This window comes from Erpetoichthys calabaricus, chromosome 3 (assembly GCF_900747795.2).
Source record: "Erpetoichthys calabaricus chromosome 3, fErpCal1.3, whole genome shotgun sequence".
Classification (NCBI taxonomy): Eukaryota; Metazoa; Chordata; class Cladistia; order Polypteriformes; family Polypteridae; genus Erpetoichthys; species Erpetoichthys calabaricus.
In genome coordinates this window covers 3821096-3884338 of record NC_041396.2, presented here as the reverse complement: position 1 = coordinate 3884338, position 63243 = coordinate 3821096, and the positions used below count along the sequence as shown (strand labels likewise).

Genomic DNA, 63243 nt, shown 5'->3' with positions numbered 1-63243 from the left:
TCCAGTCAACTTTCTTTAAATATTTCCTTAAGAAATAAATGAACAAATATCATGTGTTCTTTTTTATCTGTATAATTGAGTTCTCTCTGTCTAATTTTAGGACTTATGTAAAAATCTGATCATGTTTTAGGTCATATTTATGCAAAAATAGAGAACTTTCTAAAGTGTTCACAAACCTTCCAGAATCACTGTAACTTTAATTTACATTTGTGTGTTAATCAATTTCCATTAATCAAATATTTGGAAAGAAACTGAAGAAATAAAATGAAGGACTGAGGATTCCTCATACACTTCTTGCTACAAGTCAGTGATGATATGGTTGGAAAGGAAAGATAAATCTACCATATTAGAATAAGGCAATATGGCAGAATTAAAACTCTAACAGGACATCAAATAAAATAAGATCCATTATTGGCAAAAAAATGGTTTCTAATTAAGAAATTTGGTTGGAAGAATAACTTGCATTCACAATGGCCCCTGCTGCAGACCTCTGCTAAAAACCAGTTTGATTGGAGTGTATTGTTTGGTTTTATCCATTAGATGGCAGCAAAGACTGTGAAATAAACTGAAGCAGGCATTAAACACCAGAAGAAAGCAAAAGAGCCACCAAGAAGTATCTGGAGGAGACATTGGGACAGCTAAACATTTAGCTAAACAAATAAGCTTGATGAACAGAATAATGATTACCTCTTGCTTGTCAAATTTCTATGTTCAGAATACCCTGAAGATGGAGTCTTGCCAATTGTATATGACCCAGATTCTGAGGACTAAAAGGGATAAAAGCTGTATTCTGTGGGAAACAGTGGGAAAAAAACGGCACCTCTAGGGCAACACGCACTGTAAACTACGACAAAGGCATCTGTGCTGCCCTCAGTGAAGATGGCATTTTAGGAAAAGGACATTCAGGACTGAAGCAGACAAGAAATGACTTCTTTATTAAAAGAGTTGTGGGAATTTCAGATGAACTATCGAGCTATGGAGTTTGACAACTTTTAAGGATCAGGTTGCGATGTTGGGGAAAACGAGTGACAAACGGACTGAATAATCTCCTTTAGTTATGATCTTATGTAAATGGCACCAACAATCCCCCAGTCAAATGAATTAACCTTTCATGAAACTCTTATGCCATACAATGTAGGATTATTGCCTTTTTACCTTTTGATATGATGTCCCCTACGTATCATGTTGCTTGCCATCCATAGTCTAAGTGGATATGAACTGATTTAGATATTCACATTTGTGAATGCATGTTATATGAACTAAAGTGGCATATACAGCATTTATGTAAATTAACTTCACCATTTTTGGTAAAAAAATGCAGAAGAAAAAGAGAGAGAGAGAGCTTTATTGTCATTATACTATTGTCATCTACTAGCAGTTTATGACAGATATTAGGTGGACATTATCATATATTAAGACCAAACATCACTTACGTAAAAACGAAATATATAACAATAAGTGATACACAAACTGAGCAAATTTTTAGGTCCACCGTATTAGTGCTGGATAGGATCTCCTTTTGTTCACAAAACTGTCTCAGTTCTTCATGGCATGGATTCCACAGGATGTTGAAAACAGTCCTTTGTGATCAGGGCTGTCTTAATGCATGGGCACGCTGGGCAGTTGACTGGGGCTCCCACGTTAATCTATGTATGTTATGACTTGCTGAGTAGATGTGTAGGTAGGGGCCCCAGTGCATTGCTTTTCCCGAGGGCCTATAATGCTATTAAGCCGGCCCTGTTTGTGATTCTGGTCCAATCTGCAGGACTTGATGCATTGTGCTACTGCTACATGATTGGCTAATCAGATAATTGCATGGATAAGCAGGTCTTCACAATTACTTGCCTCATCTAAACGGTAGAGCTTAAGATGGTGTCGCATTACGTGATCAGGAGATGTCAAACTTGACAACTGCAGTTGCTGATCTCATCACCCGAGGATGTCAGATTACACGACTAAGGACCACAGAGCACAACAAATCAGGCGGCTTTCCATCAAAGTTTCACCTTTGCAAAGGATTGCAAGGTCACCCCCCCCTCCCCCCCCCTTCTGACTGTTGAGTAACTCACTTCATGACAGAGCCAGTGCAGCATGAATACTTTTAGTAAGGACAAAAGCACACATGCATATGTATGCACATCCACACAGTACAGACATACCTTCTTAAACCTGCTTACTTCTATCAGTCGAATCAATGAGTCACAGGGCTGAGTGTCGATTCATCTGTATTAAATTACACCGTTTAAATATTTTAACTGGAATTCCCATTAACGTCTTTTCTATGGCTACTTTCACATTTTGCTCTCTCTGTGGAAAATTAAGAATGAACTTTTAATTGTTTTCTCTCTTGTTTTTGTCACTTGCAGCAAAACTGCATAATTTATCACCATCCTCACCGCCATCATCACCATCTTCACCATCCTCACCTCCATCATCACCTTCATCTCCATCATCACCATCAAAAAGTAAGTGAAATGAACTGCCATTTACAAACCTGCATCTTAGAATTTTATTTAACATGAGTGACACAGTCAAGTGCTGAATGAGCCACCTACTGTTTCTACCTTACAAATATAGATACAAATATATTACAAATCACTCCAATCACAGCCCCTATATTTGTTCATGGGGTGCTATGGTGAAGCCACCTTACCTCCCCTAAGACCACCTTCCTCTTGTTCCTCTTGTTCTCAAGCTAATCCTGTCCTGATGCCCGGCCTCCCCCATTTCATCAGAGAGCACCATGTGGTGGAAATCAAAGGCAGTTTATGCTGCTGCCACCTGGGGGTTCTCTTCCACCAGACCCAGAGTTGAAATAAAGCTGGCATCAGAGTAGCTCTGCCCTGGGATCATTTATATTACGACATTCATTAGAGGTCTCTTAAGATTCTCGGCAGGGTCATCAGATCTCTTTGTAACTCAACTAGAATTCTAGACAAAATTCTATAAAAATCATCTCAAATGTGTCCCTCAATCTTCATTCTCATCTTGAATGTAGTTTTTATGTGTGTGCTTGTCTGTTAGGCAGTCCTTGATGCCATTCTGTTTGTGCAGATGCCTGTCAGGGACTGGTTGGAGTCTCCCCACCCAAACAATTTTTTATTTTATAACATTTAATCCTATGCCCCTCAGCCTCAGTCAGTCAGATAGATAGATAGATAGATAGATAGATAGATAGATAGATAGATAGATAGATAGATAGATAGATATGAAAGGCACTATATGATAGATAGATAGATAGATAGATAGATAGATAGATAGATAGATAGATAGATAGATAGATATGAAAGGCACTATATGATAGATAGATAGATAGATAGATAGATAGATAGATAGATAGATAGATAGATAGATAGATAGAAATGAAAGGCACTATATGATAGATCAGCGTTTCTCAACCTTTAAGTATTTGCGACCCCAATTTTCATAACAGTTTTAATCGTGCCCACCTAAGGTTTTTTGAAAGGAGCCCACTAATACCAATTTGTTCTTTTTTAATTAATTATATATCATAGATATTTCATTATACCTACTTAACTTTTATCAACATTTATCTATTTCTATATTTATTTTTCTGGTATCAGAATGTAGTTTAAGTTAATTTGTTTTGGTTTCAATAGATGTATTTTTCATATTTTCGATTCTTTTCTTTTTTTCTCATCTTCGCACCCCCCTTTTTGTTACTTCGTGCCCCCCTAGGGGGGGCCCCCGCCCCACAGTTTGAGAACCACTGTGATAGATAGATAGATAGATAGATAGATAGATAGATAGATAGATAGATAGATAGATAGATAGATAGATAGATAGATAGATACTATTAGAAAACTGTAATTTTCAGAAATGTTGTCTCTGCGCCAGTGTGTGTGTCTAACATGAAGTCAGTATTATGCAGACTGCTGCCTGTGTTGACTCAGTTGCTCTCCCAAACACACTGTGGTGGAATGAGCCGAGAGCTAAAGGAGATTTGAGAACAATCTGTCATGGAGAGGATGAGCAGCATTAGCCCTGATGGCCTCTTATTTTGTCGTCTTTACTACTTCTCAATCCCAGAGTAACTTTCAGGAGAGAGATGTTCTCTAGGATGGCTACAGGATCTACATACTGTACTCTTGAAGGCCCCAAGTCCTTGCATTGATTTTTTTTTTCACCAGTTTTTCATGGTTGATAATTCCTTTTGAATGCCAAAGTGTTTTCTAAGTACCAATGTGAACTTTACTTTGGTTCTGTGGTCCCTGATGGACTTGCCATTCCCTCATAGTAAATCTCCCTTTCTACCGCTTCTGGATACTTCTGGGGTGCCCAGACTCTAGCATGTAGGCTAGTTTTCTATCCTCTGGTGGGTGTTTTACCTGTTCTGTGGTAACCTGTTTCCATATCTGCACCCGGTAACTCCTCACCACCTGTGTAATAATGAGATAATTTAATATAAAGGGGGTTGCAGATAACTGAATAAACTGTGGTACATGTAAAAGCTTAAATTAAACACAGAAGTTTTAAATAAAATCTAGGAATCTGCTGCCTGATCTTCACATTTAAATACCCTTTTGCTCCACTACACAGTGATCAGAGAGAACGTAAACCTCCACTGGCATGTTGTACAAAGAAACCCTTCAAGCTAACGAGTTAAAAATCTACCCATCTATCTATGATGATCATCCTGGTCCTTTGTAATTAATATCTGAAAAAAAAAATGTAAATGAGGCATGTAAATATGGAGAACATAAAGACCCCTGGAGTATGGAAAACCCTGTAGGGTTTTCTGGAACTTATAGGGGTCTCCCCATTTTATACTTTTAATGATGTCTTTGGCTTCACCTTCTTGCTGTTCCATCTTATTCACTGCTGAACTTTCTCTTTACTTCAGATGAGCCACAACAGCAGAGTGAGAAAGACATTAAATTTCAAGGTGGGCTTGAGTTCTTTTGTCTTTGCAAGGGGCAGTCGGGATAAAAAAAATTAGCTAAGGGGCTTTAAATTGAAGAAAAAATACTGGAGACACACAACCATGTGTGGTGGGATTCATGGGGACGAAAAGGATCTCCTCGGATTGCAGTGGCTAACCTGAACACAACAGCCTCAGTGTTATCAGGTCAGTCTCAAAATGCATTTATAAAGAGATAAAAAGAAAGAGCAGGAGATTTGCTAATTTAACATGGCCGCCCTTTAATAGGACGTTTAATGCTATCGTTTTTAATTTAAAGATGACCCTGACGCTTCTGTGTCTCTTCACAGATATGAAATGGGAAGAGCAATGCGAGCGGCCTTCAGGTAAGCATCTGTGTGAGTGTACTGAGTGTACTGTATGATCGAAAGAAGTCAACTAAAAGGAAACAGACCTGAATATATATACTTTATATTAAAAGGCACCGTAGTAGATAGAGAAGGCACAAAGGAAACAGTTGAATATATATATATATATATATATATATATATATATATATATATATATATATATATATATATATATACTGCGGTGGGTTGGCACCCTGCCCAGGATTGTTTCCTGCCTTGTGCCCTGTGTTGGCTGGGATTGGCTCCGGCAGACCCCCGTGACCCTGTGTTCGGATTCAGCGGGTTGGAAAATGGATGGATGGATATATATATATACTTTGATAAGGCGCAGTGTAGCGCCCGACCCGGCACAGACTTACACAGAGGCACGTGTCAAAGGAACGGAAATGTTTTATTTTTCTTCAGCTGGAGGCCACGTCTTCCCCGTAATCCCTCCAGCTACAACACAGTCCCAACACATTCCCCAAAAGACTTTAGTCACAGACCACACTCTTCTTCTGGCACCACCAACACTCCTTCCAGGTAACCTCATCCTCTTCCTCCTGATTCTGGCCCTGAGTGGCTCCTTTTATGGCCCTCCTGGAAGTGCTCCTGGTGCTTGCTCACATGTTCCCAATCGCACTTCCGGGTGGGGCCGATGATTAGACCAATTGGGCTTAACGATCTCAGCCATGCCCCCTGGCTGCCACCCCAGGTCCCCACAGGGTTGGGGAGAACTCCATCTCCCATGGAACCCTGCGGGAAACTGAGGCACCATAGTCAACCAGGGAGGCTGCCACCAAACGTCCCGGGGGAGGTACTGAGGAGTCCATGGTGGCTCCCCCGGAACATAAGCAGAAGGGGCATCCTGGCGGGGCAAGGGACCTGGTGGCCAGCCACAATATATATATATATATATATATATATATATATGTATTAATTTGTTTGAGTTGCAGTTGCTATCTTAGTGTTGAAACGGCACCCCTGAAAGTGTTCAACGACGTCTCTCTTATTACTGACTCAGGTGATGCAGCAGTCCCTCTCCTCCTTGACTCGTCCGCTGCCTTTGACACTATTGACCATGAGATATTGCTGATGCGGCTTGAACATCTTGTTGGGCTTAGAGGGGCTGCTCTTAACTGGTTCAGGTCATATTTAACTGGTAGACACTTTTCAGTGACTTTAAATGCCTCTGTTTCATCTACTGCTCCTCTTAAATGTGGTGTTCCTCAGGGATCCATTTTGGGGTCCCATTTTATTCTCCATATACCTTCACCCTACTGGAGTGATTTTTAGGAAATGTAACATTTCTTTTCACTGCTATGCTGATGATACTCAGGTTTATATTCCCATCTGCAACTCTGCAACAAATCAACTCCACAACTGTCTGTCTGAACTAAGATCCTGGATGGCTAATAATTTTCTTGATCTGAATCAAAATAAAACGGAGGTGCTTATAGTGGGTCCATCAGCTAAAGCCCAAATTGGTCTTGGACTTCTCGGCTCTTTCTCTGTCTTTTCCAAACCTCAAGTCCGCAGTCTTGGTGTTACCTTTGATAGTAACCTCTCTTTTGAGAAACAAGTAAATTCCGTAGTCAAGAGTTGCTTTTTCCAACTTCGTCTGTTAGGTTAGATAAAGCCTTTTTTATCTTCTAGGGATCTTGAAAAAGCTACTCATGCTTTTATTTTTTCTTGATTACTGCAAACTCGCTGTATTCTGGGATTAGCAAATCTCTGATACACAGGTTACAGTTGGTCCAAAATGCTGCCGCTCGCTTTCTGGTTGGGGCAAGAAAGTATGACTCTGTTTCTCCTATTTTAGCTTCTTTACACTGGCTGCCTGTCAGTTTTCGAAATGATTTTAAAATCTTGTTGCTAGTTTTTAAATCTTTACATGGGCTTGCTCCTGCCTATTTATCCGAATTGTGTGTTTTACACCAGCCATCTAGAGTGCTTAGATCTTCTGGTCAGTTGTCTCTTGTTTTCCCTCGTACCAAGTGTAAAACCAAGGGGGACAGACAGGGCTTTGACAGCTGCTGCTCCTCGCCTGTGGAACATTACTTCTATTTATTATGTATCTTATTTTATGTTCATATATTGTATTTCTACTTATGTTTTTTATGTTGTTTTGTTATTCTTTTATTCTATTATTGTAAAGCACTTTGGCCACAGCATTACTTTTTAAATGTGCTATATAAATAAATTGACATTGACATTCACAGTTTGCGTTCAGGCGTTTGCTTCACAGTTCCAGTGGTTATTTACTGTCATTTTTCTCTGTCTCTTTTTCAGATGAGGAAGAATGTCAAAGGGCCATACCAGGTACGTCTGTGGTCATCGTCTCCCGCTTCTTACTTTTATCCCCTTTATGCTAGAATGTGGTGGGTGGGATTCCCACTCTTGCAGGTTTATGGTGTCCTTGATCTCTGTAGGTGTTTGTGACCTGAAGCTAACTGCTGTCACATTACAGACAGGGCCTCATCCCTGTCTCATGTCTGTTTTCTTCTTATTTCTTTATTTTATTATTCTTTATGTATTCCGTGTGGGTTCTTAAATTTTCTAAAAATGATTTTGTCCTGGGCGGCACGGTGGCGCAGTGGGTAGCGCTGCTGCCTCGCAGTTGGGAGACCTGAGGACCTGGGTTCGATTCCCGGGTCCTTCCTGCGTGGAGTTTGCATGTTCTCCCCGTGTCTGCGTGGGTTTCCTCCGGGCACTCCGGTTTCCTCCCACAGTCCAAAGACATGCAGGTTAGGTGGATTGGCGATTCTAAATTGGCCCTAGTGTGTGCTTGGTGTGTGGGTGTGTTTGTGTGTGTCCTGCGGTGGGTTGGCACCCTGCCCAGGATTGTTTCCTGCCTTGTGCCCTGTGTTGGCTGGGATTGGCTCCAGCGGACCCCCGTGACCCTGTGTTCGGATTCAGCGGGTTGGAAAATGGATGGATGGTTGGATGGATGGATGATTTTGTCCTACTCCTTTTTGTATTTTACTTTTTAAATAAGCATGTTGTGTATTTCAATTCATGGGTTTATTTTGTACGTCCCTTGATTTAATAGTGGTTAAATGTGTTGTCCTTTGTGTGCTGAGCCTAGGGGAGCAGACCCTCCTGATGCCCCAGCCTTAAATTGTCATAATTACAATTTTTTATACAGATATTTTTGCTTGTTATGGGGATTTTATATTTCATTTTCAAGGTTGCTTTGAAAATTTAAAAGTTGACATTTATTACCATTGGATTTTATTTACATATTGTCCGTCACACTTCCAACACTACAAGATGTGACTTTATAAATTGGTGACAATCATACATCACTTTATGCCTCAGTGGACACTGTTAGCACTTTGAGCATGGAAAAGGTGCTATATAACTAAAATGAAGTTTTTTTTATTCAAGCAGCCCCTAATGGTATATTTGACATTTTCATTACAAATTTGTTCCAACCTTAATCTTTGAATTTGCTTTTTTCCATTTGGCTCTGGTGAGTTTGTTCTGATTGCTTTGCTGGTTCTGACCCTTCACGACACTTTTGACCACATCTTGTGGCTTCTTTTTATCTCCAGGACATTTTGTTCACAATAAGCCTTGTGTCTTATTACATACTATGGAATCATTTAAACATAAGAATATTTGAACAATTCAGAGGAAGCCATTCAGCCCAACAAGCTTGCCAGTCTTTTCAGCTTAATTATTCTACAAAAACATTACGTCAAGTTTTGAAGATCCCTAAAGTCAAACTGTCTACGTGGTAGCTTATTCCACTTGTCTGTGGTTCCCTGTGTGAAGAAAAACTTCCTAATGTGAAATTTACCCTTAACAAGTTTCCAAATGTGACCCCGTGTTCTTGATGAACTCATTTTAAAATCACAGCTTTGATCCACTGGACTAACTCCCTCCCTTCCACACTTCAATCATGTCTGCTCTAAATCTTCTTTTGCTTAAACTTAAGAGGCTCAGCTCTCCCAGAAGAGCTAGAAGAAGTGGCCAGGGAGAGGGAAGTCTGGGCATCTCTGCTCAAGCTGCTGCCCCCGCGACCCAACCTCGGGTAAGCGGAAGAGGATGGATGGATGGATGACTCAGCTCTTTTCATCTCTCCTCATAATTCATCCCCTGCATCACTGGAATCAGCCTACTTGCTCTTCTCTGGACATTTTCTTGCACTGTTATGTCCTTTTTGTAGGCTGGAGACCAAAACTGCACACAGTACTCCAGATGAGGCCTCACCAGTGTGTTATAAAGCTTGAGCAGGACCTCCTTGGACGTGTACTGCACACAGTTTGTTAGACTTTTTAATGGATGAACACTGCCTGACAGTTGATAGTGTCAACTCCACTATGACTTTGATTTTCAGACCTCCCCGGTGAGGAGGATCCGTCCGGTCACCTTTTTTTTATATAATGGGATAATATTTGCCACTTTCTAGTCATTCAGAATTTCCCCAGTGTGTAGTGACTTCCTAAAAATATGTGTGAAGGGATTATATCTGTGCTCACTAACTTCCATAAGCACTGTGTGATAAATATTATCTGATCCTAGTGATTTGTTTGATTTCAGCCTATTTAATCAGAGCAGCACTCCTCTCTCTACACTTTCAAAATCCCTCAGTACGACCTTAGTAGTCCCTGTTACTGCTGAGAGGTTATGTACTTTCTTCTATGTGAAGACTTCATAAAAATGTCAGTACTTTAGTTGGCACAGGAGCCAGCAACTCAGATGGAATGGCATCAGTGCCAAGGAGCTTTTTGTTTTGGCAGCTGGGTCACTGCCCAAATTACGGAATATCAAGATCCAGCTGAATAACAATCTTTCTAAATAGCACTTTCCTTTTCAATTTCTGTTTAAATTCTCACCATTAAATATGATGTTAATCATTCCTGAGTGCTGCATTATTGATTGCAATTTGTAATTGAATATTCCTAAATGAATACACCACACACATTTAAATACTGTATTACAACTCTCATTTAACAAACTGTATAAAGTATTATTTTTATTCCAGCTCCTACACAATTAGTCATCCAGTGGATGGCACTGGTTTGGTGACTTTTTTTCCCTCTTATTTATTCACACAGCTGTGTGTGTGTAGGGGTTGGTGGTGGGGGGATTCTTTGTAAGATGTTATATGCTATATGATGGGAATTTAAATCGATTTGTAAATGCATGTCATAATATCTGGTTTGGGAGACAGACAGCACGGCAACCTAAATGAGTAATGTAAAGATTAGAGAATCCATTGTTGTTCATAAATCATTTTTCATATTATGTTATTAATTCTGTTTTTCTTATTGTCTTTGTATTTTTGCAATTTCAAGGTTTTATTTGTTATTTTGTTTCTATATAATCCTGAATTATGAAATTATATCAAGTTCTGCCTTGAGTGCCCTTTTCCAATGGCTTTAAAATCAAAATATAAAGTTCCAGGTATGGAGTGTATTCCTAGAGCACTCTCTCTTTTTGCCAAACATGTCTATCTAAATTTCTTTTTAGGTACTCAGTTTTTCCATATGGTAGCTAAGACAGCTGAAGTCCTCACACGTTGGAAATTTGGAACGAAATTCAATTACCTTTACCAGTGTGAACAGTTCAAGAAATCAGGTAAGAAAACCACAAGGTCCTTGGTTATACAAATCTAATAAAAATGCTTCACCCCTTTTCTATTGATGTTCTCCTCAGTTTGATTTTCAAATTTCAAAAATGTTCAACTACCGCCAGGCTTTTTATTATTTTAGAACAAACCATGAAGTTCCCTGTAAATGACACTGAGGATCGGGTCTGCCAACCTCACCCTTCATTTCTGCTTTCTGATCTCTGTGCTGGTGAAATGCTGAGAAAGACCTTAGGGTTCGCTCCCTACTCCTCCATCCCCTCCTCCAGACAGACATTAGCACCCTTGCTCATCCCAGTGGGCCCTATCTGTTACTCCCCTAGAAGAACCTCAGCTCTGCTTCACAGTCCTGCTCAGCCAGAAAGGCCTCCACTTAGACATGCAAGCAATTTATTCTGTCAGTGAGAGGACGTTCATGTTCTGCCTGGCTTGGTGATGCTCTCTTCTGGTCCTGAGTGTGTCATTGTTCAGTTGAGAGCAGTTTGCAGCATTTGATTAATATCATGCCTGATTGATATGGTCTTGTATTAAGCCTGCAGCACCCGTCACGGTCTTCGAAATCTGCAATGCCTTTATTGCCTGATTGCTTTCTTTGTTTTGGTGGTCTCATCTTAATGCTGCTCTTTAGTTAACTCTAGAGGGCGGTAACAGAGCAAGTGGTCTGTTCTGTTTGCATGTGCGCATCTGCCGATCAGAGTGGCACTGACCTCTGGTTACAAATCATTTCTTCAAACTAGCGCTCGATTGATTAGCCTGACAGCATCTCTACTGTTTATTTAATTGTCAATGTATTGTTAAAATAGTCTAAGAGAACTCATTTTATTTTAAATTGTAAATTCATATGGATCAGTGCCCTCCCACAGAAATGCAAACACCCGCCTTAAGATTTGGTTTGAGCGATTGATCTGCTTCTATGGACAATGAGCAGACCTAAAAGAATAAAGTAAAGAGTAATGAATCCAATGGCACTCATTGGTGTCAGGAGTGGGATATATAAATGATCTACAGTCTGAACAGCAAAGTGCCAAGTGTCACAGAGACCAAAAATAAACTTGGAGGAGAGCTGCTGCTTCTTTGGATTGAAGGGATTCAATTGAACATGCTGTACATCTCGAATGGCCTTGGACTGTCCAGGGTTTTCCACAGGAGAAGTGCTGCTAGTGGTAGGGTGGGCCCAATCAGGCCAGCTTGGCATGTGCCACAGCAACCCCCAACAAGAAAACTGAACACGAATGACTGAGTGGGTGAATTAATGAATGGGACAGTAAATGAGAACGGATTCATGATTAATTGTGTGAAAATGAATAAATGAACCAGTGAATGAAAAATTAATATGTGAAAATAAATGAACATATGTATGAATGAGAAATGAAAAAAAGCATATGGATAAATTAATATGAATGAATGAAAAAATGGAAAATATGAATCAATGAATTAGAGAGTGAGGATGGATTAACACTAGAATTACCAGAGCCTAATAAACTCGTAGATCCATCCCACCTTAAATTGTTTCACACTTCTCCATCAGCGTCTTTTGTGCTGTAAATGTGTTGTTAAGCAGCAAACGCAAGCAACCTACTATCACATCCCCCACCGCTGCACAGTTTTCTCAGCTCAAGTCTGTTTACTTGCATGTCAGTTGCTTGGAGTTGTATAGAGTGAGAAGTCAAGCAAAATGACACCTTTTATAAATACTATATCGTTATTTGGAACACATGCATTTCATGTGTGTTCCGTGTCTACAACGATCTATGTAAAAACATCATTAAAACAGAAACGTTTTTCATGTTTTAGTAATAATTGACAAAATGCAGACATGAAGTTTATAGTGTGTGAAGTCCGAAGTCCAAATATCAAAGAAACACTTTCACAAAAGGTACAAATATAACAGAACAAGTGCACTTTTATTCAAAAATATAACTGCAGAAAAACAAACCACATTTACCTGCGACATTGACATGCAATTGCTACGACAGCTTCGGTGGTGCAACGGTATCAGCTGCTGACATGTAAACAAAGCTTCACGGGTTCGATCACGGACGAGTCCGTTTTGAGAACTGAGACGCTTTTATTCTTACTATTTTAGAATAAAAACATACATTTGATTTCTGTCAGTCTGTAACAGCCGGTGTAAATGTGTGATACTTGTAAAGGTTAGCTTTGTTTTTTTTTTTTTTATTCAGTCTCATTCTCTCAGTCGCGTTCACAATTTGCTGTTTTCACATAAAGACGCGCTATAGCTCAAATGTTATTTATTTGGATCACATAAAGACGCGCTATAGCTCGCATGTTATTTATTTTGCCAACGCTCCACCTTCCAGAACTAAACACTAGCGTGGTGTATGTGCCTAAAAAAAGTCTAAATGCATTCTCGTACCATTGCTCGCGTACTAAAGTGTCAGCAGGTATTTTTCGTGACATTACATGTGTAATTTGTGAGCATGACTTTGACGATCAAACAGAGGAAGCTCTGCAGTTCACTCATGACTTTACGCTGTAGATGTGGCTCTTACATACAAAGGACGGTGCATGTGCCCAAAACATTAACATTTATATGTTACCTACATAAAAGCCAAAACTAATGTTATTTACTTATTTACCTTGAGTTATTTACTTACATGACGAGGGTTCTATATTGGATCAAGAATGTACTTTTGCCATTGCTGTACTTTGTATATGTACAGTACATGGGAAGCTCTGCACTCGTGACTTTACGCTGTAGGAAGTAAGTAAATAAATAAATAAAGGTAAATAGGTAAATTGAATGTTATTTACCTTGAGTTATTTACTTACATGACGACGGTTCTACATCGGATCTGGCTTTTATGTAAGTAACATATAAATGTTAATGTTTTGGGCACATGCACTGTCCTTTGTATGTAAGAGCCAGATCTACAGCGTAAAGTCACGAGTGCAGAGCTTCCCATGTACATATACAAAGTGCAGGGAAGGCAAAAGTGCATTCTTGATTTGATGTAGAATCGTCGGCATGAATTGAGTGTACCTCTGTTACATTCACATACGTCTATGTGAAAACAGCAGTGTCAAATGCGTGGGGGTGGGGGGGGTGGGGAGTTGGGAACGTGAACGCGGCTGAGAGAATACCAGAATAGAAAAAAAACAAAGCTAACCTTTACAAGTATCATAAATTACACCGGCTGTTACAGTCTGGAATCAAATGTATGTTTTTATTCTAAAATAGTAAGAATACGAGCAGCTCAGTTCTCAAAACGGACTCGCGCGGAATTGAATTTGTGAAGCTTTGATTACAAGTCAGTAGCTGATACCATTGCGCCACCGAAGCTGTCGTAGCAATTGCGTGTCAATGTCGCAGGTAAACGTGGGTTGTTTTTCTGCAGTTATATTTTTGAATAAAAGTGCACTTGTCCTCACAGGTGGCACAGTGGTGGTGCTGCTGCTTTGCAGTAAGGAGACTGTGGAAGATTGTGGGTTCACTTCCTGGTTCCTCCCTGTGTGGATAGCGCTTTGAGTATTGAGAAAAGCGCTATATAAATGTAATGAATTATTATTATTATTACTTGTTCTGTTATATTTGTACCTTTTGTGAAAGTGTTTCTTTGATATTTGGACTTCAGGCTTCACATATTATACACTTCATGTCTACATTTTGTCAATTATTACTAAAACATGAAAAATGTTTCCGTTTTAACGATGTGTTTAAATAGATCGTTGTAGACACAGAACACACATGAAATGCATGTGTTCCAAATAACGATATAGTATTTATAAAAGGTGTCATTTTGCTTGACTTCTCACTCTATACAACTCCAAGCAACTGACACGCAGGTAAACAGACTTGAGCTGAGAAAACTGTTCGGCGGTGGGGGGATATGACAGCAGACTGCTTGCTGTTTGCTGCTTATCGACACATTTACAGGACAAAAGACGCTGATGGAGAATTGTGAAGTGATTTAAGGTGGGACGGATCTACGAGTGTTTTAGTAGGCTCTGGTAATTCTAGTGTTAATGAATGGATATATGCAAACGAATAACCAAACAAGAGAAAAATCAATTAATGAGTGAGAACAAATGAATAAACTGATGAAGGAATTAGTGGGTGAATTAGAATGAAGGAACAAGTAAATTAACAATGAAGGAACGGATAAATAAATGAGCAGGACAATAAGTTAGAATGGACTAATAAATGAATGTTTGAAAAATAAATGAACCAATGAGTGAAAAAATAATAAGTAAAAATGAATAAAAATATGTATGAATGAATCTATATATAAAAGTCAACGTATGTGTGTGTGTGTATGGTATGTATGTACCAGCATCACGTCCGAACGGCTGGAGCGATTTTGGTACACATGTTTCTCATTGGTCGACTAAAAATACTATAGGGTGAAATTAACCCTAACCCACCCCCTTCTGGGTAGGATGGGGTGGTGATCTTTCGGTCTTGTATGCATGTTATCATCCAGTTAACACTCGAAACGACCACCAGAGGGCGAACTGGAGGTGACTGCCAGTATTCTTTATGTTTGAGCGCCACAGCACCCGCCTATTGCTTTTGAAATTAAATGGAGTTGGCCAGTTCCAAGCGTCAACTGGATGATAACATTTATGCAAGACCACAAGACAAGCACATTAGTGAGTCTTCATTGTTTTTTTAATTTATTTTTATTTTTAAAGTTGTTTTTTTTAATTATATTTTTCTCAAACAATTAAAGAAAAAAACACTTTATTTTCCTCCCGGGCAACGCTAGGAATTTCAGCTACTGAAAATAAACATACAAATAAGTGAAACCGAAATGAATGAACAAACAAACAAATGAATGGAAGAGTAAGTGAGAATGGATTAATGAGTGAATGTGTGAAAATGAATATTTGAAACTGAGTGAAAATGAATTCATGAATTAGTGAAAAATGAATGAATGAATAAATCAGTAAGAGTCAATGAATGAACAACATAGTGAAAATTAGTGAATAAAAATGAATGAAAATTAATTAATGAATAAATGAGTGAGTGGATTAGAATGAAGGAATGAATGAATGAATTAATGGACTTATGAGTGAGTAAATAAATTTGGATTAATTCATGTGTGAAGGTGAATAAATTAATGAATACATGAAAATGAATTAAAGAATTATTGAAAAATGTATACATGAATGAACAAATTAAGGAATGAATGAAAAAAATTAGTGAGATTGAATATCTGAATGAATTAGTAAAAAGAAATAAACAAATATGTCAAAATGAATGAATGAATTGGAAAGTAAGTGAATGAGTAAATGGAAGTCAATGAATGAATGAATGATATTATACCATTGGTCATTACTATGATTTTTGTCCAAATGTCCAGTATGAGTGTTGATTACCTTGTAACTCAAGACTTACAAGCACACATGTGACTCTCTACTCCAGTGTCACACCTGCAGGCCAGTCTAGCAAAGCCCCCTCATGTGATGAGACTTCAGTGGGCCACAGCTGATGTTTCTGCCTTGCAGACCTCGGTTCAGATCTCATGCTCAGCTATTGCCAATATGGTGAGACTGTATGTCCTCCTAGGGTCTGTGTCAGTTTTCTTGGCTTATCCAAAAGATGTGCAGATTCAGTTTAATGACAATTCCAAACATCCCCTTGGTGAGGGTGGGTATGAACAGTAATGGGAGCCCCTTCAGGGTTAGTTCTTGCCTTGTGCCCAGTGGTGCCAGGATAGGCTCTGGGACCTTGAATTACATGAAGTGGGTTTCAATTATGTTTTAGTACATTACTGTTTTCACTAGGTGGCAGCCATTCTCCATTTTGAATACAAATGTGAGTCCCTTAATGCCGACAGACCAGGATTTAAACTGAATTTTTTTTTTCCAATTTTGCTAGAGAAGAGAAAGATTTTTAGCTTCATGGGCAACACTGCTAGTCAAGACCCGAAGCATGTGGGACATAATCCTTTTGTTTCTCTGGTGGATGCTGGTCTGGAGATAAACACGGCTTACCCACTGATGCTGCGTGCAGAACGCAAAGTGGATGTCATCATTTCTCTGGACTTTAGTGAAGGCGACTTGTTTGAGGTATTCATACATTTACAGATTTCAGCAAAATTCCTGGTGTGTTATCCTGCTGTTTATATGGCTTATCTCTTTTTATGATGTTATATTGCCTGTCTCTGTGTCATGTGATCTATGACACAGATTCAGCAGAGTCGGCCATGCCACCCTGTTTAATGCACAAAACAAAAATATTCACCAGAGACAAATGAAACAAGCGCTCGAGGGCACAGTGACTTAAATAAAGGCAATCGCCTAGAAATTTGCCCTTAAAGTGGCTTCTCTAAAGGTGGAGCCAGGCTTTGATGAACTCTGCACTGGACGTTGCTCTGGTTGAAAAAGTGGGTCCACCTTTTCAGCGGCATCCATTTTATGGTATGTCTGGGTTGAAAGGGATGGGGCTTCTCAGTCTCAATTGCCCTCAATGGGTGTTAGCAACAGCACCCCCTATTGTCCTGCTGGGGTATCACATACGTCAGATGAGCCCGGAAGGTGATCCACTGACAGTCACGTATTGATTGGATTTCTCTGTTGCCATTTCAGTTTCAATTAAATGAATACATTAATTTGAAATGAACAAAAGAAAAGCGCAAAAAAAGCACCAAGGCAAAAATGCAAAGATAGAATGAGAAAGAGGCAACTTACTGAAGCCCCAGTTCAGTGATCAAAATCCAAGAAGAGAAAAGCCAGAATATCAATACTCACAAAGATCAGCACAATCCAAACAATAACCGATGAACCACTGAAGGGTCTGCTCCTTCACCTCACAATATCTAAAGGCTGAGGGTGTGATGTCAGGGTGACCCCGCCTCCTGGGGCTCCACCCACAAAACACAAGGGACACAAGAGAACATCTGATACACAGACAGTAAATCATGAACAAACAGAACAATGCTTACAAATATAATAAATGCTTTAAAAAAAAAAAAAAATATATATATATATATATATATATATATATATATATATATATATATATATATATGTATATATATATATATATATATATATATTCACGGCATTCGTAGTCTGTGTCACAATCTGATTGTATGGGTGGTTATCTACCAGGTTTATATATATATATATATATATATATATATATATATATATATATATATATATATATATATATATATATATATTCATTGCATTCATAGTCTGAGTCTCGACGATCTGAATTATGTGGGTGGTTACCTACCAGGTAATGCTTGTGGTTGGTCTGCCATTGGCAAACATCTGCCACGGTGCCCTCTTTCAGTTGCGAGAAGCAGATCATGGAATGTTGCATAGTTTTACTGTCAAATAATGCAAAGAGTACGCAACACGTGTTTCGCCCTCATTTGGGCTCATCAGGCGTACACACTCTACTGCTCCCCTCTCAGGGAATCAAACCTCGGACGTCAGCCAGCGTCAGAAACGAAGCCCCTTTATGCTGTGCCATGACGTGTGGTTCGTTTACTTGACAGCCTGTAGGTCTGGAGTAATTACATTCATAGCCTTCGTAGTCTGAGTCTCGACGACCTGAATTGTGTGGGTGGTTAACTACCAGGTAAGCTTCTCACAGCTGAAAGAGGGCACCGTGCCAGATATTTGCCGATGGCAGACCAACCACAAGCGTTACCTAGTAGGTAACCAACCATATAAAGAAATGTATAAGTTTGAAACTACAGTATATATGGATAAATAACACTTTAAAATAAACAAAGATCACACCAAAAACAAGAATAAACATAAACCAGGGAACACATGTTCAGTGAAACATGACACAATCTACAATATAGCACCATTTGATATTTATCTTTCAATTATATAGTGCCATGCATATATATCTAATAGACAGGCATAAAAGTAAAGGCACTATATGATAGACAGACAGACAGACAGACAGACAGACAGACAGACAGACAGACAGATAGCACCTTTCATATTGATCTATTATATAGTGTATTACAGATCTACAGTATCTGTAGTGCTTCTTAATGCTATTCATATCTTTCTGTTACATTTTTATATCTACAGTGTCTATCTATTAGATAGACATAATGAAAAGTCGAGCAAAATGACACCTCTTATTGGCTAACTAAAAAGATTACAATATGCAACCTTCGAGGCAACTCAGGCCCCTTCTTCAGGCAAGATGTTAGACAGACATGAAAGGCACTATAATAAACATATGTGAAAGGTGCTATATAATAGATAGACAGATACTGCCTTTCTTGACTATGTGTCTTATACTGTTTTTCCAGATGTTTTATCTATCTATCTATCTATCTATCTATCTATCTATCTATCTATCTATCTATCTATCTATCTATCTATCTATCTATCTATCTATCTATCTATCTATCTATCTATCTATCTATCCCATAGTGCCTTTCATCCATCTATCTAATTATCATAATCATAACAGATAATTTCATATCTGTTTAATAGTGCCCTTCATATCTACAGTCTGTATGTATCTATTAGATAGATAGATAGATAGATAGATAGATAGATAGATAGATAGATAGATAGATAGATAGATAGATAGATAGATAGATAGATAGATACTTTATTAATCCCAATGGAAAATTCACATTTTCCAGCAGCAGCATACTGATACAATAAATAATATTAAATTAAAGAATGATAATAATGCAGGTGAAAAAAAGACAATAACTTTGTATAATGTTAAATGTTAACGTTTACCCCAGACCCCCCGGGTGGAATTGAAGAGTCGCATAGTTTGGGGGAGGAACGATCTCCTCAGTCTGTCAGTGGAGCAGGACGGTGACAGCAGTCTGTCACTGAAGCTGCTCTTCTTTAACATTATGAACAGTATAAAAGTACTAAATTGTACAATCAAGGGCAGTAGGCAAGTTTAAAAAGATAAGGTTTAAGTCTGGATTTGAAGATGGGAAGGGAATTAATGCTGCGGATATCTTGATGAAGGAAGTTCCAAAGATGAGGAGCAGCAAAGCTAAAGGATCTACCTGTAGACTCCATGGTAGATAAATGAGCAGAGGGCATAGCCAAGATATTTAAATAAGAATTATTATTATTATTATTACTGTTATTAGGTAGATATTCTAGGGTGATATTTTCACCTTTGCAATATAAATCATCTCCGTCCATTCCTCACACCTAATAGTATTGCTATTCTTGTACATGCGCACATCACGTATTGATTACTGTAATTCTGTATTGGCTGGCCCCCCTCACAAGCTTTTGCATAGCCTTCAGCTAGTCCAGAATTCTGATGCTTGACTTATTACTGGAACTGCTTCCATAGAACACATTATTCCAGTTCTTTGTGAACTTCATTGATTCCCTGTTAAATACCATATTCATTTCAAGATTCTGCTATTAACATTCAAAGTTCTTCATAGCCTGGCACCTTCATATCTTTTGGATCTGCTACATATTTATACACCTGCTCATACTCTTAGATCTTCTTATTTAAATATCTTGGCTATGCCCTCTGCTCATTTATCTACCATTGAGTCTACAGGTAGATCCTTTAGCTTTGCTGCTCCTCATCTTTGGAACTTCTTTCATCAAGATATCCGCAGCATTAATTCCCTTCCCATCTTCAAATCCAGACTTAAAACTTATCTTTTTAAACTTGCCTACTGCCTTTGATTGTACAATTTAGTACTTTTATACTGTTCATAATGTTAATTTAACTGTACATTGCTATTTTTCATTGTATTGTTTTTATTTATTGTTTATTTCTTTTTGTATTTATTAATTTAATTAATTCTTTGTTTTGGTATATTCCTTTGACTTTTTTGTAAGGTGTCCTTGAGTGCCTTGAAAGGCACCTTTAAATAAAATGTATTATTATTATATCTAGTATCTATCTACTATATAGCACCTTTAGAGAGATCAGGTGGACTGGGGGATCATGCTTCATCCCCAAACCCAAATGACGACCGAAAAAGAACAGAAGTGACACCATAAAAGGGTTGTATAATCTGAAACAGGTGAACATTCAAAACATTGCCCGTATAAACATAAAGGGGCTACTTAATCACTTAGCAATGGCTTCCACCCAATTCCAAGGCCCCCTGTATACTGACTGCAGGGTTCTTTTATACCCGGGACAGGAAACCCATTTGGGTAAGTCCTCATTACTGTTTCCAGTTTATCTAGCCAGTGCTCAAAGGTCTGCTGGTACCCCTGTTGAGTGCCCCCTAGCGACACTTGGTTTTCCTGCAGACTTCTCCCTCCATAGTGTGTAGTTAGGGTGGGCTTGCCTGTCTGCCCTCACCAGTACTCGTGTGATTTTAATTTGCGGTGCTCTCTAGTGGCCTAGAAGACACTAAAATTGGTAACAATTTGGTTGTTCCTCATACCTCTTTCACAATAGATAGATGGATATGAAAGACACTATATACTGTAGATACATAGTACCATAGCGTCAAGGTGAGTTACGGACTTTTACCTGACGCCAGTCATTTTCTGATTTTGTAACTGTAGACTTCATCCTTAACCCAGAAAAGGGAAAGTTTCAAAAATCTCCACTTGTCTGTTATTTACTGTCACTTTCTAGCAAGTTTAACGAACTTCATTCAGGTCTTTTTTTCCTTGAGATGACATAGAGGGCTCCCAGTGTGGAACTCCAGGTCCAATCACTGGCTTAGTGAAGTTTGTCTGTTTTCCCCTCGTGGTCTTCTGAGTTTCTCACCTGGTATCCTGGTTTAATGCATACAAAGATGTACTTATGTAAAATGGTGCCTCTTAATTGGGCACCTGTATGTGTGCCCACTGGTGGACTGGAACCCCATCTAGAGCTGGTTCTGTACCTGACGTTAGTAAAAGCCCAGCACCTCCACGCCATGTAATGGACTAAACCTCGAGACTGAATTTCATTTTTTCTGCTTTATTTTATTTGTGGGTCTTATCAAGGTTTTCTCATTTTCACCTGTTAGGATGTGATGTTTAAGCCATTAAATAAGTGAACATTATATTTGATTTTGAAGAATGTGACAGTATTTCATACTGGCTAATTATCTGCTACATTTTTGCTGTATTTTTAGACCCTGGTCCATGCCACAGATTACGCAAAAGTCAATTGTCTTCCTTTCCCTCCTGTGAATATCAATAACATGCTGTCAACTGACTGCTGCGTGTACAGCAACCCAGCGACTCCAACAGTTATTCATATGCCGCTGGCAAATTCAGCAAATGCAAACGGTAAGGAGAAAGTTAAGGTTGATCATGTGATATGCTTAAGTACATATTTGATTTATTCATTATGTATGAAAATGAAAAGAGCTTCATAAAGAGGAAATAAAAAATCAAGGGCAAAAATACAAAATGCGACTTTTTTAACCTACATGCATTCGTTCATTAACATTACAGATAAAAACACTTCAAGCAGATTATAGAATCTTTGTAGCACATCAGACATAGATAGATAGATAGATAGATAGATAGATAGATAGATAGATAGATAGATAGATAGATAGATAGATAGATAGATAGATAGATAGATAGATAGATACGGTGGTTTTCAGCTAATGATGGACAGTTAAATTATTTCCATTTCCATTATCTGCTTAACAGACACTTTCATCCAAAGAGACTTACAAAATAGGTCAACATAGTCAAGTAAGCATCAGTTTGGGGACTGTTTTGGAACAACAAGTGTGACAGGACAAGGGGACAAAATTGATCATCACAAGTGTAGAGCTTATCCAGGGATACCATTTAACATCTCTCCCTGGGTTTACTTTCTCAAGACTCTTTAAGATTATATTTTATGTTTATAGTATTCGGACTGTACTGTCAATAGATACTGTAAGTCAATTTTAATCCCTATACGCCGCTGCTAGGGGGCTTGTTTTGTTTTGGACGTGCTCTGTCCCTAGGTATATCAGAGAATTGGGACTTTGTTAATTGTGGTCTAGCCTAACATGGTAAAGCAAAATAGGGGGGCAGAAGGAGTTGGGGGAAGAGAAACAGAGCAAGCTATTTCTAATCTATCCTTTTAATCTTTATAATTGTAAGAGCCAACGTAACAATAGGCTCCATGGTAATTACTCCTGTAAAACCTCGAAATTAAAGCTGTCTTATGTAATAATGTACTATCTTAAATTAAGACTACAAAATGTCAAGAAAAGCTCAGAAGCAATGTCTCTGTGACCAAACAGTTAATTTTGTGAGCTGGAATGTTAAAGGTCTCAATCATGAATTAAAGAGAAAGAAATTATTCTCTCACCTAACAGGTCTAAATGCTAAATTAGTATTTTTACAGGAGACCCATTTATTAAGCAAGGATCAGTTTTGGCTGCACAGAGTACAAGACTGGCCAAATATTACACTCCAGCTTTATAAAGAAAACATAGAGGTGTGAGAAATCTTACAGAACAGTCTTATTTGTAGTATCAGATATAGTTTTTTGTAGTAATTTGAAGGGGGATATGTGATCATCATGGGTAATTTATTTAACTGTAAAGTGATTTTGATAATATCTACGCACCCAATGCGTATGATAGGGACTTCAACCAGAACATTTTTGCATCCATTCCCAATCTGAATACTCATAAAATTTTAATGGCTGGTGACTTTAATTGTGTTTTAAATCCAGACCTAGATAGGTCTCCTGTCACAGTGGTGATGACGTCTAACACTGCAAAAACAATTAACTCAGTTTGTAACCGATCACATCTTATCAGACCCCTGGAGATTTCTAACCCAAACTCAAAAACATTTTCCTTCTACTCACCAGTGCATCACTGCTACTCAAGAATTGATTATTTCTTTATAGATAACAATTTCTTGCCCACGATCAAATCTTGTAAGTACAGCGCTATTATTATCTCCAACCATGACCCCTTGATCATTATGCCCCACATACTCATCTTGCAACTGGTGTCTTAACCCACTTTTATTTGCAAACGAGAACTGCACAGAATTTACAGCCAAGCAAATCAATTTTTTAGAGACAAACTTATCCTGAGGTATCTGCAGGAATACTCTGGGAAACTTTGAAGGCTTTCTTAAGAGGACAGATTATTTCATATCCTTCCCACCTAAAAATAAATCAGAAATCAAGTAGGTATCAGAGCTAATCAGTGAAATTACCAGAATAGATCGAGGACATGCCATTCAGAACTCAACCTCTTGACAACTAAAGAAACAGAGCAACTCTTTTTAAATCAAACACAGAGAGAAGGCTAATAAGATCTTTGCTCAACAAATCCACAAGCAGAAAGTTTGCAGTGCAATCCCAGCAATTACCAACACAGATAGAGACAAAATCATTGTCCATAAAAATATAATGCACATATGGGGGTTGAATTGATGTGAACTTGTTTTGTAAAATTTGACTTGCTTGTAATGCTTTTTGCTTTTAATAAATTCAATAAAATGCTTAAAAAAATCTAACAGCTAATATCACCAAAAAAAAGAGTCTCCAAATATGTCTTAAACATGTTGAGGTGGAAGGATGTGGGTTGCTCCTTCAACCAGCTAGGAGCCACGCATGAAGAGACTCCGGATTGAGATTTGATGCCACGCAGAGCTGTTATCACCAGACACCATTCATCAGCAGACCTGAGTGATCAAGAAGGAACAGAGGACCTCACAAAAGTCTCTATAGGCGCTCCATTATTGGCTGCTCTATTGACAAGCATCAAGGATTTGACCTCGATAGAGAGTCAATGTAGTGATCTGCATGTGATCTACATCTGTGATGACATGAGCCCGTCTTGGCTGGTTGAACGCCAGATGTGCTGCTGCATTTTTGAATCATCATACAACAATTTCCGGACTGATGCAAGTGCAACTATCAGTGTCTCAACGTGGACAAGAACAAACAGATGATTGTTGACTTCAGAAAGGCCTGGACCTGATGGGATCTTATCAATTGTATTGAAAGAAATGAAAGATGTCATCTATAAACCCTTAATGGTGAGCAATCATTTGAGAAGAGAGAAGTACTGGAGGACTAGAAAGTTGCAAATGTGACTCCAGTCTTCAAGAAGGGAGACAAAATGGTGTCTGGTGATTGCAGACCAATACGTCTTACATCTGTACCATACAAAATTATGGAAATTCTAATAAGAAATGCATCAGAAAAGTACTTATATGAAAATTATATACTAAGTAACAGCCAGCATGGACTTTGAGAAGAATAACTCCTGCCAAACAGCTGACAAAAAGAAAGCATGCAACAGAATTTCATGGATTTTCAAAGAACATTTGACTCAATCATTCCACAACAAAGATTACTTGATTAATAAAAAAATGATAGATAAGAGGAAAATAGGGTCATCAGTGGAGTCTCTTGTCAGTCTGTTCTGGGACTGTAACTTTTTCTGACTTATATTAAAGACATTAATTCGGTAAAGTTAGCAAACTTGTGCAGATAGCAGATGACAATAAAACTGAAGTACTGTAAGACAATGATGAGGCAGGAAAAAGAACTCAAAAAGACCTGGGGCCTCATGTATAACGCCGTGCGTAGAACTCACACTATAACATGGCGTAAGCACAAAAACGGGATTGTGCGTACGCACAGAAAAATCCAGATGCAGGAATCTGTGCGCACGCATACTTTCACGTTCTTCCACTACATAAATCCCGATTTGCGTGAAAAGTAATGCACGTGCACGCGCCTTCTGTCCCGCCCCAACTCCTCCCAGAATTACGCCTCTTTGAATATGCAAATCAATATAAATAGCCTTCTGTGAAAAGACAATGGGAAAAGCACAGGGGAAAATATAAGAATTTCAGCGAATACCAAGTGGAGGCAAAGGAAAAACATACTATTTGTTGGTTTAAACAGTGGTATAAGCAACAAAAGGAAGTTGATTAAGTGACAGAGTGTCGGAAAAACTCGAAAGATCAAATTCACAAAGTCGCACAGTGCCCGAAATAAAAAAGAAATCACATATCAAAGTCGCTGTGAAAAGGCAAGTTGTAGCCCACCGTCTGAGTGTCATATGAAAGCTTATTAGGGTACAGAGAAAAAACATAGGCACACAGTGGGAAAAAAGCACGAAATGTCAACATTAATCTCGAATTTTCCACTTTAATCACGTAGTTTATTTTGCCATTAAAGTAGAACATCATAAACTTCATCTTAAAATCGTTTATTTTACTAGTTTCTCAAGTAGCATGTTAAATGCTTTTTTCTGTGTTTGATCTTCTATGTGCTCTATGTGTGTGAATCACTACGTGCTTCCGTTCTTTCTCTTTCTCCGACAGGACACAGAATCCATTACATTTGAGATATTACAGCTCTCTGAATAATTAAAATACTGAGATGTATATGTGATATCATTTTCATGATGATAGGAATGAAAGCATGTTATGAAACATGGGAACACGGTGGCACAGTGATTGTTCATAGCTCACGCAAGAGGCTTGCTGTACCATGTGTGACCTTCGATGAAATAATTTATTACAGAAGTACTGTCTCTTTCAAACGTACTAACCTCCAATTCCTGTCCATACTTTTCTTTCTCCAATCACCACACAATCAGCTCTGTAATAGACGTTAAGCCATTTGTAAGCTTAGAACACCGATTCTTCAAAACTTTTAAGGAACATTGAAATATCTTCGTAGTACATGTTTAATTATTCTATTCGTCTATCCTTCCAGTGTCGCGTCAGCACCAGCAAGAATACAGTGCAAGGCAGGAGCTATCCTTGAACTAGCTATACGCCGCGGCACCGTGTCCTCACATGTTTAATTATTAGCAATACAGATTATTTAAATGAAGTTAAAGTTTTATCTGTATACTATAAGCAACATATTTTGCTGCATTTCATCTTAAAAATGATATTGTCATCATACACGCTTTATAAAGTAGCGCAGGTTGTGTAATATTATAACTGTAGTGCAAGTTTACAGTGAGGTGATTGAGTGCGTTTATAGTTCTTGGGATGAAACTGTTTCTGAAACGCGAGGTCCGTACAGGAAAGGCTTTGACGCTTTTTGCCGTGGTTGAGATCGTGTGTACTTGAAACTGTATACCGATAATTCTCTTTCCGGTCATCTGCTGCTGTGATTCACACTCAGATACAGTGATATAAATACTCCGAGTGGTGCAGTGAGAGTAATATGGAAAAAGATGATCCGCAGTGGCAACCCTTAACGGGAACAGCAAAAGGAAGAACAAGATGCAGTGAGCGTAACAACACTAAAGCAGTTCTGGTATTTGGAATACTATGGCTATTCCCTGGACCTTTATATTGCTGCAGGTTAATTACAATCAGATGCATTACACTAATAAACAATGTGCAGTTAATTTCAGTGTATTTATAAAGCCGCCGCCGTGGATGTGGATCTAAGAAAGAAAGGATGATCACACAGGAACAGTAGCACTGCTTTGACACTGGGTGCCGCCAGTCTGCAAAACCGGGCGGAGAAATTGCGTACGCCAAGGAATGAGTTACCGTGGAAATGTGCGTGGCTTTACGCCAAGTTTAGGTTTTATACATCGCGATTTGAGCGTGGAAAGGTTCGTATGCAACATTTCTGTGCGTACGCACCGTTTATACATGGGGCCCCTGGACAAGCTTCAGAACTGGGAGAACACATGGAAAATGCAGTTTAATGTAGAACAGTGCAGCGTGCAACACGTGGGCAAAATGAACATCGATTATAAATATAAGGTGGGGGACACTGAGCTACTGGAAGCAATCTCTGAAAAGAATTTAGGGTTAATACTGACAAATTATTCATCATTGAAACAATGTGCAGATGTGATTAAGAAGGCAAATTAAATGTTAGATCATATCATAAAAACTGTTGAATATAAATCAAAGAACGTTACTTTAAGGCTATAGAACACACTACTACAATGCTATCTGGAGTTTTGTGCGTAGTTCTGGTCACTACGGCACAAGAATGACATAGCAGCATTTGAAGTTGTGCAGAGGAGAGCAACCAAGTGCCTCCCAGGACTTCAGGACATGTCATAATGTGACAGACTCTGAAAATTAAATCTGTTTTGTCTGAGCAGAGGAGATTGCCTATTGACCTAATCCTGCTACTTTAAGTCTTCAAAGACATTGATAAAGTAGATCCAGCAGCATTTTTTAGTCGATACTTTAACCATCTTCTACATTACTTGAAGATGGCGCCGACTGGTGTGGCTGGCCGTCTGCTCGATACTCTAGCCTATGTTTTAACTTTGTTTTTATGTTTTAGTTTATCCCAACGGCCATTGTCCTATGATCGTGAGTCTTTACTAAACATATTTTCTGGCTTGCTTTCCTCTCAATTTTCATCTCCTGATTGGATTTTTTGTGAACCTCCACCTTTGTTTTATTCATCTCCTGACTTCTTCACCTGGACGCCGGTGTTCACCTGTATCAGTGAGTTGAATGCCCCTCGCAGACACAAACGCACCCGCCGCCGTCGTGGGAAAAGAGCTGTAATTGCTGTTAAACAACGCCGACTCAAGTCACAGAGCTTTGATTCCCGATGCCTGCGAGTCGTCTATGACCCATCTTCTCCTGCTCAGGACTCCATCACTGGTTCATGGGCGCTGGACACCGGATTTAATTTTTCCATTTCAAGACAGCATCACTTTTCCACGGCCTGAAATCGAGTAGTAAACACTGCTAATCTTCACGTGCTCACCCGTGCTCATCCTTCAATGAACTCTTCTACCTCTATCAAGGCTGCTCTCTTGAACGTGAGATCAGTGTCTGATAAAACTTTTATTCTGCAAGACTTTATTACCTCAAATAATCTGGATTTCTTCTTCATCACTGAGACTTGGATTTTAAATGGTGACTCTTCTTGTTTTACTGACATGACTCCACCAGGTTATTCATTTTTAAACTCTCCTCTCCTGACTCGTCATGGGGGGGCATTGCCACCATTTTTAAAAGTGTGTTCTTGTGTTGGAGCCTTACAAGGGGTCCGTTTAGCAGCTTTGAACTTCAACTTTTCGAAGTGTGCAACTCCCCTTCTCTGCTGTTTGCCGTGGTTTATAGACCTCCTGTAATTAATGATACTTTCATCTCTGAATTCTCTGATCTCTTGGCTGATATCACCCTCTCTCATGATAAAGTTTTTATAGTTGGTGATTTCAACATTCACGTTTGTTGTCAATCAAAACCTTTGGTCAATGACTTTTTATCACTTTTGAACTCATTTGATTTTATACAGCATATTAATATGCCAACCCACACTCTCGGTCACACCCTTGATCTCGTTCTTACTCGTGATATTTTAGTGAATAATATTGATTTATGTGATGTTTCTTTTACTGATCATTTTTCTATAATGATGGATCTGAATATTACTGTTGATTTCCCGACTAATAGCTGTCCCCCACGTTGCTCGCGCTTTTTAAATTCTTCTATTATATCTGATTTTAAATCCATTTTCTCTAGTCTTTATGTGCATGACCAAAATAATGTAATCGATGATTCTGTCGTAAAATTTAATTCTTCCTGTAAAACGATTTTAGACTCAATTGCTCCGCCCAAGATACGCTGTAATAAGGGTAGACCTGGTCCATGGCTAAATGAAAATAAACGATCACTGTGCCACGCCTGTCGAACTGCTGAATGGCGTTGGAAAAAAGATGAACTGATTGTCTCTAAACAGATTTTTAGGACTTTTTAGGAAGTTAAGATAACGAAACAAAACTTCTTTGCCGATTTAGTATCCCGTCACTCAAAGAATCCTAGGGTCTTATTTAATTCAATTAATGTGGCCATTCACCCCCACTCTGTGATGGGATCAAATAGCATTGTTCATTCATGTGACCAGTTTCTATCATTCTTTGTCAGCAAAATCTATACTATCCGCCATGGCATTGTTCAAACGGGCTGTGAACTTTCTACTGTTAATCATGACATTGTCTTAGAATCCTTTGATCTAGTCTCACTTTCACAGCTAAAAAGAACTATTGACACCCTTAAACCAGCCCCCTCGATATTGTACCACCACGACTCTTAATGTAAGCCTTTGATGTGTTGGGCCCGCCCTTATTAGCCATCATCAATGATTCTATTAGTTCTGGGGTTGTGCCCTCATTTTTTAAACATGCTGCAGTCCATCCCCGTCTAAAAAACAAAGAATTAGATCCTGGAGTTTTAGCCAATTTTCGTCCAATTTCCCAACTGCCATTTCTGGCTAAAATTTTAGAAAGAATTATTTATAATCAATTGGTCGATCGCCTTAACTTCAATAATTTATTTGAGATCTACCAATCTGGCTTTAGGCGTTATCATAGTGTTGAAACGGCACTCCTGAAAGTGTTCAACGACATCTCTATTATTACTGACTCAGGTGATGCGGCAGTCCTTCTCCTCATTGACCTGTCCGCTGCCTTTGACACTATTGACCATGAGATATTGCTGATGCGGCTTGAACATCTTGTTGGGCTTAAAGGGGCTGCTCTTAACTGGTTCAGGTCATATTTAACTGGTAGACACTTTTCAGTGACTTTTAATTCCTCTTCTTCTTCTACTGCTCCTCTTAAATATGGTGTTCCTCAGGGATCCATTTTGGGGCCTATTTCATTCTCCATATACCTTCACCCTATTGGAGCGATTTTTAGGAAATTTAACATTTCTTTTCACTGCTATGCTGATGATATTCACGTTTATATTCCTGTCTGCAACTCTACAACAAATCAACTCCACAACTGTCTGTTCATAATTTTCTTGATCTAAATCAAAATAAAATGGAGGTGCTTATAGTGGGTCCATCAGCTAAAGCCTAAATTGGTCTTGGACTTCTCAGCTCTTTCTCTTTCTTTTCTAAACCTCAAGTCTGCAATCTTGGTGTTACCTTTGATAGTAACCTCTCTTTTGAGAAACAAGTAAATTCTGCAGTCAAGAGTTGCTTTTTCCAACTTTGTGTATTAGGTAAGATAAAGCCTTTTTTATCTTCTAGGGATCTTGAGATAGCTACTCATGCATTTATTTTTTCTCGCCTCGATTACTGCAACTCGCTGTATTCTGGGATTAATAAATCCCTGATACACAGGTTACAGTTGGTCCAAAATGCTGCCGCTTGCTTTCTGGTTGGGGCAAGAAAGTATGACTCTGTTTCTCCTACTTTAGCTTATTTACACTGGCTGCCTGTCAGTTTTCAAATTGATTTTAAAATCTTGCTGCTAGTTTTTAAATCTTTACATGGGCTTGCTCCTGCCTATTTATCTGAACTGTGTGTTTTACACCAGCCATCCAGAGTTCTTAGATCTTCTGGTCAGCTGTCTCTGGTTGTCCCACATACTAAGTGTAAAACTAAGGGGGACAGGGCTTTTGCAGCTGCTACGCCTCACCTGTGGAACGCTTTACCTCATCATATAAAGGAGTCGTCTACAACTAAACTGTTCAAAACAAGATTAAAAACTCATTTCTATTCACTTGCATTCCAAGACCTTCAGTAATACTGATGGTTTCCTCTTTGTGATTATATAACATTACTTCTATTTTTTATGTATATAACATTACTTCTATTTATTATTTTATATTCATATATTTTATTTCTATTTATGTTAATTTGTTTTGTTTTTCTTTAATTCTATTATTATAAAGCACTTTGGCCACAGCATTACTATGTTGTTTTAAATGTGCTATATAAATAAATTGACATTGACATTGATAGGGTGAATCATGAACTCGAGGACATCAAGTGGAAATTAAGGGGAAGTGACCTTAAGACTGAAGCCAGGAAGCACTTCTTAACACAAAGAGTTGTGGAAATATAGGGCAAACTACCAAGACAAGGAGTTGAAGCAGAATCCTTAACAACTTTTAAGAAGAATCTAGATGACATAATGGGACAACATAGCTATTAGCTAAACAAACGAATGACAAATGGACTGAATGGTCTCCTCTCGTTTGTCATATTTCTTATGTTCTTAGGTTTGTGCCCTGATATTGGTCACCCCTTCCCTTCTTCTTCTTCTTCTTTTGGCTGCTCCCATTAGGCATTGCCACAGCGGATCATCTTCTTCCATATCTTTCTGTCCTCTGCATCTTGTTCTGTTACACCCATCACCTGCATGTCCTCTCTCACCACATCCATAAACCTTTGTTTAGGCCTTCCTCTTTTCCTCTTCCCTGGCAGCTCTATCCTTAGCATCCTTCTCCCAATATTCCCAGCATCTCTCCTCTGCACATGTCCAAACCAACGCAATATCGCCTCTCTGGCTTTGTCTCCCATCCATCCAAGTATGGCTACAAAATTCCTCTGAATGGCTGCCTCTCTCCCAGTTACCCAAGAAGGATGCCATATTAAGTGATCAGACTGTATTGTACAATTTTATTGAAAACGGATTGATTGTTACAAACTCTAACCCCATGATTGTTTATTTTCAAAATAAAATGTGGAGGAATTTTACATTCTTTGCTTTAATTTCTGTTCTTTTTGTTTTACAGAAATGAACATGGCTGAATTTCCCACCAAGAAAATGAAATATAACAAGACAGAAATTGCCAAGCTGTACAAGGAGGCTAAAAATAACATCACCCGGAACAAAACTAAAATTCTGGAGGAAATCAAGAAGAAGATGCATCCTCTATAATTTAAAAAGGCAAAACAGAGACAATAACTGTATATGAACTCATTTCAAGTCAGTTTGTAACGTACTACGCTGCACCCTGAATTAACCTAGAAAGTCACTGGTTTTATGGAACTCCGCAGAAATAATCAAAGAGCGTACAACTAACATCACTTCTCTACTTACCACTAGTTTCACAGAATTATCCATCCATCCATTATCCAACCCGCTACATCCTAACTACAGGGTCACGGGGGTCTGCTGGAGCCAATCCCAGCCAACACAGGGCGCAATGTAGGAAACAAACCCCGGTCAGAGCGCCAGCCCACCGCAGGGATCACAGAATTAACCAAACGAAAAAAAAAATCTAAAAATAGAAATACATTAATTATAAGGAAAAATGCCAAAATTACGATCTATTTAATAACCCCTGCTCCCCTCCCACATTGCAATGTGTTTTTCCAAATTACCTGTACAGAAAATAAACACAGCACAAAACACACAAATTGCAACAATCAACAGGTACAAACTGGAATTATCCCCTATAACGTCCAGACAAAAAAAAAAAAAAATTGCTAAGTAAATAATGATGGAAAGACAGAAGTAGATTACAAGATAAACTGATAGCCTTTTCGACACTAGTAGTCCTGCACCTGGACTAGTAAAAAAAAATATATTGTACCACCTGTGGAAAAACAGGACAGGTGAGTATCCAGCAGGATAGAATTTGGAATTTTAGAGTTTTAGGAAAGTAGTAATACTCGAGATGGGGGCAAAACTAGGAGGGCTGCAGAGGACGTGTTGAATTAGCTGTGGTGTCACATAAGGAGCCTCATTTCAGATTTTTGCCAATGCCCCATCAAGGTGGACCAACTACCATAGTGCTTAAATGCGCATTCCTATTAAAGTACATTGTTAAGCGCCAAAAAACATATGTGGCATACCCATTTCAAAATGACTTGTTGCATCCCTGCTTGAGAATACATAACAGTACTATAGATATAAAAAGACACAAGACACAATATCAAGAACAAAGAAAAAGGATATACATATTTAACTTAATTTTAAATTACAGAAAGAAACAACAGACGAAGCATAAAAAATATGGGGAAGTATTTCAGGTAAAATTAAATTGATAAATGAACAAACAAATGTGACTATAAATAAACTATAACAAAATGATACACAATGCAACACAATTTATTTTTGTATAGCCCAAAATCACACAAGAAGTGCTGCAATGGGCACTTACCTGAAAAGTCGCAAAAATGTACTGTTTGTTGCTGCTTATTTCTTTATGGATTCATTTAATTATTTCTGTCACCCCACAAACAACTGTTAGGATCAAGTGGACACAAAACAGCAAAGTATGCGAGGCCTCAATAAAGAGAGTAGTCAATGGCTTGGCTAAAGATAGGCCTCACCCCAAACTCTACTAGCAGGCTTTGGCTAGTCCAGGCACCAAAAATTGAGAAAATGACTTTTAAAGTTCAAAATACTTTAAATGTCCCAAAATATACTAAACTGCCTCTCAAGAGAAAGGGAAACACCAAACATCTGTCTCGAGGATAAATCCACAAAAAAATCTTTATTAAGAAAAGAATTCATTTGAATATGATAAAAAAGAGCAAATATGATAAAAGGCAACTCACAACAAAGATAGATAGATAGATAGATAGATAGAAGAAATGCTAATCTAAAATCCAGCAATCATAAATCCAGGAAAAGGTAATACAAACTACTCTTAATGCTCAAAATTAATGACAGTGAACCACTGTAAGATCCACTGTCCTGCCTTATAATTATATATAAGTTGAGGGCGTTTTTCTTCAGCAAGTCACATTAGAGTGGCCCATTCTATTGGGGGTTATACCTACCAAACATATGGACCAAAAGAGAACACATCATAAATGGAGGCTAAGTAAAAAAGGAACAAAACAATTGTAACAAATTAGTTCACGTCTGAGCAAAATTTTCATTTTCTTCAAATGACTTATATAACAATACTTTAGCCAAATATGTGTTTGTAACATTATGAGCATACCATTGGAATATTCGACATATGGATTATGTGACATGTGAGGATTTGTTCAATAATAAGTAAATAGTTAGGCATTACAATAATATGTAATCTGCGGTGGGTTGGCACCCTGCCCAGGATTGTTTCCTGCCTTGTGCCCTGTGTTGGCTGGGATTGGCTCCAGCAGACCCCCGTGACCCTGTGTTCGGATTCAGCGGGTTGGAAAATGGATGGATGGATGGATGGATAATATGTAATCCTTAATGTAAACTCAACCTGCTTGCATTAACAACCATTAGTCTCAGAGGAAATTGTGGGACTAAGTCCTTCTTAAGCAAATTAAAATTAAGCTTCAAGTCCTGACCTTCAAGTTTCAAATCAGGTCTTATAATGTAAGACCAAATTTCCCCCAGGGAAAAATTACGTTCTCTCTACATCTGTATTATCATGGGATTTTGCCTTAACTATAGCTGCTTTATATTGCCCCACGTTTACAGTCTTACTTGCATGTGTGCAGCTGCTTCAAGCAAAGAGATTTACTAGATTAGCATAAGCAGATCAAATGGTGAAGTTACACCTGTGCCAATCACCAAAGCAGGTGCCCACTCACCGCGCTGCTACTATTGGAAAACATCTTTTCCTCAGCTGTTAAACCATGGATGAATATCACAAGTACCCACGCCATGTGATCTTATCACTACACCTTGAACCAATCAAACAGTATGAAATAATTATTATTAAAGCAACATTAATAAAAAATACAGTAAAACTGATGGAAGCAAAACTAGGAAATATATTTAAAAGAGACTTTAGAGGTTAAGAAATGTATTTTAAAAAGAGTCTTATTGAAAATACTAATGCAAAAAATTAAATTGATGGAAAATTAGTCTTTTAAAGTCTGGGTGCAGAGTCTCTTCAGATTGGTGTTCAATCCCTAGAGGTCCTTGTCAATTTCTTTGGGCTCTTCTTCTCAGCCATCCTTGCTTTTCTCTCTCCTGATCAGCTCTGTTCTGCTCTGCATGCACCCAAATTTAAAGGCCTAACTTCACCTTAGATTAACAAGGATTACAAGAATAATCAAACGGTATTTGCCTTTCTCAGGCTGTCTGTCCATTCCGATCCTAATTACCCCAGGTCTAATAAATAAATGATTTGTTTAAGATTCTAAAAGAATTATCTAAAGGTTATAAGGTTCAAGTAAAAATAAAGAATTTAAAATCGGTCTATAGCAGTTGTTAAAAAATATACACAAACTGTGTTAAACATGGGATTAAACAGTTCAGAGTTGAAAAGTCCAAGGAGACTCCAATCAAATAAGGTCAAAAGGTGCAGGTTTTCTAATTATGGTGGACTTTAGGCGTGCCAAGGAGCCTCTGAGACCTGTCACCATCCAGGTGTGGTGAATTAGTAGTCCCGTTCAACCATATCCAATGCTTTTTCTGCATCCAAAGATAATAAGTTCTCCAGGGTGTTAGACTTGATGGGTGAATATATTACATTAAACAAGATTGGAAGCTAAGTGTCTACCTTTAATAAATCTGTTTTGGTCTTGTGAAGTTATAGAAGAGAGCACTTTCTCAATGCTTCCTGCTAGAACTTTGGAGAGTATCTTAACATTGTTATTCAGAAGTGAGATTGGTCTGCATGATGCACATTGTAATAAGTTCTTATTTTTCTTAGGAAAGATGGTAATTAAAGCTTGGTGAAAGGTTTGAGGTAAATTTTTACTGTCTCTGACTTATATCAATATTACTAATAATATGGGAGCTAACTTAATTGAAATTCTTTTATAAAATTCAAATTCTTTGTATAAAATTCATCAGGGTGGCCATCGGGGCCTGCTGCTCTCCTACTTTAAAGTGAGTTTATAGCATCTAATAATTCTGAGAGTGTCAGAGGTTTATCTAGTTCCTCAGCACTGAGAATATTTAGCTGTGGTACCTGTAATGCATCAAAAAACTCATTAGATTGTGTCTCGTATTTTCTAAACTTAGTAGAATATAAGGACTTATAGTATACTCTCTAAATGTGTGCATTATATTTTTGTAGTCAATGATTTTATCTCCATCTGTGTTGGTAATTACTGATATTGCATTGCAAACTTCCTGCTTCTGGATTTGTTGAGCTAATATCTTATTAACTTTCTCTCCGTGTTCATAGTAATGATGTCGCGATTTAAAAATGAGTCATTCAATTTCTTTTGTTGTCCAGAGTTTGAATTCTGATTGCAAAGTCTGTTTTTCCTTAAAAAGTGCTACATTTGAAGACCTGGCATATTTCTGATCTATTCTGGTAATTTCACTGATTAATGCGGATGCCTTCTTGGTTTCCATTTTATTTTTGTGGGAGTATATGAAGTAATGCCTCCAGAGTTTCCCTGAGTATTCCTGCAGAGACCTCTGAGGATGCATTTGTCTCTAAAACATAATCAATTTGCTTAGATATAAATTCTCTACAATTCTTGTCAGCTAATAATAGGGGTTTAAGATGCCAGCTGTGAAATAAGTATGTGGGGCATAGTGATATGAGTTCTATGATCAGAGGAGCACGGATGTACGTGCAAGATTTGATCGTGGGCAAAAAAATTATTATCTCTAAAGAAATAATCAGTTCTTGAGTAACAATGATGTACTGGTGAGAAGGAATATGCTATTAAGTTTGGATTTAGAAATCTTTATCTACAAACTGTGTAAGAAAGGACAGAGCCGGTTATACTTCCTTAGAAGGCTGGCATCCTTCAACATCTGCAATAAGATGCTGCAGATGTTCTATCAGACGGTTGTGGCAAGTGCTCTCTTTCACGCGGTGGTGTGCTGGGGAGGCAGCATTAAGAAGAAGGATGCCTCACGCCTTGACAAACTGGTGAGGAAGGCAGGCTCTATTGTTGGCATGGAGCTGGACAGCTTGGCATCTGTGGCAGAGCAACGGGCACTCAGCAGGCTCCTATCAATTATGGAGAATCCACTGCATCCACTAAACAATGTCATCTCCAGACAGAAGAGCAGCTTCAGCGACAGACTGCTGTCACTGTCCTGCTCCACTGACAGACTGAGAAGATTGTTCCTCCCTCAATCTATGCGACTCTTCAATTCCATCAAGGGGGGTAAACGTTAACATTATACAAAGTTATTGTCTGTTATTGTTTTTTGTATCGGTATGTTGCTGCTTGAGTATGTGAATTTCCCCATGGGATTAATAAATTATCTATCTATCTATCTATCTATCTATCTATCTATCTATCTATCTATCTATCTATCTATCTATCTATCTATCTATCTATCTATGTATTATTATTGCAGTGTTAGATGTTGTCGCCATTGTAGCTGAAGACCCATTTAGGTCTGGTTTTAAAACACAAGGCTCCGGCCATTGTAATTTTATAAGTGTTCACATTAGAAATGGATGCAAATACGTTTTGAATGAAGTCTCTGTAATCCTTATTTGGTGTGTATTTATCAGAGTCACAAATTGTCCATCAATATCACATATTGCCCTTCAGAATCAGATTCTACAGCTAATACGACAAATGAAATTGTTTTATGTATTAAAATTCCCACAGCTCTGGTTTTCTTTGTACAGTTGGAGTGGAATATTTGGCCAGTCCAATCTCTTTGCAACTGAAACTGGTCCTTGCTTATTAAGGGAGTCTCCTGTAAAAATACTATCTTGGTGTTTAAACCTATTTAGTGAGAGAATACTTTCTTTCTCTTTAATTCATGATTAAGACCTTTGACATTCCAGCTCATAAAGTTCACTGTTTGGTCATAGAGACATTGCTTTTGAACTTTTCTTAACATTTTATAGTCTTAAGTTAATGCATTATTACATATGATAGCTTTAACCTTAATTTCCAGTTTTGCCAGGAGCTATGACTTTGAAGCCTATTGTTGTGTTGCCACTTACAATTGTGTGGGTAAAAAGGATAAATTAGAAACAGCCTGCCCTCTTTCTCTCCTCTGCCTCCCCAAGTGAGGCTAGAGCACACTTCACAAACCAGTCCTGTACAGAGTTTCTTCCAATCAGTGACAACAATTCAGCTGTTATATCATTACCAATTTCTATCTGAGAAACTGCAGCAGAAATTGCCACTCCTTCAAAAAGGTTAACATCTAAGATTTGCATAGGCTTTCGCCGGGGGGGTAATCCTGACCTTATAACTCACCTGGCTCATACATTTCTTCACTACTGCCAGACTCAGCCATTTCGCCTGAAATTTATATGGGTCAGATGAGATCAAAACCAGTACCCAATCGCCCTTTTTGAATTTGTGAAGTTTGCTTTTCCAGTCATAATTACGTTTTTGTGCCTTCTGTTCACGTTGATGGTACACCGCGGTGATAGAGGACAATTTAGAAACTTCTTCTTGGAGCAAAGTAGCCCTCCCCCTGTTAGTTTCAGTGCGAACCCCCATCCATTCTTCCTGAAAAATGTCCAACACCACTCATGGCCTCCTGCCAAACAGCAGTTCAAATGGACTTAACACTAGAATTACCAGAGCCTACGAGAAAACTCATAAATCCGGCCCACCTTAAATCCGTTCTCACCTCTCCGTCAGTGTCTTTTGTCCTGTAAATCTGCCGATTAAGACAAGCAGCAAGCAGCCGGCTATTCCATCCCCCAACATCGCAGAATGTTCACTAAGTTTTCCCAGCTCATGCCTTGTTTGATTATCTGAAAGTGAGTGAATTGCTGGAGTTTTAGAGTGGAAATAATAGATCATTATTTGGAACACATGCATTTCATGTGTGTTCCGTTTCTACAGTAATCTGTGTAAACACATTGTTAAAACAGAAACTTTTTCATATTTTAGTAATAAATGTTAGAAAATGTAGGCATAAACTATAGAATATATGAAGCCTGAAGTCCACAGATCAAATAAACACTTTCACAAAAGGCTCAAGAACGATAAAACAGATTCCATGGCATAGTGGTAAGATTTGCCGACTTGTTCGTTTACAAATAATATTGCATTAGTGCGATGATGTTTTCTGATTAATTTTATACCCAATGTCCCATATATTTGTCTCTTTCTTTTTTTCTCCGTGCTGCGTCGACATCATGCACCAGAAGTTATTAGGTGGTAAAGAGGTGAGAGAGATACATGCGGGATGGGTAATGCTAAGTATAAAAAGAATATATGTTGATGGCTGGGAGTCCACGGCATTTGTTAAATTAGTTAAGGGGTTTGAAGAGTAATACTTGCTCGGCTGACAATACATTGATGTTTACATGACTAAAAGCGCTGATATTCTATGCAAACAAAGGCAACAGTATTTCCAATGGACTCCACTGTTGACCCTTTACAGTAAATTACATTATTGGGCACCAAGGAGGTCTTTTCAATTCCATGCTCCACTTGAGCAATTCAGTTGTACCGACTGTGCAAAGATACGTGACTTTGGTTATTGGCATCTGCCACGTAAATAATATTTTAATGAAATCTGTGAAAGTTCAAAATGATGATAATTTGACAGTGGCGGCAGAGAAGAACAGCTCACTGTTGGGACCTGTTTGTACTGCAAACATGAAAAGACACTCATTATTGGGGAAACAACTATATATTTGCTTTACATATCTTACTGTTTAATTAATAATCCCTGTACAGAGTGGCAGGCCCTCAAACCCTAAGAAACAAAATAAAGATGGTGTGATTGGTATACTGCCTGGGTGGGTTTTTCTCTGGTTATTTTGGTTCCATCCCCAATCTTAAAAAGACGCTTGTTTAACCGGAGTCCGGAGTGAGTGAGTGTGCCAAACAGTAGAGTGGCATCTGGTGTCACCTTTCTGCTAGACATTGCTCAGATTGGCATACAATCTCTGTACCCTGTTTTGGGTTACAAAATGAGAAGACTTTAAATCAGTCATGCAAAACTACAACCAAAAAAAAAGATTACTGGATATTTGCTTTTACAATCATTGATTAATGTCATTGGAGCAAAGTGTCGCTTTTATTGTTTTTTGTCTTTTTCTTGTTTAGCCATTGATTCAAGCTAGAGATTACACAGAGGCCAACCATCTTCCAGCCTCCATATTCAGTTGATTGGAACATTAGCTGACCATAATGAGAATATTATGAGTACAGGTATCCATCGACTTGCGTAAGGGTTACGGTTTGGCACTGTGGACACAAGTCATTATGGGAATATCTCAATAATTATAGGGGAGAGGTAAAATGTGCTCTGCAGCATAAGGTCCAATAATATCACACTCATATTTTAGTAAGTAAACCTCCTTGTCTTTCAAAATTGTCATCGTAGAGTGGGACTAGCCAAAGTCATGTGTGATAGCATTCACTACTTCGACACTTTTATATTTTTTGATAACTTTCAACTTTGTGTAGCGAATCGACCCATGGTAGCTGTGAGTCTCTGCAGGGAGAGAGTCATGGGGGTGTGAAAACTCATGAGAACGTTGACCCCCCCTTGAAGGCAAAGAGGATGAGCAGTGGACTGACACACCAAGATAAGCACTGCTGTCACTGTCCTGCTCCACTGACAGACTGAGGAGATCATTCCTCCCCCAAACTATGCGACTCTTCAATTCCACCCGGGGGTTTGGGTAAACGTTAACATTATTCAAAGTTACTGTCTGTTTTTACCTGCATTTTTATTACTCTTTAATTTAATATTATTTTTTATCAGTATGCAGCTGCTGGAGTTTGTGAATTTTCCCTTGGGATTAATAAAGTATCTATCTATCTATCTATCTATCTATCTATCTATCTATCTATCTATCTATCTATCTATCTATCTATCTATCTATCTATCTATCTATCTGTTTAATGGTTTTTTGTGATTAAGAAAGGACTCTGATCAGTTGTTCTCCTTGGGAAACACCACTCCTCCTCTTCATCTTCAAGGGGGATTGCTGTCCTCACGAGTCTTCAATCGGACTTTTTCCTTTGCCGACTTGCTGTGTTGTTCATTGAACCACACTTTAAGCTTGAGGCGTTTAACGACTGTGATGGACTTGCCTTTATGAAAATATAGGAGCTACAAAATATGAAACGGACACAGGAGATGTGAGTGAACAAAGTTGGACCTGATGTAAGTTGACATACATTAGAAATCTGCAATATACAGTATCTGTTAGCTGTTAAATACTAATATGCATTATATGTACTGCACCCTTCTATGGCTGATAGCACAATCAGTTTTGTTTGGAATTTACGTGGTGCATTAAGGCAAAAATAAGATAAGACGCCTGCTATACACGACAAACATAAGTACGATTGGACGTTATTAAATAAGACGTTCATCGATGGATGGCTGTACTGCCACCAGACATATAATACTGATTTCTGGTTGCTCAGCTCCATATAGCAAATTAGCCCCAATACAAAACAAGTCTTATAGGAACCCTCCCGCTCCACCTCCCCTCATCAGAAAACACAGGAGACCCTAGGAAATAATAAAAATAAATGAGTTATTACTGATTACTTATTTCTTTCTTCTTCATGGAAGTGCGACGCATCTGCACAGGTAACCCGTGAAACAAAAAAGATGTGCTTACTGTGCTGGAGCCGTATATTTTGAACTATGGAATGAGTCAGTCCCACCCCAGCAGTGGTAAGGCCAATGCTCCACTATCATCTTCTGAACAAAATGGTACAAGACAGGCAACAAGATCATCAACCATCTGTACATGGATGACTTGAAATGGTAATGAACAGAAAGACCTACTTACCATTGCTAAAGATTTTAGTGATGACATCCGCATGGAGTTTGGCCTTGACAAATGTACCAAAGCAACTCTTAAAAGAGGCAGGTTAACAAATGTTGAGAAAACTGAGCTTGATCTAGATATGGTTGTAGCTGCGTTTTTCCAAAGTTTCCAAAATTCAGCAGCTCTAACTCAAAAAATGGGATTCAACAAAAGCCTGACGTGCAGAAATGATTCCACAGACAAAATATCTTCGTTTTTTAAAGTTTAGTTAAGTTTCAAAGTAAAACAGTTCACACAAAAAAGAAAATTAAAATAGCAAAAAAAAGGAAAAAATCATAATAAGAAAAATTTAGTTCTTAGCTTAATCTTGTTACATCTAAAATCGTTACTAAACACTTATAATTTGTGAACCATATCAAAACAGTCAGAAAACTGTATGCTTATCTAAACTTAAAATGGGTTTATCAAGTCCCTCTTTACTGGGACCTGTTCTAAACAACAACTAGAGCTTATTAACTCAATGTTTCTCAGTTATAGTAAGAAGATTCTATATCTTGCTAACTTATAGGGGGGAAAGACTATACCATTGTCTATGACTATGGAAGGAATTATATTCTATTCAAATAAAGCAAACATTAACATGAGTTTAACTCAAAACTTTAACTTTCTATGATTGGCTCTTACAATGGTCATCCAAGATTTAAAACAAGAGGGCACATACAAATATCTTGGTAAGAATGAAACAGATGGAATATAACACTCAAGAATGAAAGGGAAAATCCAAAAAGAATATTATAGATGAATACAACTGGTGCTTAAATAAGAAGTGAAAGTTATCAACGGAACTGATGCAATCAACACTCTTGCAGTCCCAATTGCCACCTACAGTTTCAACATCATTAACTGGAACATAGAATACCTAAAGAAACTAGACAAGAAAACTGCTTACAATGGAAAAGATGCAGCAACCAAAAGAAGATGTGGGTATGCTGTACCTCCCAAGAATATCAGGTGGAAGAGGCCTTACCCAAAATGAGACAACATATAAAATAACAACAATTGGTCTGGTTACATACCTTGAAAACAAAGAAGACAATCTCCTTAAGCTAGCCAGAGACCAGGAAAGAGCTAAGAAAATATCATCAATACAACATGAAGTTACCCGATTCAGAAGAGTGTCCGACATGCTAGAGATCCAGATAGCGTAAAATGATCAAATTATTAACTGTGCTCAAAAAGCAAAAATGGAAGCAAACATCAAGCCCTAGAACAACTAAAGAGCAAATGGGAAGAAAAACCTTTACCTGGACAGTATCCAAAACAAAAAAGTTACAAAGACGTGGACTAAGCCCTAGAAAACCATTGGCTAAAAACAGCAGGCCTAAAGTCAGAAACTGAAGGGCTCATCATTGCTGCTCAAGACCAATGCATCAAGACACCAACTATTACCAAAACAAGATGTTGAAAGATGCCACCAACCCGATGTGTAGGATATGCAACAAACAAAAACAAACAATCGATCATCAAGTCTGTGGCTGCTCAGAAATGGCCAAAACAGAATAAATACAAAGATATAACAAAGCAGCAGCCTACCTCCATTGGGCAATATGCAAACAACATACTGTAATGTCTAAGTCAAACGCAATTTTTACAAACACAAGCTGTCAATGGTAATTGAAAATGATGAAGTGGCTATAATATGGGATAAGCCAGTAGAAACTGATCAACAAATCAAGACTAACAGACCCTATGTAGTAGTGAAGGACAAGAAGAAGAGATCTTGTCTGCTTACCCCACTGAAAGAAACACCTTAAAAACTACAGCAAAACTCTCCAAACAGAAATTGAGAAGATGTGGGGTATGAAAACCATAATAATACCAGTGGTAATAGGTACTCTCAGGCTGGTCAAGAAAGGGCTGCACTAACAACTGGTAATATCAAGATACAGGAGGTCCAGAAGATTGTCCTCCTTGGCACTGCTCATATAATGTGGAGGACTTTATCCATCAAGTGAGCCATCACATTCTCATCGTAGACCTAAGCTCAAGGGATGGACTTGGCTACATGATGGAATTGAGAAGAAATATAATAATAATAATGATAATTAAAAGAGAAGGAGAAGGAAAACATAATAATGTAGGATATTGCCCTAAGTTGCACATTTTTGCCTGCCATGAGGCCTGCCATGCCTTTTTATATTAGGTTATATTTCTATATACCCCTCCTTTAACTGCCACCTTATCGTGGTGGAGGGGTTTGCGTGTCCCAATGATCCTAGGAACTCTGTTGTCCGGGGCTTTATGCCCCTGGTAGGGCCACCCAAGGCAAACTGGTCCTATGTGAGGTATGAGACAAAGAGCGGTTAAACAAACCTACTATGATGAAAAACAATTTTGGACGGCGTTTTCCCTTGCCCGGACGCGGGTCACCGGGGCCCCACTCTGGAGCCAGGCCTGGAGGTGGGGCTCGATGGCGAGCGCCTGGTGGCCGGGCCTGCACCCATGGGGCTCGGCCGGGCACAGCCCGAAGAGGCAACGTGGGTCCCACTTCCAATGGGCTCACCAACCTATGGGAGGGGCCAAGGAGGTCGGGTGCAGTGTGAGTTGGGTGGTGGCCGAAGGCGGGGACCTTGGCGGTCCGATCCTCGGCTACAGAAGCTGGCTCTTGGGACGTGGAATGTCACCTCTCTGAAGGGGAAGGAGCCTGAGCTAGTGCGCAAGGTCAAGAGGTTCCGGCTAGATATAGTCGGACTCACCTCGACGCACAGCTTGGACTCTGGAACCAATCTCCTTGAGAGGGGCTGGACTCTGTACCACTCTGGAGTTGCCCCCGGTGAGAGGCGCCGAGCGGGTGTGGGTATACTTATTGCCCCCCGACTTGGAGCCTGTACATTGGGGTTTACCCCGGTGGACGAGAGGGTAGCCTCCCTTCACCGGGGGACGGGTCCTAACTGTTGTTTGTGCGTATGCACCGAACAGCAGTTCGGAGTACCCACCCTTTTTGGAGTCCCTGGAGGGGGTGCTAGAGGGCATACCTTCTGGGGACTCCCTCGTTCTGCTGGGAGACTTCAATGCTCACGTGGACAATGACAGTGAGACCTGGAAGGGCGTGATTGGGAGGAATGGCCCCCCCCCGATCTGAACCCGAGTGGTGTTTTGTTATTGGACTTCTGTGCTCGTCACGGATTGTCCATAATGAACACCATGTTCAAGCATAGGGGTGTTCATATGTGCACTTGGCACCAGGACACCCTAGGCCTCAGTTTGATGATCGACTTTGTGGTCGTGTCGTCGGACTTGCGGCCACATGTCTTGGACACTCGGGTGAAGAGAGGGGCGGAGCTGTCAACTGATCACCACCTGGTGGTGAGTTGGCTTCAATGGTGGGGGAGGATGCCGGTCAGGCATGGTAGGCCCAAACGTGTTGTGAGGGTTTGCTGGGAACGTCTGGCAGAGCCCCCTGTCAGAAGTAGCTTCAACTCCCACCTCCGGCAGAACTTCGACCACATCCCGAGGGAGGTGGGGGACATTGAGTCCGAATGGGCCATGTTCCATGCCTCTATTGTTGAGGCAGCTGACCGGAGCTGTGGCCGGAAGGTGGTCGGTGCCTGTCATGGCAGCAATCCTCGAACCAGTTGGTGGACACCGGCGGTGAAGGATGCCGTCAAGCTGAAGAAGGAGTCCTACAGGATCCTTTTGTCCTGTGGGACCCTGAAGGCAGCTGATAGGTACCGGCAGGCCAAGCAGAATGCGGCTTTGGTGGTTGCTGAGGCAAAAACTCGGGCGTGGGAGGAGTTTGGGGAGGCCATGGAAAACGACTTTTGGATGGCTTCGAGGAGATTCTGGTCCACCGTCAGGCGTCTCAGGAGGGGGAAGCAGTGCAGTGTCAACACTGTATATGGTGGGGATGGTGCGCTGCTGACCTCGACTCGGGACGTTGTGGGTCGGTGGGGGGAGTACTTCGAAGACCTCCTCAATCCCATTAACATGCCTTCCAATGAGGAAGCAGAGCCTGGGGACTCAGAGGTGGGCTCCCCCATCTCTGGGACTGAGGTCACCAAGGTGGTCAAAAAACTCCTTGGTGGCAGGGCCCCGGGGGTGGATGAGATACGCCTGGAGTTCCTCAAGGCTCTGGATGTTGTAGGACTGTCTTGGTTGACACGCCTCTGCAACAGCGCATGGACATCAGGGATAGTGCCTCTAGATTGGCAGACCGGGGTGGTGGTCCCCCTCTTTAAGAAGGGGGATCGGAGGGTGTGTTCCAACTACAGAGGGATCACACTCCTCAGCCTCCCTGGAAAAGTCTATTCAGGGGTCCTGGAGAGGAGGGTCCGTCGGATAGTCGAGCCTCAGATTCAGGAGGAACAGTGTGGTTTTCGTCCTGGTCGCGGAACAGTGGACCAGCTCTATACCCTTAGCAGGGTCCTGGACGGTGCATGGGAGTTTGCCCAACCAGTCTACATGTGTTTTGTGGACTTGGAAAAGGCATTCGACCGTGTCCCTCGGGGAATCCTGTGGGGGGTACTCCGAGAGTATGGGGTACCGGCCCCCCTGATAAGGGCTGTTCGGTCCCCGTACAATCGGTGCCAGAGCTTGGTCCGCATTGCCGGCAGTAAGTCGAACCCGTTTCCAGTGAGAGTTGGACTCCGCCAGGGCTGCCCTTTGTCACCGATTCTGTTCATAACTTTTATGGACAGAATTTCTAGGCGCAGCCAGGGCATTTAGGGGGTCCGGTTTGGTGGGCTCACGATTGGGTCACTGCTTTTTGCAGATGATGTTGTCCTGTTTGCTTCATCAGGCCGTGATCTTCAGCTCTCTCTGGATCGGTTCGCAGCCGAGTGTGAAGCGGCTGGGATGAGAATCAGCACCTCCAAATCCGAGACCATGGTCCTCAGCCGGAAAAGGGCAGAGTGCCCTCTCAGGGTTGGTAGCGAGATCCTGCCCCAAGTGGAGGAGTTCAAGTATCTCTGGGTCTTGTTCACGAGTGAGGGAAGAATGGAGCGTGAGATCGACAGGCGGATCGGTGCGGCATCCGCAGTGAAGCGGGCTCTGCATCGGTCTGTCGTGGTGAAAAAGGAGCTGAGCCGCAAGGCGAAGCTCTCAATTTACCAGTCGATCTATGTTCCTACCCTCACCTATGGTCATGAGCTATGGGTAGTGACCGAAAGAACGAGATTGCGAATACAAGCAGCTGAAATGAGTTTCCTCCGCAGGGTGTCTGGGCTCTCCCTTAAAGATAGGGTGAAAAGCTCAGTCATCCGGGAGGGGCTCAGAGTAGAGCCGCTGCTCCTCCGCATTGAGAGGAGTCAGATGAGGTGGCTCGGGCATCTGATCAGGATTCCTCCTGGACGCCTTCCTGGTGAGGTGTTCCGGGCACGTCTAACCGGGAGGAGGCCCCGGGGAAGACCCAGGACACACTGGAGGGACTATGTCTCTCGACTGGCCTGGGAACGCCTTGGGATTCTCCCGGAAGAGCTAGAAGAAGTGGCCGGGGAGAGGGAAGTCTGGGCATCTCTGCTCAAGCTGCTGCCCCCGCGACCCAACCTCGGATAAGCGGGAGACAATGGATGGATGGATGGATATATTTCTATATTATTTCTGACCTTACTTGGAATTTCAATTTAGTTCTAGTTTTTCGTTCATCATTTATTTTTAGTTTAATTTAGTTTTCATTTCACAAAGACATTGCTGTTTTATTTTTATATCTATTAGTTTCAGTTTTAGTTTTAGTAATTATGGTATGGTAAAGAGCCACTATAGAGTTTAGTTTTGTGTTACAATCACAGAACTGTACACTTAACGGGTTTGGATATAATATCAGTTTAATGTTAGTGGAAGTTTACTACATGGTTTACTATCTGGTTTTGTTTTTGTCCGATAGAAAATATTTTAAAAATTATAAAATTGTATAAAATGGTTCATATTCAGTATCTGGCTTTGATTATGCCTGTTTCTATGTCATTCGTGCTGAACAAATGTGCACACTTTTCTTCTTTTCCTTTTCTTACCCAGAGCATTTTTTTACACCTGCCTAAAACTTTTGCACAGTACTGTATATATTAAGAATTTCACGGTTAAACATTTTAAACTTAATATATGATTATTTGGAAGCACTTGTGTCGTACTGAATTTATATTGTAGAAAAAAATAGCATGAACTACTGTCCAGCATGCTTATGCTACCCTCCCTGGCCTGGTGGGTGTCAGGGAGGAGTGTATTCCTAAACCTTGCAGGTGAGTCTGTAGTTAGAAACAAAGAGGCACAAAATTTTTGCCTGCAATCACCTTGGCTGCAGGATTTAATCTGCCGCCCTGGCCTCTGTGGTGTCCTCCCTAGCAATGTTATTATACTTTTGCCTTTTTATATTAGTTTTTATTTCTATTTTTTTTTCTGACCTTAACTTGGAAATTCAGTTTAGTTTTAGTTTTCCTTCATCGTGTTTTTTTTAGTTTTAGTTTAGTTTTTATTTCACAAAGACATTTCTATTTTATTTTTATATATATATTTGTTTCAGTTTTAGTTTTAGTAATTATGGCATGGAGCACTTACAGGGTTAGTTTTGTGTCACAATCAGACAGAACTGTACACTTAACCGATCTGGATATGAGTTTAATATTAGTGGAAGCTTACTACACTGCCTGGTTTACTATCTGGTTTGTATTTGTCTGATAAAAACAAGCACAATCAAAACTAGACACTGAATATGAACAATTTTACACAATTTAAAAAATGTTTAAATATTTTCTTCTGAAAATCATAGGGGCTTAGGAAGAACAGGGCCCTTGGACTTGAATAAGTGTGCAGACCCCACCTCGCTGTATTGAGGGAAACAAAGAACAAGAAGCATGTAGTGTCAAGGTTAGGGGCAGTAAATTTTGAATAGACCACCTTAAAGGACAGTAAACCCATAATGAGCAGAGCAAGAGCAGGTAATAGGAGTATGGACAGACATAAAACAACAGAGACAGCGTCTGAGATTAAGAACGACATATACATTATCTAAACCTGTTTATCCAGAGTAGGACTACAGGAAATCATGGAGCCTACCACAGCAGGTCTGGATGCAAGGCAGAAAAAATCCCTGGTATGCAATATGTATGATAAGGCTGATGTTAAGAACAAAAAGAATATGATATTTCAAATATCTATTTTGAGATAGAGATAAACATTGAAGAAAGGGAGACAAATATTTTAAAATATAATTCAGCTAATGGATTACTTTCACAATATCAGGTATTTTGAGTTGTGAATATGAACTAAAAAAGATAAATGAATAAATATGGAATAAATACAAAAATCCATTAATATGTTTAGTTTTTCATCTCTTGTCAGACTCTCTACATTTGTTTGTATTGCTCCATTGTTAAATGATGTTTTTAAAGCAAAAGTGATTGGTCAGCAACAATATGCTGGTCTTGTATGATGACCTCGTCAGTCTCTCGATCAGCACCGTTTTATTTTCAAAAATCTGGACTGCTCTCCCCTCGACTTTCTTGTATACTCAGATATGGGGATAGATATTTGAGGAGTAAACCGCAAGACAATGATTATATTTTTATATAATGTACATTAAGGAACCATCAACAACAAATCAAATTAATAATATATTGAACAATTATTATAAAAGTAAAGTTGAATAAATCAAACTCTGCAGCTGTATAAATAAAAAAAAAATTGAGTATTTGTTCAGGTAAAGTACCACTTCCAGGTGATGGATTTGGCCCAAAAGTTAATAGAGATCTATAATTGTGGTGTAACAACCACATGCCGAATTTCATCCATCTATCTAGTTGCGTTTTTGAGTTATCATGTTTACATACACACAGAGACACACACACAATTCCAAAAAACATCATTGTTGGACACTGGTTAGTTTATAACGTCAAGATTCATCGAAATATCCAGGTCAAATTTTTTCATGATTACTATACTTTCTCTATACTTCATATATGAGAAAGTAAAAAATGATTTCTCCTGTGCAAAGTGGCAGGTGAATTGCTGTCAACAAAAAGCAGCCACCTGAGAAATAAACTGAAACGTTATTCACTCGTGATTTTTGTTGACCAGCACATTCTGATTTCAGCCGTTTGAATTACATTTTGATATACAGTAAACCCTCGTTTATCACGATTAATCCGTTCCAGACTCTACCGCGATAAATGAATTTCCATGAAGTAGGATTCTTTATTTATAAATCTAATATTTTCACAGTTAGAGCATAGAAAACCTGTTTACTGCCTTCTAAATACGTTTTTTAACATTATCAGAGCCCTCTAGACATGAAATAACACCCTTTAGTCAAAAATTTAAACTGTGCTCCATGACAAGACAGAGATGACAGTTCCATCTCACAATTAAAAGAATGCAAACATATCTTCCTCTTCAAAGGAGTGCGTGTCAGGAGCAGAGAATGTCAGAGAGAGAGAGAGAGAGACAGAGAGAGAAAAGCAAACAATCAAAAATCAATAGGGCTGTTCGGGCTTTTAAGTATGCGAAGCACCGCCGGACAAAGCAGCTGCAAGGAAGGGAGCAATATGAAGGTAATCTTTCAGCATTTTTTAGAGGAGCGTCCGTATCCTCTAGGCCGGTGTGCTTGCAGCCCCTCTGCTCACACCTCCTCCGTCAGGAGCAGAGAATGTCAGAGAGAGTGAGAGAGACAGAGAAAGGCAAATAATCAAAAATCAATATGTGGTGTTCGAGCTTTCAAGTACCGCATGGGAAGCATATCGTATATCATTAAGGAGTTTTATTTAATACGTAATACGTGCTCTGGTTGGGTTGCTTCTCAGCCATCTGCCAGTAGCGTCCCTTGTATGAAATCAACTGGGCAAACCAACTGAGGAAGCATGTACCATAAATTAAAAGACCCATTGTCTGCAGAAATCCGCGAACCAGCAAAAAATCTGTGATATATATTTAGATATGCTTACATTTAAAATCCGTGATGGAGTGAAGCCGCGAAAGTCGAAGCGCAATATAGCGAGGGATCACTGTACAACAAGCACAAAGAAAGGCAGCACGCAAATCGCTTTCTATGTCTCATGCTTTACGCACCCGCACTCAGCTTGCTCTGTCACCGCAAATGCTGTGTGAACAGCCGCCCTCCGTCACCAGCCGCCGTTCACTGGATGAATATATGCGGACGGCTTGTGGTGGATGACTTTCTGTTTTAGAGTTAAAACTTACAAGGGTTAAAGACTAACGGCAAGAATATTCATTCAAAAACGAAAACTAAAAATTTTTCAGTAAATTATTATTTTATTTCAGTTAGTCTTTCCAGCTACTTTAATAGTTTCGTTTAGTTTTAGTTATTCATTTCGGTTTTGTTAATTATTTTATTTTAGTTTACGAAAATGTTTTTTTTAATAATAGTTTCAGTTTTGATTTTAGTTTTCGTTAACTATAATAACCTTGCTCCCAAGCACCATGAACTTGACATTCAAAACACTAGAAAATATTAGCAAAAAATTAAAAAAAAATATTGGGGTGTCTTATTTTAACTCTTGTAATACCTTTATGAGCTGTGATGCAATTAACTTTATGTAATTTTTTTACAGTTTTTACTGCATGTTATTTATTTTTATGTACATACATTTTTAACCAAATGTCTCCTGACATTTGTCTGTATGCTAAGGAATGTGAAAGAGTCTGTGTCATGTTAATATGCCTGGGTTCAGCAGTTATAGTAATAGGGGTGCATTTCTGTGACGTATGGTAGTGGAACACCTCTAAGAAAACTTGGGAGAGTGTGGCTTGGCAGAAGAGAGTTCACCCCAGCACTCCACTCCTGATAAGATGGCTGTCCTAGTGTGTTATAAGTGAACATCTCTCTCGGCCTTGCTGTCCATTGAGATCTTCTGGCTGTTTCTGTCTCAGCTTAGTTTTCATCCTCTTTTGCTTCTGGGCCCTCTTGTGCTTTCTCCTCTTCATTCATTTGATGTTCATCCTCCACTACAGAATCCTCTCCCAACCGGTCCTGTGCCTGTGGTGAATTCCCCACGTAATCCTGTGTTTTAGTTTCATCACTCATCACAGGGTGAAACTCACGGGCTGTGGATTTTAGTCTCGACTCAGTCAGAGGAGGTTGCACAGATTGGTGATGTTCTGTCTGTTGAGGTGTCACCAACCTGTAGCATGGAATCTGGCTACAGAAGTTGTGGTGGTAAGTGTACTCTTCATCAGAACTGTCTGTGTTTGGTTCCTGCATGTTGTTAATAGACTGTTTCTTTCTTTATGAGTTTTGTTTCCTTTTCTGACACTGTGGCGGGTGTGCTTCTTCCAGTGGCAGGTCATTAACTGGCAGCAGTAGGTTCCTGTGAAGTACACACAGTGTTTTGGAACCTTTCTCAGGCTCTACTTTGTAAACTGGTCCGTCATCAACTTTCTCCATAACACGGTACACTATTTGCTCCCAGTAAGCCCGCAGTTTGCCAGGTCCACCTCTCTCTGTCATGTTTTTCACCTGCACACGGTCACCTGGCTGAAGAACGGCACCCCTGACAGTTCGATCATATTGACTTTTCCCTTTAGCTGAGGATTTCTTGCTGTTGTTTGTTGCAATTTCATATGCAGTACGCATCCTCTTTGCCCATTTCTGTGCATATGTCTGTTGGTCAGTTGTCTCAGAATTTCTTTTGGGTGGGAACAGTAGATCAACAGTTAAGCGTGGAGGTTGACCATATAAGAGGAAAAATGGAGAGAAACCGGTGGCTTCATGCTTTGTGCAGTTATAGGCATGCATAACATGAGGTAGGTAATCTTTCCACTGGCTCTTCAATCTCTCCACAGGGTTACCTTGTGCATGGTATGGCATATGGAACCAAGCGCCATGAACTTGACATTCAAAACACAAGAAAATATTAGCAAAAAAAAAAAAATATTGGGGTGTCTTATTTTAACTCTTGTAATACCTTTATGATCTGTGATGCAATTAACTTTACACTTATCATTTTTTTACAGTTTTTACTGCATGTTACTTATTTGTATGTACATACATTTTTAACCTTTTACACTTAAATGTGTGTTTTCATTTCTCAACACCATCCAACCTCTGCTCCTTAGGGACAAGCTGACAGAGATGGGAGTAGATTCATACCTGGTGGCATGGATCGTGGACTATCTTAAAGACAGACCTCAGTTTGTGCGTCTTGGGAACTGCAGGTCTGACATTGTGGTCAGCAGCACAGGAGCGCCGCAGGGGACTGTACTTTCTCCGGTCCTGTTCAGCCTATATACATCGGACTTCCAATACAACTCGGAGTCCTGCCACGTGCAAAAGTTCGCTGACGACACTGCTATCATGGGCTGCATCAGGAGTGGGCAGGAGGAGGAATATAGGGACCTAATCAAGGACTTTGTTAAATGGTGCGACTCAAACCACCTACACCTGAACACCAGCAAAACCAAGGAGCTGGTGGTGGATTTTAGGAGGCCCAGACCACTCATGGACCCCGTGATCATCAGAGGTGACTCTGTGCAGAGGGTGCTAACCTATAAGTAGCTGGGAGTGCAGCTGGATGATAAACTGGACTGGACTGCCAATAGTGATGCTCTGTGTAAGAGAGGACAAAGCCGGCTATACTTCCTTAGAAGGCTGGCGTCCTTCAACATCTGCAATAAGATGCTGCAGATGTTCTATCAGACAGTGGTGTGCTGGGGAGGCAGCATAAAGAAGAGGGACGCCTCACGCCGGGACAAACTGGTGAGGAAGGCAGGCTCTATTATAAGCACAGAGCTGGACAGTTTGACATCTGTGGCAGAGCGACGGGCGCTGAGCAGACTCCTGTCAATCATGGAGAATCCACTGCATCCACTAAACAGGATCATCTCCAGACAGAGGAGCAGCTTCAGTGACAGACTGCTGTCACCGTCCTGCTCCACTGACAGACTGAGGAGATCATTCCTCCCCCACACTATACGACTCTTCAATTCCACCCGGGGGGATAAATGTTAACATTATACAAAGTTACTGTCTGTTATACCTGCATTGTTATCACTCTTTAATTTAATATTGATTTTATTAGTATGCTGCTGCTGGAGTATATGAATTTCCCCCTGGGACTAATAAAGTATCTATCTATCTATCTATCTATCTATCTATCTATCTATCTATCTATCTATCTATCTATCTATCTATCTATCTATGGCACTTCCCTTTTTGGGCAAATCGCTATGAATAGTTTCAGCCATTCAGCGCCTTCCAAAAGTCCAAGATGACAGTGTGAACCTTCATTGTTATAGACAAGGACTTAATTTAAATACTGTTTGAGTGACTGTTTTGTGTAACAAATACTTTACTAAGTTCTAAAATTGATATGGAAATGCACACACATGTAACTTAAATTATATACTGAATTTCCTACATTTGCAGAATCCGTTTTAGAAAGTCAAAATTTTTACTTGTTCCTGTTATTATGCATTATAATGCCTCAGTGTCACATATTATTCCTCACTACTCATGAATCCTGCTTCATTGAGATTCTGTCTTATATGCAAGCATTTTGAAGGGAGTGTTTATTGAACTGACTATAGCAGAATTGTTATCTTCTTAAAATGACAATTAATCATTTGATCATAAATCAAGGAGGCTGTGAGTTTGTGTGGACCGTGCTGTATTATTATTATTATATATTTTTTTTTTGTGATATTGTCTCAATAGACAGTGCATGCCATTAACAATGCATTCTGTCCTAAATGATAGCTCACAAGGTTTTTGATATTTCCTAAAGGCCAATGATTCTCAGTTTTTTTTTTTCATTAATATATTTTGACAGTGCTTTATTTTAATTTAAACTGAATTATTTTAAATATATTACCAATATTCATTCCCCGTGTAGATATGCAACATTTGGTGAGGATAAAGAATATTTATGGTATATTTTTTCTAATTAACAGAACTGTTCATTTGTCTGAAATGTTATGCTTCGTATTTTCATGTCTAGCAATGGATTTCTTCAGTATATATTCCATTTATTCCACTTCTGAAGGTGTACATTGTTAGTATTCTCCATTACATTTGGTCCCAGTGTAATGCGTGCAAGTGTGACTGAGGAATGGCAGACAAGCTCACATAAGGGGAGGCAAGACACCTCCTCACCCTGATGCCCAGGTTTTTCTGGTAAATATTAATTACCATCTTCTGCTTTTTCTTATTATTGCCATATTACTATTATTATTATTGAACACATACGTAGAGAAAATGTCTTATTTTAAATTTACAACAGGAAGAACAGTAAAGCCTTGAATGAAACTCAGTGTTGATCGGTGACAAGTGACAGCAGGACAGGAAAGGAGCAGGGAATGGAAATGTGTCCATGACTGGGATTGCATAACTGGAAGATGATTTAAGAATACAGAAACAACAAAAGCATTGTCTTTCAATAATTCTATTTACATCAATGATTTATTCCGCTGTGCTGCAGTTCAGACAACTTCATGTTTACTGATTCCCACCCCAAAGCCTTTGACAAGATGAATTCACAAGAGAAGGATGTTGCTGACAAAGTCAGGTGCTTTTTTGAAAGTTTGGCTGCAGATGTGTTTATCCAGCTATTCCTTCTTGTCAGAAGTTGAGTGATCTTTATGTCCACCTCTGGATGGATTTGCAAAGTTTCTTTTCAACTTTTTTGTCTCATTGACGCAGAATTTCTGAGGCTCACACAGATTTAAGTTGATAGCACCGATTCTGTTTTGAAGACAATTGTAAGTAGTTATTATATCCAGTAGGGGGCGCTAGCTCCCTTGTTGGAATGAGTTCTTTTGGAATTGCGGCATGTTACATAACCCGAATTTATATAGATTGTGATCGATAAGAAAGTCGCAAATACAAAATAAAGATTTGGGGACCATCCCCGTATATTGTCTTACAGACAATATTAAAAAAATGAAGCGATTCAAAGTCTTGAAAGTACAATGAATAACAACTGAAAACAAAATGGTGGTTTTATAGAGCAGAAAAACATGTGACAGGAAATGGTTGGCAAAATGGTGATGTTGCAACAGGAACCGGAAGTGATGTGGTTTGTGGGTGCCGGAAGTGATATCATCAATATTGACCGGAAGTGACGTCATCACGGCCATTTTGAAAACCTGGAAGTTGCAGGATTAATTCTCTTCTTGTGTCCTGTTGGAAAAAAGAGTTCAGGTAAGTACCACGTGATATCCCTTTATCTCGCGATGTTTCACTCACCTTTAGGCTCTTTGACTGCCTCCTAATCGTACATGTGTGACAAGATATAATATTGAAAGGCAATACCCCTCCCTTAGTGATACAGCAGTAAGAAATCACATACAGACAAAGGAAGCCGACAGACAGAGATACAGTGGTGTGAAAAACTATTTGCCCCCTTCCTGATTTCTTATTCTTTTGCATGTTTGTCACACAAAATGTTTCTGATCATCAAACACATTTAACCATTAGTCAAATATAACACAAGTAAACACAAAATGCAGTTTGTAAATGGTTGTAAATGAACCGCCTTTTTAAGGTCATGCCATAGCATCTCAATTGGATTCAGGTCAGGACTTTGACTAGGCCACTCCAAAGTCTTCATTTTGTTTTTCTTCAGCCATTCAGAGGTGGATTTGCTGGTGTGTTTTGGGTCATTGTCCTGTTGCAGCACCCAAGATCGCTTCAGCTTGAGTTGACGAACAGATGGCCGGACATTCTCCTTCAGGATTTTTTGGTAGACAGTAGAATTCATGGTTCCATCTATCACAGCAAGCCTTCCAGGTCCTGAAGCAGCAAAACAAACCCAGACAATCACACTACCACCACCATATTTTACTGTTGGTATGATGTTCTTTTTCTGAAATGCTGTGTTCCTTTTACGCCAGATGTAACGGGACATTTGCCTTCCAAAAAGTTCAACTTTTGACTCATCAGTCCACAAGGTATTTTCCCAAAAGTCTTGGCAATCATTGAGATGTTTCTTAGCAAAATTGAGACGAGTCCTAATGTTCTTTTTGCTTAACAGTGGTTTGCGTCTTGGAAATCTGCCATGCAGGCCGTTTTTGCCCAGTCTCTTTCTTATGGTGGAGTCGTGAACACTGACCTTAATTGAGGCAAGTGAGGCCTGCAGTTCTTTAGACGTTGTCCTGGGGTCTTTTGTGACCTCTCGGATGAGTCGTCGCTGCGCTCCTGGGGTAATTTTGGTCGGCCGGCCACTCCTGGGAAGGTTCACCACTGTTCCATGTTTTTGCCATTTGTGGATAATGGCTCTCACTATGGTTCGCTGGAGTCCCAAAGCTTTAGAAATGGCTTTATAACCTTTACCAGACTGATAGATCTCAATTACTTCTGTTCTCATTTGTTCCTGAATTTCTTTGGATCTTGGCATGATGTCTAGCTTTTGGTCTACTTCTCTGTGTCAGGCAGCTCCTATTTAAGTGATTTCTTGATTGAAACAGGTGTGGCAGTAATCAGGCCTGGGGGTGGCTACGGAAATTGAACTCAGGTGTGATACACCACAGTTAGGTTATTTTTTAACGAGGGGGCAATTACTTTTTCACACAGGGCCATGTAGGTTTGGATTTTTTTTCTCCCTAAATAATAAAAACCATCATTTAAAAACTGCATTTTGTGTTTACTTGTGTTATATTTGACTAATGGTTAAATGTGTTTGATGATCAGAAACATTTTGTGTGACAAACATGCAAAAGAATAAGAAATCAGGAAGGGGGCAAATAGTTTTTCACACCACTGTAATGTCATCCGATCCTGAAAATCCTTCTAACGCAGCAACACAAATAGCAGACTCTACACATCGGGCCCCCACTCCTGAGCTGGGTTCTTGCCATTGGCTTTCTATTTCATTTCCATATTTACACAGGAAACGCATATGGGTAATATGTTTATAATAATTCTAATTAAATTAAAATGAAACACTGTCAAAGTATATTAATCAACAAACTGAGACACATTGGCCTTTAGGAAATATCAAAAAAGCTTGTGAGCTGTCATTTAAGACAGAATGCATTGTTAATGGCACGCACACTTTACTGAGACAAAATCACAAAAAAATAACCAGCACAGTCCATACAAACTCACAGCCTCCTTGATTTTTGATCTTATGATTAATTGTCAATATCATAGGAAGATGACAGGTCTGCTACAGTCAGTTCAAGGAAGTAGAAGGAAATGCTAACCACTCTACATACCTGGTTTAATATATGTAAGACCCATTTTCCTAGTTCTATAAGATTCATGAATATTTTACTAGATAACAATGCATAATCTATGGGAGGTCCCGATAACTCCCGTAAATAGAATTATATTGGTATATTCTTGCCATTTCTAACAGCTTTGAGTAAACATTATTGTTAAGTTAGTGACAGCCTTGCCATGAGTAAGGTGTGGAAGGCATAAGGTTTTAAACCGTGCCTACTGACCTACGGGCCTTTTGAGTGCGTGAAGTAAATATGTAAGAAAACAGCACTTAATTTATGTGCTGTGCCACACGTTTAAAGTGTACAGAAGAAGAAGCTAAGAATCTTTAAGTATATAAGAAGTTAAGAATCTTTAAGTAAAGAAGAAGAAGTAAAGAACTTTCAATACAGAAATAACTAAAGTTTCTCAAGAAAGGCTATTTTTAGAGAAGATACATTTTCCCCTTTTTTTTCCCTTTTATTCTACGTGTGTAACTATTTTTTTCTTTGATTCTTGTGTGGATTATTTGCTTTTAACTTTCACTAAATATTTTAAAATAAACTTTTGGACTGTGAGATTTCTTTCAGCACGCGTTTTACCCATGCTTGACAACGCCTTACACCTCGGTGGCTACAACATATATTAAGTAATAATTAGACTGTCCTACAGCCCATGATTGGTTCCCCCCTTGAGCTTAGTGATGCCATAATAAACACCAGCGAAATGACATCCTGAATTGAATAACTGCATTGGACAATGTACTGTATGGATGGGAAATGTTGATTTTTTTAAAAACAGTTGCAAAATGTTTTTAGGAAATAAAAAAGAAAAACCTTTACTAGTAAAACATATGTATTAGTTTTCATAACCCAACAACCTTTATTTTATATTTTATAAAAGAATCCTTTTGCTTGTCCTTTTTATCTTTGCAGCTTAAGCTGGTTACTCAACTTCTTTGAGTCACTCATGTAAACAAATAAATGCTTCAAATTTATAGCTATATGTACCAAATAAAAATCTTTGAGGTTAGTGAATATTTTTTTTATATAGAAAATGTTTAAGCATACTAATTCCAAGGCTTTCCAAAGGACAAATAAATTTAAGATGCAGGACAGATGACTAATACAGATTAGTTACAGTATTAATCAGCCATGGAAACAAGAAGCCTCATTACTTCCCAAAATCACTCAGATAGATAGATAGATAGATAGATAGATAGATAGATAGATAGATAGATAGATAGATAGATAGATAGATAGATAGATAGATAGATAGATAGATAGATAGATAGATAGATAGATACTTTATTAATCCCAAGGGAAATTTCCCATACTCCAGCAGCAGAATACTGATAAAGACAATATTAAATTAAAGAGTAATAACAATGAAGGTATAACAGACAGACAATAACTTTGAATAATATTAACGTTTACCCCCCCAGGTGGAATTGAAAAGTTGCATAGTGTGGGGAAGGAACGATCTCCTCAGTCTGTCAGTGGAGCAGGACGGTGACAGCAGTCTGCCTCTGAAGCTGCTCCTCTGTCTGGAGATGATCCTGTTTAGTGGATGCAGTGAATTCTCCATGATTGACAGGAGTCTGCTCAGCGCCCGTCGCTCTGCCACAGATGTTAAACTGTCCAGCTCTGTGCCTACAATAGAGCCTGCCTTCCTCACCAGATTGTTCAGGCGTGAGGCGTCCCTCTTCTTTATGCTGCCTCCCCAGCACACCACCGCGTAGAAGAGGGCGCTCGCCACAGCCGTCTGATTGAACATCTGCAGCATCTTATTACAGATGTTGAAGGACGCCAGCCTTCTAAGGAAGTATAGTCGGCTTATGTATGATATTAAACTGTAAACAATGATTGAAAACGTTTTAGGACTCTGTACTTTGTAGATTTTGCACACTGTGGATGGCAAGAGTTATGAAGATAGAGGTTCTGGACTGCATTAAGCCAGGAAACATCGCAGGCTGCTAAGATCACCAGCCTGAGACTAATCTGTTTTGTAATGTAATGCAATCTAATGCATTGGAAAAGGTAGTAAGCTATGGATGGTGAAGCTCTTTTCGATGCGCAGCCCTTTCTTCTTCACTTAGACGTTAATGTGTCATCTAGAATGTATAAAATTATTGTCTAGAAAAGGACTACATCGAAGGAAACAATGTCAATTTTAGGTCTAAAAATACTGTCCAGAAAATCTTCTTTAAAGGATGAAACTGAGGACTTTTCCTAAACAACTTTAAATAGATAGATAGATAGATAGATAGATAGATAGATAGATAGATAGATAGATAGATAGATAGATAGATAGATAGATAGATAGATAGATTATTAATCCCAAAGGGAAATTCACATACTATATTTAAATGAGAAAAGTGTAAAATTTATAAGAGCTGAGAGAGCAGGATCTGTGTCTGATAAAAGCGTTCACATGAATGAGATCTGAGTGGACCATAGGCGTGTTTGAATATGGTTGAAAGCAGGGTGTTTCTTGAAAAAATCTCATGGTAAAAGTCTTGTCTCACGGGACTTGAAAAATTCTCTAAAAAAGTCTCATCTTGTCACAGGGTTTTTTCTTATAATAGAGAGATGTACATTAAAGAACCATCAATAACAAATCAAATCAAATTAATAATATATTGAACAATAAAAAAGTATTACTTGCGGTTAGTGGAAATAACTCAAAAGTGAATAGAAATCAATGTTTTGTACCTAATATTTGTATGCAAAATTTGGTTACCCTAAATGAAAGTGTTCTCAAATTATCATGCTTACATACACACACAGAGACACACACACAGACATAATTCCAAAACTTGTATTTTCGAACTAGGGAGGTCTAAAACCTTGAGATTCATCAAAATCTTGAGGTCAAATTTTTGGACGATTACAATACTTTTTCTATATTTCATATATGAGAAAGTAAAAAATGATAGTATGGTGAAATGTACTCTTAAATATAGTCATTCCATTTTCAGTTTTACATAAAATTGAAGATACAATAAAAGGAAGCACTGGAGAGGACTACACATTTACTACAAGATGCTTTCGAGAAGGATGTCCTACTAAGGCTAAATATTCTTAAAATAGACAAAAATGTAATCACTTTTTTCAGACTTAAAGTTAAAAGGATTTGTTTGAATTAAACAGATTCCTCCCTTGAAGACTGAAGAAATGGGCATGAATACCATACCATACCATTTTTATTTGTTAAGTGCTTAAAAACACAGCATTACAATTAACCGAAGCGCTGTACAGTTAAAACAAGCAAGACTAAAAGCAAAATATTAAAAACAAACATTAAGAGAGAATTAAAACAGAGACACTAAAAACAGGTCAGGGGACCCAATAAAACAGAGAAATAGCAAAAAGCAAGTGGAAATAAGACAGGTTAAGAATTAAAAGCCAATGTGAAGAAGTGCGTTTTTAGGTGTGATTTGAATGTGGCGACTGAAGCGGCTTGCCTAACCAATAAAGGTAAGGAGTTCCAGAGCTTGGGTGCACAGACGGAAAAAGCCCTTTCACCACGAACTTTAAAGTGTGCCTTGGGAACGGTTAGGAGCAGCTGATCTGCGGATCTAAGAACACGAGGGGGATTGTGACGATGGAGCAAGACACTCAAGTAGGCAGGGGCTAGACCATTTAGTGCCTTATAGGTTAAGAGGAGTATCTTAAAATCAATTCTGAAGCTAACCGGCAGCCAGTGTAGGGTTTTTAAAATCGGTGTAATGTGTTGGCTTCTGCTGCTTCCAGTTAAAAGCCTTGCAGCCGCATTTTGAACCAATTGGAGTCTAGAAAGAGTGGCTTTACTAATACCATATAGGCAGGAATTAGAATAGTCGAGCCGGGACGTAATGAATGCATGGATTACTGATTCCAGGAGGTGGTAAGGCAGAATTGGTTTGAGTTTGGCAATTCGCCTGAGATGGAAAAATCAGGATTTTACTGTGCTGTTGACTTGAGCATCCATTTTCAGGACCATATCCATTTTGATTCCAAGATTGGAAACAGACGAAGTTACTGGAATGGGAAGAAAGTCGAGGCCAAGGGGTAGGGTCTGTTTGCGGTCAGGACTAAAAACAATGACCTCAGTTTTTGAATCGTTCAGGTGAAGGAAGTTTACAGCCAGCCAGTCCTTAATGTCAGATAAGCAGTCGAGAAGAGGTTTAGTGGAGTCAGTTGACTTGAGGGAGAAATAAATCTGGCAGTCATCAGCATACAGGTGATACGAGATTGCATGTTTTCTAAAAATTGCACCTAAAGGCAGGATGTAAATTGAAAAAAGTAGTGGCCCCAAAATGGAACCCTGGGGGACACCACATGGGAGTGAGACTGATTCAGATGAAAAATCGTCTAGCATGACTCTAAGAGTCCTGTTGCAGAAATATGACCTGAACCAGTCGAGGGCTAAGCCAGATACACCAGCCCAGGATTCGAGTCTCAGAAACAGGCTACAGAACCACAAAAGGGATTTTCTTTTTTATACTTTAACTCTAATATAGTGGATTTGTATCAGAAATAAATGTTAGGAATTTTATATTATATTCATGTGATCTTATTTAATTGTAATTTGATGTGTGTGTGAACAAATAAAAGAAATACACACAATACATTAACCTGAAGAAGACATTTAGTTTTTTTCTTTCTCTAAGATTTATATGAGGGCAGGGTCAAACCTTACGGTTTTATTTTACTGGCTTCAGGTCTACAACAAGTACCTGAACTTGTGAAAGCCACATCACCAGCAGCTAAACCCAAAGGCATGGAATTCTGGGAACAACATTAATACATAATGTACATATATAAATCCTTGACACATATTTTTAGGAAGTCACTGCACACTGGAGAAATTCCGAAGGACTTGAAAATAGCAAATATCATCCCGTTATACAAAAAGGGTGACAGGGCAGATCAAAGCAACTATAGGCCAGTAAGCTTAACATGAAACACAGGGAAATTAATGGAAGGAATTATTAAGGATGAGATTCAGCAACACCTGGCACGGACACGAGTTATTAGAAGAGGGAGGTCGTGTTTAACTAACATGCTGAAAT

The 63243-nt window shown here is 39.2% G+C and overlaps 1 protein-coding gene across 1 annotated transcript; it reads left to right on the top strand.

The window, feature by feature from the left end:
* The first annotated feature begins 5201 nt into the window (after window positions 1–5201).
* Window positions 5202–32908, top strand: LOC127526980 (cytosolic phospholipase A2 gamma-like). Its single transcript, XM_051924232.1, has 6 exons — window positions 5202–5268; window positions 7564–7593; window positions 10753–10860; window positions 16716–16906; window positions 21907–22063; window positions 32237–32908. Exons 1-6 carry the CDS (start codon window positions 5202–5204, stop codon window positions 32380–32382), a joined length of 699 nt encoding a protein of 232 aa, XP_051780192.1. The 3' UTR covers window positions 32383–32908.
* The last annotated feature ends 30335 nt before the right edge of the window (window positions 32909–63243 follow it).

Excerpts from the sequence above, each read along its gene's own strand:
- LOC127526980 (XM_051924232.1), top strand. The coding sequence starts at position 5,202 with ATGACCCTGACGCTTCTGTGTCTCTTCACAGATATGAAATGGGAAGAG. Across the intron at positions 5,269-7,563 it reads GCAATGCGAGCGGCCTTCAG|ATGAGGAAGAATGTCAAAGG; the intron begins GTAAGCATCTGT and ends TCTCTTTTTCAG. Across the intron at positions 10,861-16,715 it reads TGAACAGTTCAAGAAATCAG|AGAAGAGAAAGATTTTTAGC; the intron begins GTAAGAAAACCA and ends CAATTTTGCTAG.